A 52,081-nucleotide genomic window follows, 5' to 3' on the forward strand; every position below is an offset into this window, starting at 1 on the left:
CTTGGGTGATGGTGATGCACACATCACCATCACCCAAATACATACAAATACAATTAAAGGGGAAGTCAACCCTATTTATTTTTTTTTGACAATATGTTCTATGCAGGGTTATTATAGTTTGTTTTTATTTCCTTTTTTTTTTTTTTTTAAATTTAGTTATTTTTAATTAGTTTTCAGGGTGGTTCTGTTACTTTTTATTAGTTTTAGTTCTTTAATAAATATTTCACTTTAGTTTAGTTTTAATTAGTTTCAGTATTAGTTTTAGTTTTTTTTAATACGTGTATTACTTGTGCACAATATTTACAAAACACAGGCTGGGGTTACGTTATGCATCCATTAGATCAGGGGTGGCAAACTGCGGTCCTCGAGGGCCGGAGTCCTGCAGGTTTTATAGATTTCCCTACTCGTAGTGCAGCTGATTCCAACAGGCTCGTTATCAGGCTTCTGCAGAGCTTGCTGATGAGCTGATCATGAATCAGCTGTGTTGAAGAAGGGAAATATCCAAAACCTGCAGGACTGCGGCCCCCTGCATTAGATGGTGCTGCGCTAAAGGGAATGTCAACAATACAGTCAGATAGGTCAGTCAAACTTTATTAATAGATTACAAACTAGCTTTCTGACAACTCCATTCACTCGCAAAATGAATAAACAGCTGTTTTATTATTTTCTCTGAGGTAAAGTATTAGTATAAGCTAGCGATCCAAGATGGCGGGATCTTCTGCGCATGCGCGTCACCGATCGTGAAGGGTCACCGATAGCGTCTTGACAGCGAGACCTGTTGCGGCTCAATATTGATCCATATATAAGGCGCACTGGACTATAAGGCGCATGGTCAGCTTTTGAAAAAATTGAAGGCTTTTAGGTGCACCTTATAGTGCGGAAAATACGATAATTTGGTAATAATAGTAATACAAGTAATATTAGAGTAATTTGGTTCTTATTTGATTCTTATTATTTGGTATTGGTTCTTTCCTGCCGTCTTTCCTTCTCCTATAATAATATTCAATAGTGACAGCGCAAGAAAGGACATGTAGCTGTTTTGATGATATATTATGTATATACACTATGTGGCGTTTGCGTGCTTGGTGCAATTAACTTGTTATGACTCTAAAAGACTCTACCCACTTTGCTCATTGCGACTTGGTCCGGCCGTGGTTTGAGAGAGCTTGTCTAATTACTGCCCTTGTTTTTCCACTGCAGCCCATCTAGTGCCCCATGGCTTAAAGGATCATTTGTCACGCCCTGCTAGAAGTCTATTTCTTCTCTATTAAGTGCACTGTCTTTCTCTTCCTGTCTTTCCATTCATCACTCGCCGTCCATGGTTTCTTTAATAAAGCATTTTCAGATGCGTCGTTTATTTGTCATTTGTTCCAGTAATTTTGCTTCAGCTCACTTTTAATTTAAGTCCTAATATCAAATGGCAGAAACAAATTGGCGTGTAGTTAGTCTGGTTGTGGTCTTCATTTAAAAATATAGTTGACAGAGAATGCTGCTGCATTTGTGATGCTAGGGTATATCAATACTAAACCCACTATAGTCCGGTTCTTCAATTCTCAGTTATTTTTAGCCCCTAACCGCCGGTTAAATTCCTACCCCACCATGAACTACCCCACCACTGTTTTTAAATTGCAAAAAAGAGCCATAAGGATTATTAATAGATCAAAATATACAGAATCAACGCATCCACTATTTATTAAATTAAATACAATGAAATTTTATGACTTGGTTGAGTTTAAAATAGCACAAATAATGTATAAAGTATACAATAATCTACTCTGCCACAGTACTCAAAAGTTGTTTGAAATTAGAAACTGTCCTTATGAGATAAGGGGTACAAGTGTATACAAAAAACCCAAAACAAGAACAAATATTAAGCAAAGGTGTGTCTCCGTTAAAGGAGTTAATTTGTGGAATAACTTGGGAACCGAACTGAAAAGATGTAATTCACTTGTTGAATTTAAAAGAATGTTTAAAAGTAAAATTCAATATTATTATTTAAATCAGATATGAGTTAAGAAGATTGTAGAAATGATTTATTCATTTACTTATTTTTCTTTGATGTATTAATATGAGTGTAATGAAATTTGTATATATGTGTGTTACTAGTGTATTTTTATTTTTATTTTTAATTTATTTTTTTATACGAGTAGCATTATATTTTCTTTTATTAAAAATCTAATTTATTATAAATAAGTGATAGGATATGAAGAATAAGGGGTAGGACTGGATAAGTTTTCAACTTCTTCCTACTCCCTTGAACATATACATAGATATTTATTGGATGTTTCTTTTATTTTATTTTATTTTTTTACTTTTAACTTTGTGTTTATATAATTATACGTGTATATGTGCATATGTTCAATAAACTTCAAACTTCAAACTTCAACTAACCGACCGTTAAATATGTGTTGTTCAAAACATGGTTAGTCACGCTGTTAACTTGCAGCCATCAAAGTTAACCGTGCCATTCACGTCACTGGTTAGCACCGATATATCCCACATTTCCTCTTTTTGTTTACTTCCGGGTCAGCAGAAGAAATGGATACTATCCAAACGACCCCCGGCACTCGCTGTCGAAAAAAACGTGATTCAATCAGTGGTTGAGGCAATTTATGAGTTTTGGGGAAATAATGTATTTTTATTTATTTTTTATTCATTATAATTTTTTTCTACTGTGTGTATTTTCAGTGAATATTTTGTGTAATATTTTTTTTTGTATTTTTGCCAAATTTCTTGTAGCATATAATATTGCATGTTTTTGTATGATTTTGTTTGTCATAATTTTGTCAAATGTTTTTTTGACTAACATATTTGTATTTTTGTGTAATACTTTGATATAATAGTTTTTAATTATTTGTCTTGTTTTTGTATTTACATCCAATGTGTGTGTATTCTTCATTTAATATTTATAATTACTTATATTTGTTAAAATTAAAATTAATTAAATAATAATATAATAATTATTAGTATTTTAAATTAAATTAAATAATTAGCCAGTATTCAGTGTTGTTGTCTGATTATCGACTTTGTATTAGCGTGTGCGTAACTTCATCAAAATTATCACCAATGTCAAAGTCGAGCCGACGGTTAACAGCAAGTTAACAGCCGGTTAAAGTTAACAGAGTTTTGAACAATAAGATAACAGTGCCGTTAAAGTTGGCGGTCAGTTAAATCTACTTAAACAGTGGTTAACGGTATAACCGAGTTTTGAACAACCGGGCCCAAGATGTTTAAGAGGTAAGTAAGGGTATGGGTGATGAGGCGCGAGGTTGCCAGCTCTTTTCATTCAGGGAGAGAAAACAGAAGTAAAAGATGATAGAGAATAAAAATGATTACTTTATTCCACCCTTGACTCCTAATCCAGTTTACAATAGTCGTCTTCACCGAAGCAATTTTACTTCAAAGCTTCTGAATTGGGGCCAATTATGTTGCATCCAAGAGCTCCTTTCCAAACTTAAACAAAAAAAAAGTTGTTAAAGAGAATTCTAATTCATTTCAAGTAGGACCCACAAAATATGTTTAACTGGTTGGTGAACTTGTGGGGGCCATGGTGGGCTCTAATTGTGAAAAATTCCCAGCAACAGACATGTTACGAGCATTTTAACATTCTATGAGGGGACTTTCTTATATATCCTTATTTTAATGATCCCGTTCTTTTGTAATTGGCAGTAGAAAAATGTAAGCATGCCAAAATACAGCCATTTTTCCATGGACTCTGAAACTGTATTTATTTTGTATAAAATGGGGCAATGATGTCATCTACCGGTGGCTGGGCATCAGTAAAGTTGTTTACATGTTTGACATTTACAGTGGAGCATAATCAGATTCTCCTCCCCATCTCATCCCCACTCTAAAAAATACAATTGACGAGTATACTTTTCAATGGCAGTGAATTTCTAATTGCCTTGTGAAAAGACCCCGTTCATAAATCATCTAAAATTAATCCCGTCAGTCGACAGACCTGCGGGTGGACTGGATATTTCGGACACTTTAACAAAAGCAGGGGGCTCTATGTGTTAAGTATGGCTCTTCCCAGTGTTTGATTTCATATGAACATGAATATTGTTATATTTAGTAAAGGGAATGTAAGATGCTGGAAAATGAATGTATGTATTCTAGATATGTGCGGAACAATACCCAGAAAGACAAAATGAGTGCAAGCAGGGGTGGGAGGGGGGGAGAAAAGCCGAGAAACTTTGGGAGGCAGGAAAAACAAGAAATGTTTGGGAACAACAAACCAGAAATCATAAATAGACTGAAGGGAAAGAAGTTTACCCAAGACTTCAACACAGACGGGGGAAATAAATAGACTCCGTTTCAAAGCTGGTAGAACACAAAAGCAGGGGCATGAAAGGACAACAGGTCCTGATGACATTAGATGTTCAGCAAATATAAATCAAAAGACATATTCTAATCCATTGGTGTCCAAACTACGGCCCGGGGGCCATTTGCGGCCTGCTGTCCATTTTTTTAGTGGCCCGCGACATATGCTAAAAATGGAATTTGACTCAGTTAAAAAAAAAAAAAAAATGTTGATGTATAATATAATGTTGAAATAAAACTAACTGAAACTACATTTTATGTTAACAAAACTAACTAAAATAGAACTATAATTATAACAAAAATGTCCTTCGTTTTAGTCTTTGGTAATAAATTTAATGCATGAGCCTTTGGGGATGATTTTAAATGTGACTTTTAGTAGATTTATTTTGATATAAACCGGAATAATGACATCTCGCCCATGGTGTTTTTTAAATCTTGCACACGAGTACTACATATCAAAAAACAAACAAACCTAAAACTAATACTGAAACTAACTAAACGAAACCTAAGCATTTATTACGGAACTAAAACTAATACAAAACTAACAGAACCACCCTGAAAAATAATTAAAACTAACTACATTAAAAAAAAACTCAAAACAAAATAAAAACTAAAAAAATTCCAAAACTATAATAACCCGACTGTCATATTACAAATACATTGGTTTATATACTGTAGCATTTTTCTAAATATGCAAAAGAACAAATAAATTATTTGTACACTTTTTCGGACTAAACACAATTTCTCTTAATAACATTATGTGGCCCTTGCGTCCTTCTGATTTTCTGGATGTGGCCCTCAAATGAAAAAGTTTGGACACCCCTGTTCTAATCTATACAGTCCAACACTCAAGCAGCAAAAGCACGATTAGAGCGGAACTCCAGTAAATTATTATTTGCAATGATGATACAAATTGTTACCAGTGTTGAGGTCTCAAATACACAAAATGTGTCAGTGGTCCAAATTAAAGTGTATTTCATTGTAAATCCGACGTACTCCAATGGGTTACAATTAATTACCAGACAACGATGAGCACAAAAAGCCACAGAAAAAGGTTGTGTAAAAAAAAAAGAAAAAACTGTGATACTCTGTCATGTTAATCAGATCAAAATTGGCCGCCCAGACCTGCACGCGTGCGCGGGAGCACATCTGTGCGCTCTGATGCAATCCGACCAATAGAGTGGCATCTGTTGAGATTTCAGCATGGTGAGAGCAAAAGGTATCATATTAAATTAATTGCAGACAGAGTCACGGCCCCGGTTGGGAGACGAGCTTAATGTGGCAACAGATGAGGGTTTGGGGTAAACAAGGATTTGGCTGCCCTCCAAGGGAACTGAGAGGACAGAGTTGGTGGATTAAAGCAAGCGGTTTTGGCTAGAAAATCATCCAGCCTGCGGTGGCAACGGCTGCAAAAAAAGTGGACGACCTACCGCGGACATGAGTATTGGACCCAATGTAACCGTTGAGCTGTGAGATCTGATGGGAGTCGACTTTACCTTTAATCACAGGATTGGGATAGGACAGGATAAAATGAAAAATTTTAAAAAAAACTCACTGTATCACACGGGAACAGGATTATCCAGTCGGAGGAAAATTTTGTGTCACATTAAACTCACTGAAAACTAACGAAATAACTCAAATTAAAATTGAAAAATATTTTTTTTGATAATGATTAAAAAAAAAACATAATAAACAAAACCTAGCAAATGACATTTTACGTTAATAAAACTAAAACTAATTCCAATTATCGCAAAAATGATGAAAAAGCTCTAAATCATCTTTGTCAATTAACTAATTTTCTCCCAAAAACGTATAAATACGTTCTATTTTAAATATTAGAAGCATTCCAAAGACTTATTTATACGTTTTTTGTTTGTTTGTTTGTTTGTTTTGTTTTTTTTAATGCTAGAGCATACAGTTCTTTGAAGGCTTTGATGCAGCCTCTTGACTGAAGAGAACGGTTGAAGCAATGGCAGTTATTACAAAAAACGGCCAGCAGGTGGTAGCAGAGTATAAGAGTTCTACCAGGGCTATGTTGCAACAAGCTATTTTCCCCACAGTTTTAACACAGATTTGTGAATAATGATGAAAATTAGCTATATGCTAATGCTAATTGCTGTAATTGCTGAGTTACTATCATACATGAGCTTCATTATAAATGTATTTATTTCGATATTGCTGAGCATCCAAACAGAAGAAGGAAGCTTTTTTAATTTTTTTTTATCTTGCACTCACAAATAAAAATACCCCCCTCCAAAAATAAATAAATAAATAAATAAATAAATAAATAAATAAATAAATAACAAAAACCTAAAGCCAAAAGAAATACAAACAAAACATCTGCAAACTTGCTCTAAAAACTGATTAAAACCGAATCTAAAAATAAAACAAAAATAAATTAAAAAAAACACCTCACTTTAATGGCAAATGTCAAACTATCATAACCCTGATCAATATTTAATGTATGATTAATGCAGGATGAATGGAGCGATGTAATGCCAGAACATCCTTCTCCTGTTTAACCTTATATATAAATTTAAAATGTAACTCGAGTCTTTGTAACCGCTCTTTTGTGTGGTGGCTGAGCTGGGATAATTTCCCTTAAAATCATAAAGGTCGCGACAAACTGGAAAATGTGCCAGACACATCATCAAATGATCTATGGAGAAAATGATTACTCACTTCTAGCCCTGCCTTGCTAGGAGAGGTTGTTATTTTCTAAAGTCTGACAACTTGTGCAGCATCTTAGTAAATCTTTGTAATATAGAGGTTAGTTTCTGTCCAGTTTTTATTTATTGCTTCCTCATCCACTTTAACTCTTTCACTCCCAGTCATTTTCACAAAAGCAATCCCGTTCACTCCCTATTTTACTGGATTTTGACTGATTTTGCAAGGCCCACAGAATATTGTGTTCAATTGCTATAAAAGCAAGTAACCTACCAAAAGAAAGATTAAAGTCTCTTCTTTCATCAGGAAAAAAAGTATGTTTCTATCTGTTTCCGTTTTGCAGCAATTAGGATTAGAAGAGAGCTAAGTTTCATCAGTTTTCACAAATCTATTTAAAATTGTAAGTAATTGAGCTTTTTTTCTACATGGCCCTGGTTGATCTCCTTTGCTCTGCTGCCACCTGCTGGCCGTTTGTGTAATAACTACCATTCCTGCAACCGTTCTTTGCAGTTGAGAGGCTGCATCAAAGCCTTCTGTATGCGCTAGCATAAAAACAAACAAACAAAAAAACGTATAAATACGTCTTTGGGACACTTAAAACATAAAAAAAAACGTATTTAGATGTTATTGGGAGCAAATGCGTTAAAATATATGGCACACCCACAAGGTAACCCATTCGGTACAAGGCAAGGAAAGGATATTACTGCATTGAAACGGCTTCATTCATACAATGAATTAGATTTTAGGGCAAAATGAAATCATCCAGTTTCATTACATTTCATGAACAGAATGAAAAACTAATCATATTGAATAAATGAATTCATTTTGTTTCATCTTTTTGACCTAACCTTGTGTCCTCTGCAGTCCCAGGACTGAATCATCCAAAATGCATTCCCTTGGCCAACTTAGGTTTCACAACAGAGATTGGCAGAGCTCCCCAGACAGATGCGCGCACACACACACACACACACACACAGACACACACCGGTTCAATTTGCACCCGGGCATACCTCAATACACCTAAAGCCGGATTTAAGCCTCGACACACATGAACTTCGCCGCTTTCCTCTGCCTCCGCATTGAACTTATTCCTGAATGTCTTCAGGCGGAATAGATACAAAAACAACTTTGAAAAAAATAACACCCATTCAAAAATGTCAATGGCATGCCTCGCCATAACAATCCAACGAGACCTCAAGCAAACTGTCTTAGTCTTCTGTAGCATCTTAGATCTGGATGGTCTTCTCGCAGTAGTACGAGCAAGCCCAGGGAGACCTGACTGCAATATCCATTACAGTAATCCATTGCAGTTTCCCAGCGGTTTCAAAGGCTGTCCTGCAGCAGAGCTGCGCAACATCAAACAGAACTGACTTGAAGGGGACAGTGGAATGTGGAAGCTTCAGCTCAGCTATGCATACTGCAATAGTAACTTTGATTTTTTACAATGAGGCACAGTTGAGAATTCAAGCGGCCTGACGCAGATGCAGGATCGTGCAGATCATAACTGGGATTCAACTTGTATGTTGTTGTTTAACTGGCATTATCATATTAGTATTATCGATTTGAAAACAAGAAAAAGTGAGAGTAAGACCTTCACCGAAGCAAACAGACCACAATTTTGTGGTATTAGCCATTTCCATCATCATAATCAGCAGTTGCTGCAGCAACATCATCATCGCATAACAACAAATTATTTATATTCTCACATCCACTACACATTTGAAGAAGAAAATGGTAAATTCAGACAAGAAATTGGGCCACAGAAAAAAAAAATGTCTTTTTTTAGCAAAACTCCAAAACCTCATTCTATAGATTTTCATTGAGAACAATGTATTGTTCTCATAATAACGATAAAAGCAAATTAATTTTCACTTTAAAAACTACACTGCTAAATTTTGACATCAGGAATGTCAAACTCATATTAATACAGGGGCCACTTAAACCCGAATTTGATCTAAAAGTGGGCCAGAACAGTACGTTCATGGTCTAATAATGTAAAAATAATGACAGGTAAAAATATAAATATATTTTTTTTGCTGTGAAGAATGACCTAATAAGTATTAATTATTTAATGAACAATTAATTTAAAACATAATTAAATATTACATTAAATAATAATTAATTATATTAATTATTGCAACAAAATCTGAAAATGAGTCCAAAATGTTTTGCATCAGATCCCGAGTAACAACAGAATTTCTGAATGTCATTTCAATGGTCGTCACTGCACCCTGCAGTGGACAAAATTAGCAACAACAGTCAATGTTAGTGAAAAACTGCAGTTTGTGTTTTGTCTCCATGGGCCAGATTGGACCCCCTGAGGGTCCGGTTCCGACCCACGGACCGTATGTTTGACGTAATTTGTTTACATCAAATAAACAAACAAACACACTGCAAAATCAAGGAAGCTAAACAAGACCAACACCATATTTTGTCTATTCTCAGGATTTCTAAACAGCCTACAAAATGAAGCAAAATAATACATTATCATAAAGATGGGGTGATAATGCCACTTCATTTTCCGATTGCACTGATTTCCTCACCCGTTACAGCTCTCCACATCTGTAAAAGTCATGTTGGTGTCATTGAAACTCTTTTTAATCTGTTCACGGCACTCGGCCGTTACCATAATCCTGCGCGTGCCGTCTCGGTGTAAACACATTATGTCTCCAGCTGTAATCTGACTAAAAATGTCCACTGGCTTAAACCTCGTAAATATGCTTTCATATAAAGCTCTCAATGAATTTTGACTGACAGAGGGGGGAAAAAGCACATAAACACATAAATAAATACATAAATCCTACCACCCTCTACTGTCCCACGTCTGCAGCTGTGACTGTGAGCAGGACTTTTTTTTTTTTGGCTCTCACTGCGCCCTGGTACGACCACCTGGTATGTCTGACAGCTGCAAATAGATGACAACTATAAACAGAAACGCATGCTAGCTCAATATTACATTTAGTTTGTGCACCTTACAAATCAACCCGTGTCGAAGACGACACGCTAAGTTTCTCTGAGTCAAGACATTATTGACAACAATATATACGATACGATAATTATCACGATATTGTGGGGACGTTGGCGATATTTATAAAAAAAGATCACAATATTGTAAAAAAGAGAGCTCATAATAAAAAAAAGAAAAGCACATTATTGTGGAGAAATAACATACATGAAACATGCTCTCCATGCTTTTTTTTTTTGCTTTCTGCAGTAGGGCACAGTCAGCTCGGGACAGAAAATTTCCCTCCCAAACTGTTTCTGTGATGTTGGAAGCATAGGATTATGTATAAAGCCTTGGTGTGATAATTACGATTCAATTGGATGTAGGATGTAAAGGCTCGAGTAAAACCCCTGAATGATTTTTGTTTGAGTTCAGTAACTCGACTAATCTTGCCCCCAAAATATTACGCTTGTATTCAACTAAATCGTCAGTATTACAATAACATCATGTTTAAAAATGCATCGACGTACGTAATAGCTGGCTCAGGATCAATAAACGGTTGTGATGTTACAGGAAATCGAGCAGTGGTTTAGGTGCCAAAAGTTAGCTTGAAGCCTTCTCGAGATGTTATGATGCTAAATCAGCACAACATCTGTGATAGGAGGTGCTCATCTGACCTCCCAAAAGACCCCTCAGCTTTCAGCTACATCCAAATCTATCACCCAAATAACAATCATGGAAATATTACATTTATTTTTTTGTTTATTGATTTTGGCTATATGAACCTTATTTTGCATTTTCCAACTCTCTGATCTAATTTCTAGCATGACATGAAAATAAGGTATTCATCTGTATTTATATCATGAAACACTGAGGTTGACATGAATATTATGCTAATTCAATATCTATAAATAAAACTTAGGCCTAATTTTGTTTGGAATCTTTTTCATCTTTTTCTACAGCACTGGAGTAAACTTGGCGAGAGATGCTTTCTGGATTTTTTTTTTTTACCTTTTTTATGCCTTATTGCGATTTTTGGAAATCATTTCAAAGATATACTTTCAAAAATGATCTCCAATTCATTTTACAAGGGTGAGGTTTCTATCGTGCTTGTGAAAATACAATTGTCCCATCTTCAGTCAGTGAGATATTTGAGTGTTGGCAGAATCTGATGAGGTGGCTTTCTAGAATTTGCATGCATCAAGCAAACTTTACTTTCTTAGTGAAAGGCAAAGTTAATCCTACAGATTTACCTGCTGAGACTTTAACCTGAGGCAAAAGTCAAGATGGAAGCAAGCGCGAAAATGAGAACTTAAAAAGAAGTAGAAAAATGTTCTTGGTCAATTAACTTCATTATAATGATGTCATTCTTCGTTAAACCCTGACAAGTATCACTTGGAATCAGGATGTACCTTTTGGTTCTAAAAATGCAAATTAGGTTAGATTCATTTTGATTGAGTGCTTATGTCCGATTTCTTCTGCTTTATACGTTAAAATGACTCATATCTGATTGCACTTTTTTGGATTGTAACTTGGGTTAGTGCAGTGCTTCTCAATTATTTTCTGCCATGCCCCCTCAGTGAGAAGAAAACAACCCCCCCACCACCACCACCACCACCCCCACCCCCACACGACTATAAATAGTATCATTTGTCATTTGGACCAACTTACAACAAAGAATAGCTCTATTGACTGTAACAAAAAATATTTAAAATGCATCTGAAATTAAAAAATAAAATTAAATCCTTAATTAAACTATAAACGTTTTTTGGCTGACCATGTCAAACCATATGATACGGAAATATAAAATGACATAAAATCAATAAATAATAATGCATTCAAACTGATCACCAACATTAACTCAGGAGCACAATATTAAAAAACAAAAACAAAAAAACAACTTTAACCGGCAAAACAAAAATATAAAATAATTTGTGCTGATTTTTTATTTTTATTTTATTTTTTTTGCTGTGCTCTGCAGAAAATGAGAGCGTCACTGCCCCCGACTGTAGTGGAGGTGGAATTGCACTTTATTCTAGGACAGTAAAAAAAATAAAAAAAAATAAAAAAATAAAAAAGCATGTTCCCTGAGGTCAAACGCGCCCCCCTTGATGGAGCCTCGCGCCCCCTGGGGTGGCCCGCCCCACCCCACTATTGGAGAAGCACTGTGTTAGTGAATGAGGCTCATTGTGTTAGTTGAAGGTACGAAAACAGGAAAAACTAATCACATGTGCCATGACATTCTCATGTTTAAAACCTAATTACCATATAACGATCCGAATCAAGCAAAATAAAGAGCGAAAGGGAGACTGATATGTAGAGCTCTGAGCTAATGAGCAACCCGCCCATGGGTCACGGACATTGGAAATATAATTTCTGCATGCAAGAAGCAAGCTTCAGATTCCACATGGATGCATAATGGAGGGGGGATTAGCGAAGAATGCCTCCTGTCATCTGCGGACGGCGTGATGAGCTGAGGGGGGGATTGAAGGGGAGAGAGAGCGATAACGGAAGGAGGGAGACAAAGACAGAACTAGGCCAATTGTTTTGATGCGCTTAACTCTTTCTGGCTTTGCGCATGTTTGTGCATGCATTTGTATTCTTATGTAAACATACTTATACGTCAGCGCCGCCATTGTGCATCGTAGAACAAAGCATCGGCATGCTCATTATCCACCTCTATGAGCTAGAGTGACATGCAGTTTAATTATATATGTAAATGAACCGGTGTTAATTGTTAAATCTGCCAATTATTTCAATTAGCTAGATTGTGATGATGTAATGCTTATCAGAAAATCCTGACAGACATCACTTAGTTTAAAGAGGCGTCTTTTGTTGTTGGTACTGAATGGAATTAAGGCAGGATTGACACTGCGCACCCTATTTTCATAGACGGGCGTATGTGCGCTGCTGAAGTCTAGTTGACTGTGTTTGGGAATTTGGCGGACCACATTGCGCCTCGCGCAATTTGGCCGTTTTCAATGACATACATTCGGTCCACCTGATATTTGTTGACAGAAAGGAGACTAGATATTAGACCCGGTAATAGCAGGTCTAAGTTGTGGCGCAGGTGGTGTAACATGATTTTGGTCAATTTGATTGAGGCATAAGGCAAACAGATTCTCAGCTCTGTAGAAGTGTGTGGTGGATGTCATGATGTTTTTTTCACCGATGACAAAAGAAAGGAAACGCGCTACACTTGACCTGGACATAAAAAGTGAACCCTAAAGTGCCAAATTCCAATTTATTGACCAATTTCAGTTTAACTGTACTTATGGCCGATATCTAGGGATGGGAATCAAAAATATGTTGTTGTTTTTTAGAACCTTTCCCTGTAATTCGATTAGTAGGAATCAATTTTTGCTGCCTTGAGATTCTGCTTCTCAATTCATAGCAAATGAATGACGACATCACTTGTAAGAAATGTATTTTTCGTTAAAACCCTTTTAATGTGCATGAACAATCAACTCACACTTAATGCAAATGTTACAATTGGATTAAGCGTACATTGATTAGTCATGCCGGTAGACTTGTGCATGGGGATGATGTGCAACATTATAAATATACTGATATATAATAATAATAATGATATCAATGGTATTTTATATATCATTGTAGTATTTTGCTCCCTCACCCAATGAGAATCAACAATCAGTAGCGATAACAGAAACGTAATCGCTAGATTCTTATCAATAATACCCGATTGCTCCCTATACACATAATAATATCAACACCCATAATAATCAACAACATAAAAATCCACTGTTTACTTTTCCTGAATGCCTTCATGTGCACACAACCAAATTGCAGGTAAACAATTTCACAAGGGTCAACCCAAGGCAGAAATAATCAATAAACAAATATTACCCTTACGTATTGTTTCGTTGGACTGGATTGACTTTTCATCCTTTGGTTTTAAATGCAGGTGACGTAGGCATTAATCCAGTTGTCTTATTTTATGGTCTGCATACCTCTATAATCTAAAATATTTACAGCATTTACACTTCATTTAATGAATATAATGTTTTGTTTTCGTAGATGTGTATACGTCGGTGAACGCCATATTTTGTTGGCATCAGGCACATATTAACCGAGCAGATCTGATCTGTCTATTTGCTTTGCAGTCACATTGTCAGCTACTCAATTCATATCAGATTTTTAGCTATATTTGGAAAGGCCACATTCCAATATGAGAATATCCAATTTCATGCTTTTTAAAAAAAAAATTTTTTTGCCCTCCTGTTTATGCTGTCATGACCCAGAATTGCATGAGTCTCTTTTGAATTAAAAAAAAAATATTCATCCTGTATGAAATGTAGCATCTGACACTCTTAAACCATACACTATTCAACACTTAACATCGAATCTGTACATGAGGATATGTTGTTCATACATTTTTGTTCTCGATTCAATGCAAGGATTGTGGCCTGCATCATTTTTAGCAAGACTTTTCCACAAGTGTGCATTATTCAGATGGCAAGACGACGGTATATGGGAACGCCATGTAATAAAAACAACAACAACATATTTTCTATTTATTGCATTCTCCCTGGGGGAACCTGGGAACTAGATTACATTTTATTCGGATCACGTAAAAATTTAGTATATTTGTTACAGCTCTGGAGGCCACAACATGGGCCCAAAATGGTAGCGCTTTCTTCATTGCTGATGTAATCAGCAGACGTGTGGTCGTAATGTTGGAGCCAGATGACGAATGTAAGAAAAAGGAAAATCAACCAACTTTTGAATGTTTTTATATCAGAATACCACTGCTTCACTATTGAATTGGCTTCTCCGTTCCAATTCTTTTGAAAAGGAGTACGTGCGTTTCCAAAAACGATGAACCCGGCCGGCAGTGAGAGTCGATCTAGGTTACTGAGTCTTTACCAGTGATAATAATAGATGAGCTGCACCTTCTGGCCTACTGGGAGGTGTTTGCTCTTTCTGAGTCACTACAATGACAGCGATAACAATTAGAAATGGGCCATTTAATGCTCCGGTGCTGTCCAAAATTGGTGCATTTGTAAGGGTGGAGGTTTGCTATCCATAATTGTTTGAATACGATTAGTTTGCTGAAATTCACAAAATGTATGGACGTTCAAGAATGTGCAGTCATTAAGTTTTGGAAAGAAGATACCAAGTAAAAAATTATGATTAACGAAGGCACTTATTTGGGGCAAACTAAGAAGAATTTAAATGGCTTGAGTGTTAAGTCAAACAACATCTAGTAATCTAGATAATAAAGAATTTTTTACTGTTGTTTTTTTTATAGCTCAAAAAATACTATAGAACATATTACAGAGTTATGGCATAAGAGGTTTATACGACGGCGTATTAGGGCCACGTAGAAATATTTTTTTTTTTTAGAGGGCAGGGGCAATATGACAAGAAAAAAACGTTATAAACTGGCAACTATGATATTGTTAATCTCTAATAAACCAATTAGCATCTCCTTCTTTGAAAACCCGACCGAAAAGTACATTTTAACTGTGACTTGTGTAGCGTGACACGTTCGTTTCCTTTCTGCCGGCACGGCACTTGACACAAACAGACGTGCGACGAGAAAAAAAGTGGCAAATTTGCCAGGTTATAAAGTGTCAAATTTGCCACTTTGTTTCTCATCATATTGCCCCCGCCTTCTAAAAAAATATATTTATTTCTACGTGGCCCTAATACGCCATCGTAGGTTTAGCATATACTGTAAATGAATGAAAATTTATTTAGCTAACACATATCAATATTTGCAGTTCAACAATACACAAAACAATTGAAGATCATTCATGGGGTTCCCCAAGGGTCTGTGCTCATCCCAAAACTATTCATATTGTTAAATATAAATGGTTTGATACTAAAATTATCACTAAGCCTAGACAAAACAAAGCTTATAATACATCCAATTGAAATAGAAAGAATGTATGAAAATAAATTTCTTGGAGTAGTTGCTGATGAAAAATTATGTTGGAAGACACCCAACAACCGTAGTGTACTTCTTCCAACTCCCTTTAAAAGGCAAACTGTGCCTAATGATGACCATTTAGAAGGTACTTTCTATTACAATTTGCTTATGTGTTCAATAAAACAAAGAAAAAAACAAACAAGTCCCCATTGTAAGGATGGTGAGTTAACATTTCGGACCCTGACATAAGACCACATCAATTCATCAATTACAGAGTCTAATAAAATTGTGTTGTTTTTATAACATAAAAAGGAAAACATCCCAAGAATACCCGTGAAGCCGTTTCTTGGTGTAAGTTCGCAATCAACGCGCACGAACCTTTGGCAACGGCTATCCTGTCCATTAGGCGATTGATTCTTAACCCAGAATACAAGAGTGCGCTTCAGAATGGGAGATTATTTAAGAAACGGGAAGAAAACGTGTACTTCTCTTGACTTGTCAATACAAATACACATTATCTCATCTGGGCTTCCGCCGTGCCGTGCCCTTGTCCCCCCCCCCCCAAACTGAGACCAAACACCCGCTGTCAACTGTCAATCAAGTCGTGACGTACTTTGGTGACCTTGCATGGCATTGTTCGAAACGATTTGAACTGACCTTCTGCTTCTTGTTTCCTGGGAAAATTGGCTTGCAAAAGAGGTGCCAAGAAAAAATAGCAAGATTGATTAGCACGCAGATCAGTTGCCTTCAGTGGATTTTAAACATCAGTTGCCAGGAAGATTTTCAAAGGATTTCTATGTTCAATCGCAACATAGCATCATGGTGTTGTTACTATTAAATTAGCCTTATGCATCATGCACATGTCGTTCTTTAACCAACTAAAACAAATATTTATTTCCAAAAATGATTTTCTTAGAACACAGCTGATTATGTAATATAAGGTCATTTCTGATTAAGAGACAACAAGCAAATATTTGGTTTTAACAGAGGTGATTAATTCTTTTACTGCCACACGTAAAAAAAGTACATTTCTACCTTACTCCATTCTTTAGTAATCACCATTTGAAAATAGGTAATTTGAGTGACATAAGCAAAAATAGAAAAAAAATAGAGTGAAAACAAGCTTTTTGTGAGAAGACATTTTCTGCACAACAGTGAGTTTGACACTAATATTTTTTGTTTCGTGAGGCAAATACAACAAAATCGCATTACAGTACACCACCTGCACCACCATTTAGACGTGTTTTTGTGAGTCTAAAACCTAGTCTATTAGTGGCTGTTAACACATCCAATGAGGCAAAATGTCCGCTTATGACGGAAGACAAAACGGTTCAAAATGTTAAATGATTAATTTCAGGAACATGAGTCTACTCTAGACTATAATCCCTGATTCAGATGTGAGTAATAAGACATGGCTGCCAGCGTCAGCAACATCACCAATATGAATCGATGCATTTATTACTTTCATTTTGGATTTGAGATGAATTAAGTAAATCACAAGTAGAGCAGCAATGATGACTAGATTAGGAGGTTGCTGCTGTGGGAGCAGAATACTGACAGAGACGCAGCGGCAGAGAAGACTCCACTACAAAATACACTCTTTGTGTCTGTGTGGTTTCACGCGGTGATGTTGTTCTTCCAGAAGAGATGGTGAATTGCCACAATCTGTTCCTTTCACCATCAGTTCTTCCTCAACAATGATTACCGCCCCATTAACAAACAGACAACCAGCAGCCTCTTCAAAGCTGCCAGTTTGTGAATTGGTCACTTACAGTTGATTTTTTTTTTTTTTTTTGCCAGTCAAGCTGATTCTCACACATCGCAGTTTCTCACAAGCCCCCCTCCGTCTCTCTCTCTCTCTCTCTCTCTCTCTCTCTGTCTCTCTCACACTCATGAATGTCACCTCTACTGATGGTGCCTGCTGGAATTCACACACACATCCTCTCAAAACCACTCGCTGACTTTGGATGAGGAGGAGGAGGAAGCGGGGAAAGGAGGGAGAGGGGGGAGCCGGCGGCGGGGGGCTGAGGGAATTCGGTGAGGACTGTGGGAACGGAGCAATGCCATCCAGAGGCAGAAGAGGAGTCTCGATCTATCTGAGTCCATGTCTCTTCACTGTTCCCACAAGCGTCGTCAGCGTGCCGCCTGCTGCTCTACCTCTGGATTTAAGTCCGCCGGATTACCGCTCGGACTCCCGCACCATTGTCGGAGGCTGCCGTGTTTAAATGGGAGGCAAAGTTCCTCCGTGGACTGCACAAATGGTGACAAACACCTGGATTTTTCTTGCTTCTTTAACAGCTTCCTAGCATTAAAAATGATTTCACTTTCCTTGAGTGAAAGTCTTTTTATATGTGTAATCATTTTTTTGTAATGCTTGAAAGTATAGGACTAGTTTTTGGCAATATTAGATTTTGAACTTGTCTATGGAGGGATTCTTTTTGGTGTTAAAGATGTGTGAAGAAAATCATCGTCACCCTTTTCCAAAGCCATCCAGCCAGCTTACTATGATCAAAATGTGACTGTAGCACTTTCCCTCTGTGATATATTAGTGTCAGTGTGGCGAGTGTACATTGGACTGCGGGTGAACTTGCATCTCTCCCGGTTCTTCCATCTCCAAGGGAACCCTCCCACTAAACGGTTCCCTGTTAACCCACTTCGGGTTCCCCTGCGGGGGCTTCTCTACAACCTTTCGTCCTACTCCAGATTCTGCGCAAAGCAAAAAGCCACAGCGGCGAAAGGGGCACTGGGAAGGAAGACACCCCCCTCCCAAAGTTGAGAGGGGGGTGGGAAGATGGCAGCTCTTGCTAGCTCACTCATCAGACAGAAACGGGCAGTCAAGGACGACCAAACCAATCGACCGGTAGCCAACAAGCGTAAGCCCTGTCCAAAGAGCAACAAGTCCTTGTGCCAGAAACAGATCTTGGTTCTCATCTCCAAAGTAAGGCTGTGTGGGGGTCGCAAAGGTCGCAACGAGAAGAGACCAGGTGAGTCATTGCAACCGTTAAACTAATCTACTGTGCATAGCATTAACGTTTTATGTGGCATTTTATTTGCTCTGAACTTGGTTTATATAGATCGTGAAAAAATATGAGAGCTTTGCCCCCCGGTAAATTCAATTCTATTTTGTTTCCAGCCCAAATTGCAGATCCTCATTGGATCAATGAACTGCGAAGAACAAGGATTTATAGACACGTAAATGTACATACTGTAATCTCACATTTACAATTAAGGTAGCATGAAAAAAGTCAACAAAAGTATGTTATCTAATAGTCCTTCTAATATTTTGGCATCATGCGAGAGGTAAACCATTATAAGCCGATCTCAAAACGATGCTGTGCAATTCCATACCATTGCAAACAACCACAATAATAAGTAGGGGTGTGCTCAAAGAATCGATACGGCAATATATCGTTGCGGGGCCTTATTACAATAAACGTATCGATACGCAGGCGTCAGAATCGATATTGATCGTTAACTTTAAATAGGCAGTTAATGTTTGTACCTAAAAAATAAAAACCAGCAGCGTCTTTGACGTTAATTGCCTTCAATTAATGCAAAAATAGCTCACCGGTGATTGGACACTGTGTCTTGCTCAGAAAAATGAAAGCAGAGGAAGAATATCAACATTTATTTACTTATAAACTTAACATGGCACGTGTCTTAATGTACCAATTTTCCTATATTGTGTTTAAAAACCGAAATAGAACGTGTTACATGAAAAAAAAAAGGAAGCTGTTTTTATTTCCCCAAATATTTCAAAGAAGCACATTTTAGAGCTGTAATTTTAATACTTTGATATTTTTGCTCATATCGGCTCATGCCTATTAGTACATTTTCCCGGTGTGTTTGTGAAAAGTGCACCTTGCTCTGCAGTGCGTACACATTTAGACCAGGCATGCCGCTCGATGGTAAACCAGAAGAGCTTCTAACAAAAAGATTTTTGTCATCCAGCATAATAAACATATCCTTTAGGTATACATATGACTGTTATTATAAAATGCAAGTATTGGGATACATTTGTATCGCGATACGTATCGTATCGTGACTCCTGTATCGTGATACGTATCGTAACGTGAGGTTGGCGGCAATACCCAGCCCTAATAATAAGTGCATTGTTTTTTTTAGGTTTATTGTCTTAGTAGAGGCCAAATGCACAATACAACTCTTATATTAGAAGTCATTGGCATGTGCAGGTGTGCTTAATTTTCTGGGTTTATATGACGAAAGCTAAAATTGCTGATGTAAAACAGTTGTAAAAGAGTGATTCATTTGGATTGAAATGATGCATGAGTAAATAGAGATGTGATTGAACGTTCTGTTTGAATGACTCATGAGCTTACACGCAGAGTTGTTCATTTGCATGATTAACAAAAACTTTTTTTTTTAAACTATTTGCTAAGATTTAGGGTACATTTGTATGAGTTTTTGTTCTTGGCATTTTCGAAAAGTTCCGCTGAATTCACTTTACGCAGTAAAACTGCCAGGGGACGATAAGATTTGCATACGGCGCGTGCGCACCAGCTGCTTGTCCTCCCTCTATTGTTCAATAGTGTGTTTGACTCGAGAATTTGAGTTATGGGAGTCCTGCGTCGCCTCTGGTAAAAGAAAATGTACACGTTGCTGGAGAAGATTTATCAAGCTCATTGTCTTGATGCTGCACACATGCCACAGTCCTGTCTCCTGACACATCTTAAAACAGAATGTGTGGCGTCTATCCACATCAAATCGTACCTGATGCTCTTTAAACAATGCTCGGAATCTTTTCATGTCACCCAGTAAGCAAATTTCCAATAAGTTGACGTAAAGCAAACACAAATGCACGTGTTGATCACTTTGTTGTTAGCTCAAACACTAACAAGACATTTTGAAATACTATGTGATCGTTTAGAAAAAGCAAGCAAGCAAAACAAGTACATTCTGGCAAGCATAGATATCAATACATAGATCCTTCACTGTGAGTGCCTACAGTGTTATGTTGGTATGTTAAAATCCCGATTATAAAACGACACGTGGCTTGTATCGTAGCTGCATGTCTGATATTTGTAACAAACCACATTTCGCGTCTAAATCGTACTCATTGAGTTCTAACAAACTTAATGGAGCCAAACACGCGCCGCTAGCTAGCGTACCAAGCATCACGCATGCTAACTCATGCGGTATTGCCACGAGGACCATTTACTACGGTTTTACAACACCAAAGTGTGCATAACCAACCCAGATTCTACCGTTGGCCACAATGCAGCGTGAGATTGGACTTCAGGTAAGCCATTTTAAACTTAAAAGAATTATTCCGTAATTAGAACAATGTGGGAGTTATGTGTCTGCTGATTATAATAATACATTTTCCAGTCATTGAAAATTAGGTAAATGCTTTGGACACCCTATAGTGTATATAAGCACTATATAAGTCTTTCCATTTAATTTTTAGGTAAAACTGAATAAGTGGTTATGAAAATGGATAGATGGATGGATTTATTTTCCAGGAAATACGTCTTTTTTACCCCTGGAAACATGCCATATTAAATTATGAATGCAATCGGAATTTGTCACTACGTGGCACAATTAGTGATTGATTTTCTTAGCAGCAAGTCCAGAATCCTGATGAAATGTTTTTTTTCAAGTTGGCTATTTTGCAGTCCAACATAAACGAATGGGTAAAACATTATACAGTAGTTTAATTTTATTATATTGAATGTATTGTGGAAAAAACTCCTCAATTACTCAATGTAGCAACGGGAGATTTCAATTGATCTTCAGATCCTTCCTTGGTATTCAAAAGCGCAAAACAAGAACAACAGGAAAAAAATGTGATCTGTGTTACACTCATATTCTTTGATCGCTTTACTCTTTGAAAACACGAGTCCCTGAATGATAGATTAAGCTCTGCAACTTCTCCATGGAAAGAATAAAAAGGCTCCAAAACACGAATAACGGCGGTTATATTCTACATTTTTACAACTCTTCATATTATCGTATTTTTTATTTGCTTTCGCCACAAGACCCCTGTATACTATACACTAAATAATTGCTTCTTGCAGGACACTATTCCATCAAGTTGGGAGAGAGAACAATATGCAGTTCTATCATTCTAATTCTCCTATGCTGAAATTCCCATTCATGAGGGCAATTGTTTTGCTTTACCGAGATACAAAAACCATGCTTACGACTAACAATGCAAGTTCTAGACATGTTGCTGAACAAATATTCTCCAATGTAGAGGCCACATACCGTCTCGGTTGATTGGGGAAGACAGTGAAAGTTGGGAGTGTTTTTTTCGCCTGCAGAGCCAAAGGCTGTTTCTAAGCAGATTTAATGTGGAGCATGATGAGCGATGATAATGATGATGAGGAGGACTTTCTATCATTCTGCACCACTAACATATGTCTGCTCAACTTCAAACAGGATTTTACTTCAAAATATGTGAAGTTCATTCAATGGGCAAAAGACGGTAGATAATTTATGACATTGTGAAGTAATCATATCATTTCACCCAGTCCAGTGATCGTCCACGAAGCCATTACATAATAATACGGGAACACGCTGCAAGATTGATTCGTGGTCATTGTGTCCTTTATTTCTTATATTTAGCCTGGACAATAAACCATCTTGCTCACATAAGGATAAAGCCGCCAAATTTTCACCACGTCTGATGTTGCGGTTAGCAAAAAAGGTGAAATGGGGACGTCGAAGTTCCCTTTTTATTTTTTTTATTTTTATTTTTTTTACCCAGAGTTATTATCATTTTGATTGCATGAGACACTGTTCAGCTTCCCCGCATGCTGTTTCAGAAATGCTACGTGGTGTGACATGCAAAAGCAGATTGTGGTTTGCAATTGTAAAGATTTATTTCATACAATATTAAATTGGGTGTACCCCGGCTCTCGCCAAAAAGTCAGCTGGGATAGGCTCCAGTTTCCCATATGACTCGAATGAGGACAAGTGCTATAGAAACTGGATGGATTAGAATATTATATGGGAGACCTATGTGCACATGAAAGATGTTTTCAAGCAAGATTTTATGTATATTCACCACATAGATGTATAAAGCGTTTTCAAGGAATTCATAGCGCAGAAAGGAAGCATTCATTGCACAAATCAGAAAGTTGATAAAGAAAGCAGCATCTCATTCATTGCATAATCTATGTCAATATTTCTTAGCCCAACCAGTTATTGAGGTCAAAATATTGGAGGTTTTTCCTACAAGAAGATCAAAGGTGATATCGCGGCCAGACAAGAAATTATGTGGAAATGATGCCTTGGCATCGCTTCAATCCACTTACAAGCCTTCAATGGGATTTGGCGCATAGCCCCAGCAAACATAATATTTCATGGTATCTGGGGATTGCTATATGATGTGATGTATAAAAATCAGTACTGAGTTTATTCCTTTATTTGTCTTATTTTTTTCTAAACATTTTGCCACAGCATTCACACAAAAGTTTTAATTTCAATGTTGTGTTGACCGTTAATTTTGTCACAAAATTGAAATTCATGACAAGATGGGCTAGCAAGATAAATATGTGCCTGATGTTGACCTGGTATTATTATTATTATTAATATCATTTGACATGGACAGCCAGGGATGCTTTACCTGGAATTGCTGCTTGCCTTAAAAGTAGGTTGGCGCTTCAATCCATATGTCGAACTTGATGTCTTGGGGTAGCTTGGACCTGAAGAACCGACACAAATATTGAAGAAATCAATCATCAAAAACAGAATAACTCCAGGTGTTTAAACAAATATATTTTTACAATGTGTGGACTGCAACACAGAGCTGATCTCATTTAATATCATGATTAATTATTATTAGTGTTTGGTCTACTGTCCTGTACTTCACATAGTTTGGTCCAACAATTCTGGAGTCAAAGTCCATAACAATAAATTGCATGTTTACAGGAATATGTGTGGCTTTACAATACCCTGTAGGTGGGAAAACCGATTAAAGATGAACCTTCTACATTTATACAACTCAACTGCACGTCATTTGCACACAAAATAGTTTCCCACTTTGCGTGGCTGTAACTAGAGCTGCATTTGCACAAAACAACCAAGGGCGCCATCCGTGGATTATTTAATCTCTTCTTTAATCTCAAACTCTTATCTTTTTGTAAAATGGGGAGAGTTGCCTCTACAATAGATCAAACTATAGCATCATATTTCTCGCACAGCATGAAAAACGAAGAAAAAGAACACTGATAAAAAAAAAATATATATATATATATATATATATATTGCAGATTAATTACACTATTAATTTTAACCACAGATGATCTTTAATTTGACAGTGGCTGGTTACATTAAAGGTAGCACAGGTTGTGTTTGAACAATAAACATAATTAAATGCATTAAAGTAAAGCATTTAATAAATGTTTGCGTATGACATTCAGAATATTTGTTCATTTTAAATTGTGCAAATAATTAACTGGTTCGAAGAAGATGAGGACGAGTGTGTGCAGTGAATCAAATCAGGTTGAAGACATTCTCATAACATTAAACATTAAATGTCGAAAGAATTCACAGGTGTTTTTTTTTTTTAATTTGGCGGGCAAATAAATGTGATTAATCGTGACAGCTCTAATACATACATACATATATATATATATATATATATATATATATATATATATATATATATATATATATATATATATATATATATATATATATATATATTTTTTTTTTTTTTTTTTTTTTTTTTTTTCTTCTCGTCCCCCAGTAGCTCTTTTGTGTTTACACCAAATTTGCTGGCTCATGATCACATTAGATCTGAGGAAGAGCGGTGGCTTGTCTTGAAATAAATTGTCACTACCTGACAAATAATATACAGTATATCCGACAAGTGCTGAGTCATCAAAATAAAAAATTGCACAAACATATTTGAAACTTTTTTTTTTTGCATTGCTGCATCCGTTTGCGTGGAGGGATAATGCATTTGATGAAGTATCTGAGGACGGTTTGAGCACAAATGTTAGGCCACGGCCGGGGAGCATCAGACCGAGTTACAAGGAGAGATCCAGCCGAGGATGGCATTAAGCTGACCCCAAGAGATCAGGGCCGAGCAAAGTCGCTTACTCGACAACACCTGATCAGACGATGCAGTGTTGGGTAGCTTCTCATCAGAACTTTACTGACTGTGACAGGGGTCAGAGCAAGGCGGAGGGAAAGCGGACGAGACGGGGAGGGAGGGAGGTAGGAGGAGGAGTCTGGCCAAGGTAAACAGATACTAATGGGAGAAAAGTCCAGATCTTAGCGATGTGGGAGAAAAATTGTGGTTGGAAGTGGGGCCGGATGGGAACGCTGAGGAAAAAGACAGATAAAGCGGGTAATCAAACATGCAGGAAGAGGAGAAAAGAGAGATAGCAGAGGAGATTAAAAAGAAGGTGGGTGGAAGTGAAAAGAGCTGTGAATCAGCCTGCCGTACAGAAAATGCGAGATGGGAAACCACTAGGCTGGATATTAACTGTCACTGCAGAAAGCTCCCTTCAACATGAACTTTTCACTTGTCCCTTTTTGTTTTTTTTGTTGCTATCTCTGTCTAGGGAGCTGTTTCTGTTGTTATATTTTATTTTATTCGCCAAAAGTTGGGAGGATATGATTGCCTGTTGTTCTACTTGCAGTATTACCAATCCTCCTGGAAACTGTGACTACACGCTAGAAATCTGCAAATGTACTTTGAAAGAAACCGATTAGTGTGCATATTAAAGGCCACGTTAGACGTGAATTACTTACCATGGCATGACTGTGACTTGTGTGACAAGTAGGGATGTTCGATACCACTTTTTTTCAGACTGATACCGATATCAGACCCTCAAGTACTCACCGACACCGATACCAACTGCCGATACCAGTAGTACATTTTGACAAATAAAAAAAAATCACTAAAAGATATTTTTAAACAAATATATTTCCTTTAATTGTCATGGTTCGGTTCTCAGCCTGTTGTGCTTTTGTGTGTGTGTTCCAGTGCCAACAACGAGGGGGGCGTTCCCCAGCCCCGCACCTGCATCGCGTTGGCAATTAGGCCTTTAAAAGGACTCCGAGCTGCACAGCAAGCTGTCGGATTATTATTTGCTCATCTTCGTGTCCAAGTGTTCTCCGCGTTTCCTTGTTGGTAAAGTTTTTGAATCTGCCGTCGTCTTTAGTTTACTTGTATTCACGTGTGTGTTTCCGCGTCGCCTTTTGTTGTTATTCTCGTGTGTTTGATTCCGTGTACATTTCGTGTCGTCCTTGCCGGGTGCAAGTGATTTAAGTTTTTCTAGTCCTTGCTGTTAGCAAGTGTTTTTTGTTACGTTAGTTCTCCTTGCCGTTTGCAAGCGATTTTGGTTATGTTAGTTTTCCTTGCAGTTGCAAGCGCCTTTTGTTACATTCGTGTTCCCTGCCTTTTGCAGGAGATTTGTGTTTTCCAATTCCACCTTGCCTTTTGCAAGTGCCTTTTGTTACTTCCGTGTCCCTCGCCTGTGTGCAGGGACACCTCTGTAAATTTCGCCTACTTGCCTGCGAGCAAGCTTTGTTCATTCGGTTCAGCCAAAGTGATTAAACGAGATTGTTTTCCTCCTCTGAGCCTGCCTTTTTGGGATCTCTTCTTTATCGACTCAGCCGAGTCCTAACAGAATAATCCGACCATGGATCCCGCAGACTCGGAGAAGGTGAGACGGGCTTTGACCAGTCAGGGACAACGGGTCGGGCAAACCGAGACCACCTTGGCCGGTCTTCAAGAGGTGGTGGGTAGACTTGCTCTTCGTTGTGAGGAGATGTTCGGGAGACTCGAGCAGCTCAGTTCCCGCGGGGTGCAGACACCGGAACTTCCGCGTTCGGATACTGCCATGTCGGCGCTCCCGGTTACGCAGAGAGAACCCGTTTTGCCCCACCCGTCACGCTACGATGGACATCCTGGAGGTTGCGGTCAGTTTATTCATCAGTGTTCACTCATTTTCGACCAGCAACCATTTACTTACGCTCTAGATCAGTCCAAAGTCGCGTTCGTTATGAGCCTCCTGACTGGTCAAGCCGCTACCTGGGCCATGGTGGTGAGCAACGCGCGACCAGACCTTCGGTCCTCTTTTCCCAATTTTGTTAATGAATTTGAACGCGTGTTCGATCATCCGGTTAGGGGGAGAGAGGCCGGGGGTCGGTTGCTAGATTTAGTACAGGGGGAAAGATCGGTCGCTGAGTATTCCATCGAGTTTCGTATTCTGGCCGCCGAGAGCGGATTTGGAGACAGTGCGTTGCGGAGTGTTTTTCGTCGGGGACTGAATACACAACTCAAGGATGATCTGGCAGTCCGCGACGACACGAGCTCGTTAGAGGGTCTCATTGAACTCACGATCCGTTTGGATAATCGGATACGGGAACGGGACCGAGAACGTGCTGTTGAGCGGCGTGGAGTAGCCGCGAACGAGGACTTGTCCAGACTCTCCCTCCACGACGTCGCTGAAGCACGCACCCTTTCGGGACCTCCGGACAATGGAGGGGAGCCCATGCAAATGGGTGGTGGACGCCTGCACCCAGAGGAGCGTCGTCGCCGGTGGCTCGCCGGAGCCTGCCTGTACTGCGGTCAACCGGGGCATCGAGTGGCGTCATGCCCAGCACGACCGTCTCGCAAGACGCGACCGTCCGCTCGACTGGGGGGCCGGGCCGATCAGCTCCTGAAGGCCGAGCAGGAAGCAGACCAGGGTAAGCATGAACCGGGGGGAACCGAACCAAGCCCACCGTCAGGGTCGTCACTCAGTGATAAACGGCTAGAATTGTCGGGGGAGCTGTCGGGATACGGGTTGAGTGTGAGGGTGTGTGCGTTGATCGATTCCGGGGCAGATGACTGCTTCATAGACCCGTGTGTGGTGGAAGCGTTAGGAAGCCCGGTAGAGACCTTAGAAAAGGTTAAAAAGGTTTTCGACCTCAACGGGCACCTATTGGCGGAGGTACGACAGTCTACCGGTCCTCTGAACTTGAAACTCTCGGGAAATCATGAGGAGAGAAGGAGGTTTTTTATTATGCCTTCCCGTTCCGCGCCCCTAGTGTTGGGCCTCCCATGGCTTAGAACGCATAATCCAGATATCGATTGGGAAAAGCCGGCGTTGGAGAACTGGAGTCCCTTCTGCCATGCCCACTGTTTGAGGTCGGCAGGAGGGACATCGGTGCCAACGAGTTTACCTACAGAATCGGTATGTCTAGATAACGTTCCCGAGGAGTATCATGACTTAAGTAAGGTCTTTAGTAAAGATCGTGCACGAGCATTGCCGCCCCATCGTCCGTATGATTGTGCGATTGACCTGATCCCCGGTGCACCATTGCCGGGTTCACGGTTATATCAGGTGTCCCAGCCGGAGCAAGACGCCTTACGGGAGTATATTACTGAGTCGCTAGCATCTGGTCAGATACGCCCGTCCAAGTCTCCCGTAGGAGCTGGTTTTTTCTTCATCGAGAAAAAAGATAAGACACTCCGTCCTTGTGTCGACTATCGTGGTCTAAACGATATCACTATTAAGAACAAATATCCCCTTCCCTTGCTGGACTCAGCATTTGCTCCGTTGCAATCGGCCCGAATGTTTACTAAGCTAGACCTGCGGAGCGCTTATCATTTGGTGAGAATACGGGAAGGGGACGAGTGGAAGACTGCTTTTAAGACATCACTCGGACACTTTGAATATTGTGTTATGCCCTTTGGTCTGACAAACGCCCCAGCAGTATTCCAATGTTTAATTAATGACGTCCTAAGGGACATGTTGGACACTTTTTGCTTTGTTTACCTCGATGATATCCTGATTTTCTCACGCGATATTCAGGAGCATAGGCAACATGTCCGCCTGGTTCTCCAGCGCCTATTAGAAAACCGGCTCTACGTGAAGGCAGAGAAGTGCGAGTTCCACGCCAAGTCTGTGCAGTTCCTGGGTTTCATTATCGAGGGAGGGCAACTGCGTGCGGATCCGGTAAAGACTCAAGCCGTGGTCGAGTGGCCGACCCCCAAAACCCGTAAACAGCTACAACGATTTTTGGGATTCGCTAATTTTTATCGCCGCTTTATCAAAAATTATAGCTTACGGGCTGCCCCCCTTACTAAACTGACGTCGAGTAAAGTACCCTTTAGGTGGTCACCTGTTGCTGAGGATGCATTTTTGAAATTGAAACAGCAGTTTGTAAACCCGCCAGTGCTCATCCACGCTAATACAGATCTGCCTTTTGTGGTCGAGGTTGACGCGTCGGATTCAGGAGTGGGGGCGGTCCTATCCCAGCGGTCGCCAGAAGACGGGAAGCTCCACCCCTGCGCCTTCTTCTCCCGGCGACTGAGTCCAGCAGAGGCGAACTACGACGTCGGGAATAGGGAACTTCTGGCAATCGTCTTGGCTCTACAGGAATGGCGACACTGGCTGGAGGGCGCCAAGGAACCCTTTAGGGTGCTGACGGACCACAAGAACCTGGCATATCTTCGGTCGGCCAAAAGACTTAACTCGCGGCAAGCACGTTGGGCCTTAATGTTCACAAGGTTCAATTTTGTCGTGGACTACCGCCAGGGATCCCGGAACCAGAAGCCAGACGCTTTGTCCCGGATCCACGATGCGGCCACGCCGGAGGCAGGAACTGAACCAGTCCTACCCACACATTGTTTCGCGGGGGCAGTTCGATGGGAGGTCGAGAAGCGAGTCACTGAAGCCCAGGAAGGGCTCGCTGTGCCGGAGGAGTGCCCGGCAGAGAAACTGTTTGTTCCTGACCCGGTGCGGGCTGAGGTCTTACGGTGGGGGCACACCTCACGAGTGGCATGTCACCCAGGGATCAACCGGACTCTTGCCTTGATCAGCCAGCGGTTTTGGTGGGCCGACATGAAAAAAGACGTCACGGAATTCGTCAAGGCGTGTACCGCTTGTGCGTGCGGGAAATCATCCCACCAGCCGCCGATGGGACTGTTAAGGCCGCTACCCATACCGGCGCGGCCTTGGTCACACATCTCATTAGACTTCATCACCAGCCTCCCCCGGTCAAGGGGGAACACGGTCATTATGACAGTGGTTGACCGGTTTTCGAAGATGACTCACTTTGTTGCCCTCTCCAAATTGCCATCGTCCTGGGAGACTGCTCAACTCCTCGTCCGTCATGTCTTCCGTCTTCACGGCATTCCAGTGGACTTGGTTTCCGACCGGGGTCCCCAGTTCGTCTCCCAGGTATGGAGGAAATTCTGTAAGCTGTTGGGCGCCACAGCCAGTTTGTCATCTGGATATCATCCCCAAACCAACGGCCAGACGGAGAGGGCCAACCAGGACCTTGAAGCTGCTATACGATGTGTTTGCCTGCACAACCCGGAATCCTGGTCTTCGCACCTCCCCTGGATCGAGTACGCCACGAACACTCTGCCGTCCTCTGCGACAGGTCTCTCACCCTTCAAGGCGGCGTATGGCTACCAGCCACCTCTGTTCCCTTCACAAGAAGGTCCCGTCGAACTGCCCACCATCCAACATCACCTCCGGCGGGCCCACAAGGTATGGCGAGAGACACGAGCGGCGCTATCCCGCTCAGCGGCTCGCAATAAGGAGATTGCGGACCGTCGGCGGCGTCCAGAGCCCACTTACCAGCCAGGAGACAAGGTCTGGCTCTCATCCCGGGACATGCGTCTGGCTGGTTGCTCTAAGAAATTGGGTCCGCGCTACATTGGACCTTTTGAAATACTCACCGTCATCAACCCAGTGACTGTTAAACTCCGTCTTCCACCGTCTCTCAAGGTGCATCCAGTGTTCCACGTTTCCCTCCTCAAGCCAGAGACTCCCAGCCCGCTGAACCCGCCTGCACCCGCGCCGCCTCCTCCCCGAGTGATCGAGGGGGATCCTGTCTACACGGTCAAGGAAATCTTGGACTCAAGGTGCAGGGGCCGGGGCTTCCAGTATCTGGTCGACTGGGAAGGTTACGGACCAGAGGAGCGGCAATGGATTCCCCGCTCCTGGATCCTTGACCCGTCTTTGCTCGACACCTTCTATGCTGCGCATCCTGATAAGCCAGGTGGTCCGCCAAGGGGCGTCCGTTAAGGGGGGGGTACTGTCATGGTTCGGTTCTCAGCCTGTTGTGCTTTTGTGTGTGTGTTCCAGTGCCAACAACGAGGGGGGCGTTCCCCAGCCCCGCACCTGCATCGCGTTGGCAATTAGGCCTTTAAAAGGACTCCGAGCTGCACAGCAAGCTGTCGGATTATTATTTGCTCATCTTCGTGTCCAAGTGTTCTCCGCGTTTCCTTGTTGGTAAAGTTTTTGAATCTGCCGTCGTCTTTAGTTTACTTGTATTCACGTGTGTGTTTCCGCGTCGCCTTTTGTTGTTATTCTCGTGTGTTTGATTCCGTGTACATTTCGTGTCGTCCTTGCCGGGTGCAAGTGATTTAAGTTTTTCTAGTCCTTGCTGTTAGCAAGTGTTTTTTGTTACGTTAGTTCTCCTTGCCGTTTGCAAGCGATTTTGGTTATGTTAGTTTTCCTTGCAGTTGCAAGCGCCTTTTGTTACATTCGTGTTCCCTGCCTTTTGCAGGAGATTTGTGTTTTCCAATTCCACCTTGCCTTTTGCAAGTGCCTTTTGTTACTTCCGTGTCCCTCGCCTGTGTGCAGGGACACCTCTGTAAATTTCGCCTACTTGCCTGCGAGCAAGCTTTGTTCATTCGGTTCAGCCAAAGTGATTAAACGAGATTGTTTTCCTCCTCTGAGCCTGCCTTTTTGGGATCTCTTCTTTATCGACTCAGCCGAGTCCTAACATTAATTATGACCAAAAAAAACAAAACAAACAAGCACAGTCACTCTTCAATAGCCTTAACGCTCAAAATAAAACACAAAAATGCTCTTTTAGTTTAAGATTCACAATTTTGAAATATTTCCAAACCGCTGAAGTTTTGGTGAAAAACTGCTGCAAGCTAGCTAGCGCCACTTACAGGCAAGGAGGACTCACTTAAAACGTCTTCCCCCTCTGCCATCGGTCACTTGTCTGCGTCACGAGTACTCGACTACTTGAAAAAAGGATGGTATCGGCCCGATACCGATACCTAGTGACAAGTGTCAAAAACAACAATCACCAGTGTGCTTGAACTATGAACTTTAACTCTGAACATCAGAAGGATGAAAAATATCTGGAACCAAATGGTGTGAAATGACATGAGTGATGATGTTAAAACGTCATAATCTATGCCATCCTTTAAACCTGATCAGATTAGATCTAAGCAAAGCAATAAAGTCTCCTACCCTAATCTTTTAGGGTTTTCTTAATAAAAGTGGAAATCGGCACAAGATTAAGAGTTTTATTTATGCATTTGCTTTCATTTCATGGCTTATCTAATTCCTCGTCTCTTGATTGCAGAAGCTTCTCATCACTTTGGAAAAAAAAAAAAAAAAAAAAAAAAAGGCAATGGACATGATAGGATTGTGTGCGCGGCTTTCTGAATTTAGAGTGGGCTTGATATTTAGCTGTGGAGAAGCTGTTGACAAAGCTCTTAAGTCGTATTTAAAAGTGAGGCAGCTGAGGGATGCGTATGCAGAGAGCATCCGTTTGTTTCCTGTCGTCCTGAAGGTAGCACCTTAACCTCCCACACATTCTTGCTAAGTGGAATCAGTGGGCGCTTTGATTAAACCTGACAGGGACAGCCTGAACTTACCTCCAACAAACGCAAGACAGTGAAGATGTAGGACACGTATTGGGGGTGCTGATGAGAAGACAAGGAAGAAGGAAAGGGGCAAGAAGAGGCATGAAGCATCTATAAAGGCTCTCACATGACCAGAATTATGTAATGTGTCTGGGGTGCACTTGTATGAATATTTTATGAATGCAAATAAATATACATCCCTCGGTAGTTTTCAAATGGGACGTTTTTGCTTACTACTATGCATAACGTGCAGTATGAAATTCTAGGGAAATTAGCAAATTAACGCGTCTGTACATTTATATTCAAGGGAAGATGTGTGCATAGTGAAACATTGTCTCTCGTTTTTCATTAAAGTGTATTAGAAAAAAAAGGCATTTTCCCCTGATTACTCTTCATTAACCAGTGATTGGTGTTTATTTTATATTTCGTATCCGTATAGTGATTTTTAAAAAAAAGGGGGGGGGGGGGCTTGATGTACTATGTTACCGGTTCGGTCATTGTTTTCCAAAACAGATGTTTGTAAATGTCTCATTTTGATTATACACAGAAGATAATCAGTCTTCTTTCTTGAAGGACAACAGAAATCAGTGAATAATTACTGTTTATACGCTGAAATCAGAGGATTTGGGCAATTTTAAATTAGAAAATGGCTCCAAAATAGTTATCGATGAATTTGATAATTGATTACTTGTCGATTAAGCGATTAATTTTAGCTCAAACATATGATAGACCCTCTCTGCTCTGAAGACCCTCGCCCGGAATCAAGTTTTCTTTTCTTGGTAGAAGCAGAGCTAGTGACTATTTCAACAGGTGTGAAACCAGATCAATATATTGTAAATGTAAAATGTGCTGTTTGGCAACGATTGTAAAAATGATAGGACAGTGACAAATGTTCTTTAGGAGAGATGAGGGACTTGCAAGTTTGGCTGGGGCGGGGAAAAAGATCTTTCTCAAGTCAAGCCGGTTTGTGTGCGGCATGCTTTTTCGCAATATCATTCACAGAGAGCAGTGACTTTGTCTCCCTCAGAAACCATTGTCAGAGGACATGATTTATGGAGTCTTAAATTTAAATCAAGAGGCGATTGTTGGAGTTACAGGTGATCGTTCAGATGAATTTCCTTTTAACCTTAGTCCCTTGGTGCTAACCTACTCTGCTTATCTAAACATCCTTCTCAATCCGTCGTACCCTTTTCCCTCTTTCCCTTCAATATCCTTATGTTTTTCTGTATATCTCCGTATCATGCCAACATTTTGCAGCATTGTTATTTGGCATTCGCATACAAAGTCCATCATTACTGTGCTCTAAAGCTCAAGTCTCACGACAGGGATTCGCTTTTTCTCACATTCTAGTGTGTGCGTGCGGAAGTGGGAAATCAGTCAAATCAGACATTTTAAGGGATCTTAAGATGTTCTTATAATTAACTCGGGAAAGGCCAAATATTTGATAGATGTATTAAAGCTCTGTAGATACATTTATGGAGGGTAAGAATAAGAGCAGAAAAGCGGGTGACAAGCAGGAAGGTGAGAAACTGTAAGTCCAGAAAATATAAGTCAAGGAAAACCCCCATTGTTTGATTCGGTCAGAGTAGACGATCAAATGTCCTTGGCTGCTCAGTCATGCGGCTCCTCGTAATTACCTCCAGCCCTCTCAATAGAAGCTCAGCTATCGGGGTATTAGCAAGCAACATACTGAGCAAGCCAGATAAATACATTAGTGCAATGATAACTAACACATAGCCAACACTGATTAGTGATAAACCACAACCACTGCTTATTTTTCACAGCAATTAAATTGCACATACGGGTTTAAACGTCCTTGATGGCTGCAGTGATGCGTGAAGTGATTGCCTTGGCTTCTAATGCGCATTGAACTCATTTATACAGACACACATCTAATTGCTTGGTGAATGGTGGTACTATTAGGACGAGGCCTCATTCCTCCCATGGGGGTTTCAATACGATTATTGGTGTTGAATGTAAATTGATGAGGGGCATCCCTGCATGTGGACACCGCGAAATGGCTACTGCTGGGGTTTAAGACATGCTCACTTTAATAAACAAAACAATTACCGTATTTTTCGGATTATACGTCGCTCCGGATTATGAATCGAACCAGCCCAAAAAATGCATAATTAAGAAGGAAAAAACACATATAAGTCACACTGGAGTATAAGTTGCATTTTTGGGGGAAATTTATTTGTTAAAATCCAACACCAAAAACATACACGTCATCTTGAAAGGCAATTTAAAATAAAAAATAAAAGAGAGAACAACAGGCTGAATAAGTGTACGGTATACTAACGTTACATGACTGACATGCCTGGTAATGTCAGTAACGACTTAACATATTAAGAATTTGTAGCGAGCAGTGACGGGAGGCGGAGTGTTGAAGCACACATCAGCTTCTGAGGTCTTAACAGCAACTCCCCACTCAGCCAGAAGCTAACAGGCTAACTCCCCTTTTCCACATAACAAAACCTTCCCACCCCGAACTCTCCCTCCGTCCCAACGTTCCGTGGGTGAATTATGTTCCCATCACTACAAGTTATTCATATAACTCTAGCATAAAGAACATGCTAACACGTTTACCAAACTATCAGTTTCACTCCAAATCACTAAATCCAATGAAATCTTCATCCTCGGTGTCACTTTTAAACAACTCCCCCAACTCGGGAGGTAGACGATGCTCTTCTACCGGCAATGTTGAACTTATCAACACAGGCCTAGAGCGCCCTCTTGCGGGTTTAGTGTGAAAATAACATGTAAAATGATATAATAATGTGTTAATTTCACACATAAGTGGCACCAGCTGTGGCACCAAACTATGAAAAAAAAATGCAATTTATAATCCGAAAAATACGGTACGTGCCTATGCATTATTTGTTTCTGAAATATTTTTGACACTGTGAAACTTACAAAGCATTTCCTTTGAATCACAAGCAGCTACTCACATGCTATTCTACCTGTCAACTGCTATTGTTGTACGCGTTCATATGTGATGAAGGTCGCTCGGGAAACGGGCCTGCTGATGACTCGACAATGTTGTGGGTACTACTTACGCCGGTGATGTACACAAACAGACAGGGAGGTCTCTTTTGTGACCCACACTCCACTGACCTGGATCAGCTAATGTTTTCTGTCACTCAAGCCCACATGGGTCCTGTGAGCGATGAACAACATCATACACAGCCCTTGCTTGCATGGGAAATGTGCACGGTCACAGGGTAGCAGAAGGCGCCCCGGGCATATTTTTGCAAAGTTTTACAAGTCATATGCATGTGTTGAAGGTAGAGCTGTCAAAATTCAAGCGTTAACTCTGGGGCTTACCGTATTTTCCGCACTATAAGGCGCACCACATTATAAGGCGCACCTTCAATGAATGACATATTTTCAAACTTTTTCCATATATAAGGCACTACAGTAGACGCTGGGGTTACGTTATGCATCCATTAGATGGTGCTGTGCTAAAGGGAATGTCAACAAAAGTCAGATAGGTCAGTAAAACTTTATTAATAGATTACAAACCAGCTTTCTGACAACTCCATTCCCTCCAAAAATGAGGGGGGTTAGGGTTACGGCCCTAGACTGGTTGCTAGCCAATGACAGATATTGCAATCCGTTCATTTGAAGTCTTCCTTGCAAAGGGAACAAGTGTGGATGCCTTTGTGTTGTTTCAATATATCTGTAATACCCAAAACACAGAACAGTCACTTTCTTTTCTAGATAGTTATCGTCTCTTCCACAGTGTTGTGCAACACATGCTACATTTGCATCACTGTGACAGAAACACAGCGTTTCTGCTCAAGTAAACAACTGTGTGCTTTGCTAATCCGACCGGAGGTAGACTGCTGTCACAACATGTTACTTTCCGTCAGTGTGCGCACTTCTCCGGGAGTTTTGGGAGCAGTAGTGGGGGGTACGACAGTAAGCAGGACACAAGCTATTAAAGCTGGAGTTGCGTAAGGATGTCGCATACTTGCAAGATACATGTAATAGTGACTGGAAACATCTGGTTAGCCTTGCTTAGCCTTTTTTTTTTTTTTTTTTTTTTAAGAATACAACATTGTATTTATTTTAGGTAGCAGGCTACTTCTGGGAAAGACATGTACTAACATACACAGTAATTGCAATTTAGTTCCAAATGTTTTGTCAGCCCAAAAAATACTCTTACAATAGAACATTGAGATACGAACGTCCCTACGAACAATTCAGGTGGCGCACAAAATTTACGTTTACATTACATATAATAAAAAATCCAAATCATTAATTGGTGCTTTGGCTTTTGACTCTGAAAAAAAGTGGGATTGGTGCAACCCTCGTTAAATAAGACAGTGGTAGCTTTGTGATTGGGAAGTAGAGGCGCAATGAATGTTGGTCGAGAATTTGTCGTTAACAGATAAAGTAACAATGCTAGCTTGTGAACCGTGGCACTTTATTACTCCATAAAGAATTGTGTGGGTCTGAGGGTGTTTACTGTACTGCATATGGCGATGTGTCTGTGCACCACACAGACAGAGTCAACTGTTCCATCTGCGATTTAAAAAGCTTTTATTGTTTTTGTTTTTTTCTCCCCACAAAGGCAGTTGCTTGTTTTCCACACGCTGGGCTCTGCTTCCATTAGTAGAAACAAGCAGCTGGCCGCTGCACTCACCACCGAAGAATTCAGGTGTAATCAATACGAACTATTATTAACAAAAAGGCACTAAGCTCCTGTTTTGCTTTGTTTTTTCAGCTCTCTTCTGTTTACCCTGAACTTTCTTCCTCACCGCTTGCCTGGCTTGCTTCCTACACACTGTTCCACTCATAAAGGTGCTCTGTACAAACAATTTGATGCACGTGATTAGTCTGTGCATTTCCTATCTACCTGCAACAGTGATGACCTAAAAGGACTCGAGTGAATCTGGCCCCATATAGAACACTACCTACTTCACATTTATTTATGTCCAGTATCTATCCCACTTATCCTCATTAGGGTCACAGGTGAGCTGGAGCCGATCCCACCCCACTTTGGGTGAGAGGCGGGGTACGCTCTGGATTGGTTGACAGCCAATTGCCAGATTAACTCAGAATTCAGTTTCAGTGTGGTATGGTTTTAGGTGAAAGACTGTTTTAAGATATGTTCCAGCCAGTCTTGTCATAGTGGATCTTCAGCAAGATACATAACTCCAAATTACACTGAATGTGACTTGCAAACCACCAAGCCATAATTCTTCATCTTCAATAACTACTAAAGTCAAATTCAAATCACAACATTAGGGTTATATGCATGTTTGACTAAACAACTTAATTGTGCCATTTATACGAGTAGTCAACGAACTTCTTATCAGTGGACTTATTTTCGGAATTACTGCATTAGTCACTGCTAGGGATGTAACGATATCCAAACATCACGATATGATATTATCACGATATGAAGGTCACGATACCATAATTATCACGATATTGTGGGGGTGTTGGCAATATTTAAAAAAGATCACAATATTGTAAAAAAGAGAGTTCATACAAAAAAAGATCAATATTGTGCTTTTGTACATAACAGCAATGCATATAAACCACCTACAATCACTAATAACAATAGTGAGGCACTTACTTGGTAATACAAGCACACATTGATCGCTTCACAAGCAAATTAGGTTCCCCTTTATCTGACAATTAGCATAGATTTTAAAACATAGAAGGCCAAAATATCCCTAATAAAAATTAAATAGCACTAATAAACTAGCCACTAGAGGGTGCTAGAACTGCACAAATGGAAATCAACCTGACTTTTTTAACTAATGTGCTCCTTTTAAATATTGTGAACATGACGACGACGATATTGTGGCAGTTTTAATATCACGATATTGCACTTATCGTGACATCCCTAGTCACTGCAAAGTATACGTTGCACCAGTCAAAAAATACCTCATGAAGTAAGAAAAAAAAAAAACGGAAGTCACCTCATAGTACTACCATTTGGGGGGGTTATTTAACAAAAACAAAAAAAAAATCCCTGCTCCCTAATCGTGGGTGTGTAGGGAAATACGCTCTGAGTATGCACTGCTTCACTCCGACCATTCGGAAAATCAAGAGTGTTGCTGAAGTGCGTTATTCAGAGTGCCACGAAAAAAGAAGTGTAAAAGAAAAAGGGGGATCGGTAGAGATCGACACTGTTCAATGCAAACTTCTGATTGGTATATAACATAGCGGGCTCTGCTAACAGTCATTCTTCTTCTTCTTTTCCTTCTACTTCAAGGAACAGGGATTTTGGGTGCCAGTCCAAGCTCTAATTTTAATCTGTACCAGTCGAACGAACCTGAGTAAGCACCAGCACCATAAATTGGGAAGAAAAAAAATAATGCAATTTAAAGTGTGAAAAATAAGGTACTTAAAAATATACAATAAACCAATTTTTTAAAATAACTGAACTTGACAAGAATACATTGCAGAATGTGTATGGTAATAGCGTGTCAGCAGTTGGCGGGCAGCCGCGCACTGATTTTACCTATCATGAATCTTTATTCCGGAGGCTGTAAAACATGTTTATGATTTTGCAATGCACAGTATGTTACTGGACTGCAATTCGTTGTCCATTGAAGGGCAAATAGTTTGAGACTGGCTCTGTAGAGTCACGCTAATTGAACCATTAGTTCAAGTGTGTCTCGGAGTAAAACAGACGTTTTGATTGTAGCAAGACTGCATGAGCCATCTCGTGAATTTCTGCTTAAGTGTGCTTTGTTTTGTGGAGCACGGAGCTGCCACTCTTAATGAATTGACAGCTTCATTGCATGTCGCGGTGATCTCTCTATTTATCTTGTGCCTACTTAATTCCCCTATTTCTTTTTCTCCCCTCCTCTCATCCCTCTCTTTCACGTAACCGTACACTGGCTGGATTATATATGATGTAGTTGGAGGTTCAAATACAGTACAGTGTATTATTAACTCATTCACTGCCAATGACAACTATAGACGTCAAAAATCCAAGCAAACAGCCAGTGTTAATTTTGAAAAAAAATAAAAAATAAAGTTAAATTAAATTAAAATTTTAATTAAAAAAAAAAATGAAATTTCAATTTAGTTTTAGTTATAGTCTTCTGACTAAATATAATTAAAGCCTTAGTCATAACTTAGTCACCTGATTGTATTTGAGTTTTAATCCAACTTTAGTCGACAAAAATAAGGAGCAATTTTAGTCGACTAAATTGACTTCTGGAGGTCGAGACCTAGTTTGTGGTCTCAGTAAGACCAAGACCGATCACTCTGCACGATGGTAGCACTTAGCAATGAAATTGTTGTCATTGTTGTTATTAATAACAATGGGGATTAATAACTATGAATGAAAACAATGAATAACTAAAACTAAATTCAAATTTCTTGTCAAAATTTGCACTGGCTGTTTACTTGGATTTTTGACGTCTATAGTCGTCATTGGCTGTGAATGACTTAAAAGGAATTTTGACTACACAAATGGGGGTGGGCTTAGTGGAGACGAATGCATATTTTTACAAGCAAATTTCAAAGTCATTAGATGGGAAGTGCTGCAGCAGCGTGCATGTAACGATGGCAATAGGTCACGATTTCACTCATGTCTCGACCCCGGAACACTTCCTGAGGGAGACGGTATTCCTGAACTCATCACTGCATCATCATCATCATGCCACTTTCAAGCTCCCTGCGCTAGTCACCAGAAGACTGACATATTGCGCAGTGTACCAGGACACTCCCTGGGGGCCGCGTTCGAGGGCAAGGGCGGAATTTCGGCGTTAGAGGAACACCCGCAAGACTCCTGCTTTTTCCATCCATGTTCAACTCCCTCATTAGACATACATTGAAAAGCAATAGTGAGATTAGCGAGCGTGAGCAGTGGGAAAAAAAAACCCCGAGATGAGTCATAGTGGACCTGCAGGGTTCTCCTCACTGTTTGAATTACCAAGAAACAGGAGGTGAGGTTATGTCTGTTTCTTAAATTAAAATGAGCTGTGGGGCTTTCGCTCATTAAACATTCACTCTTTTCACCCTCCCTTCCTGTTCTCCACCAGCCAGGTTCCTGATTGCATCTTTTATGTTGCTAACTCTCCGACTCGCTCTCTAAATTTAGCCTCTGATGACCCCAGCATTCGCTAAAAGTGCATGTGATAGCAAACTATTGCATTAATAGGATGGCGAAAACAAAATGTATTATTAATCACCCGGTTTAATTACGACGCACATTTAAACGGTGTTATATTGTGTATAAAAAGGGTTTCTGTGAAGCGCTTTTTGACAGCGCTATCTAAATAAAGATCACTTGACTTTTCAGTATGAGGGCTAAATGCATCTTCTAACTAAAAATGGAGTCACTAAAACTTGTGTTTATGCTGAATAATTGTTTGCAATGAGACTTTTCATTCACCAAAATATGTCATTTCTGTAGGATAGATAACCTGAGAATTTAGAAAAAAGGTGTGATTTATTTCTGCTGCAGCATATTGTTTGAATGTGTTTTCTTAGTAGGATTGTGTGTGACCCCATTAATATGTTGTTGGAAGCGGTGAGTATAGCTCTGTGAGTGTTTCTATCAGGCAAAAATAAGCAAAATGGAGGTGTCACATATCATCTTATTCACATGCTCGCAATAACGCTGACATACTGATGTTGATTTGACACCGCTATTATCATAGCTAATTTATTAGTGTGCTAAACGTGTGAAAGGAAACGAACAGTTGAGAAATGTGATAATGTCAATATTGTGTTTTGAAATTATCACATCATTCAGTAAATGCAATGGAAGAATCGTCATAACAGAATGAGACAAAACTCTGTTAATTGGTAGTCTGAAATTATTGCTAAATGATGTAATAGATGTGCCCTTGTGTTTATTTGCAGAGCCACAATTGAAAGGCATTGTATCCCGCCTGTATAGCCAACATGGATACTACCTACAGATGCAGCCTGACGGCACCATGGACAGTACAAGAGATGAGAGCAGCTTATTTTGTAAGTGTGCGCGTACGCGGATCTGTCAAAGCTGTGATGGCATTTCAGTCGATCAACACCTGAAGTTTCATAGCTGTGAATAATTGCAAATCCCGCTGCTGACATTATATGAACGTTATCCTAACCTCCAGAAGTATAATTTTATCTTTTCAGCCCCAAATGGTGCCATTTTTCCTCAAGGTATAATTGAATTTGGAGGTTTGACCCTCCACACAAAAGCGTATATTCACACTGCGGTAGCAGTTGATTCAGTCAATTTGTAAAATTTCCCACTATATAGTACTTTTCTACTGTCTTAGCTTTGAAGCAGAGAGCTGCTCGGGCGCTGTGTCTAACTATCCACTTTTAGCTCTGCTCCAAGCTCCATTTGCTGAGGTAGAGCAGCCCGCTATTATCCCGTTTTAGAGGGTGTGTTAAGCTTAGTGAAGGTGACACAGTGTAGAGTTTGCTGCAACATAAACTCCGAGAGGTCACAGCATTTGGGCAAAAAGGGAGATGTAGCGTGCAGTCGAAGGGGACTGCAGCCTCCAAGACTGCGACAATGTCGAAAGAGAAAACAAGACGTTTTTAGCTGTGCGATTTTGTAGCTTGAACTCACAGAGTTGTCTGACTTTCTATTTTCCTCTCTTTTTTTCTATCTCCCCCTAAACCGGTTTATCCAATTTAGCGCAGTTTAACCTCATTCCTGTGGGACTGCGGATTGTGGCAATCCAGGGCGCGAAGACGGGGCTGTATCTTGCCATGAATAGTGACGGATACCTCTATACTTCTGTAAGTATGCTGCGCAGATCAGTCTATGAAAGGCCAAAAATATTGCCGCACCAGTTTGTGATTTGGGGAGGTAAGCTTCGCGCGCTGCTATGCATGATCCCGATCGCTCCAAAGCTTTTTAGTGGCTCCTGATAAGCAATTCTCTGTGTAATCATATTAAGAGGGAATACACGGAAGGCCTTTATCACTACTGTCATTTTGGATTTAGAGGTTAATTCTGCCGCTTGTCGGTTACATATTTAGAATCGCTCTTTTGTCACAGTGAATTAAGACTTGATTTTTGGATAGAAACTATCAATAATTGATCATATTATCCCTTATTCTTTTAATGTGCATGCTTTTGTCTGACCAATGCCAGTACGAGTACTCAACTCTTGACTAGTCACCACTATCAATACCGCTCGTAATTTTGATACAAAGACCGATACATCCCAAAACTGTACAGCATTTTTTTATTAAAATTGCATCAATTGGTGTCAGTTTTTCTATTCATGTAATTTATGGTTCCTGATCGTAAAACGGTCCCACAAGAGGGTGGTTGATACTGGTTAATTTTTGTTAAATAATTAGTTAATTATAATTTTATTAATTTGATATAGTGCAATGAAATGAGGATTTAATTATTATTAATAAATTTACTAGAATAATTTCCTTTTTTTTTTTTTTTTTTTTTTAATGAATGTGCATGATCAACAATTGACCTGCCCTAACTGATGGTTTAAAAATCAAATATGGCTCAAGAACAAAAATGTTGGCCTATCTCTGCTATAGATGGTCCATTAGTCCTGCAAAGTGTACATCTTTCCATATAGAATTGCAGACAGTAAGACTCTTTTACTTTAGTTACTTCTTCACATCGGGCTATATCCTTTATTATTTCTTAGACATTTTATTTCTAAAGTCTATTTCTTTCTATCTTTGTTTTTTTTTTATAATGGAAAAACATGGAAATGTGATAATATTCACGGCACTATAGATGCATACTATTGTGTTACCAGGCAAGGTAGAGTTTTATGTGTTGGTTTTAGTGGAGGATATGAGAACAATTATGTGAAAAATCATGTGGAATTTGGTAAATGCACAAGCTGTGATTATCCTCTGAGCCACTGCTTACTATCCTTTTCTTGTGTGAACGGAGTGGGGATTTCCTCTGCTGCAGTCAATAGCTGTGATGCAGGCAGCCCCAAAGAAATCACACATTTACATACATGCATGCACGCACACACTTGTATGTAGGCGCTTTACAACGGAACACCTGTCTTTTGGTGTAATATCATGCATATTTGATTTTATGACCCCATATTTTCCTCTCAAGTGTGTCTAACGCGGCGATTTAATGGTGCGGGAAGAGATTGAAGGTAGACTGGCACAGTTCTCTGCATATTTCTGCTCGAAGGCCATGCTCTGCTGTACTTTGCTTTTACATTCTAAAGAGTCCCAAGGCCGTAAAAAAAAACAAAATAATTCATATGTAGGACTTGATGGTTGACACATATAGCATTTAAATGTAGTTCACCATTTAAGTTTTTTTTTTTCCCACAAATGAGTGGAAGTGGTCCTGTGTGTTTATTTTCTGACTATAGTCCGCAATAACTATTCAATTTTGGAAGAGAGCTTTCTAACGTGATTTGAGGCGATTGTGTAAGCGATCGTCATTTTCATAGCACATTTATACATTGCTATCTACTGTAGTGATTTGTGATTGACAGTTAACACTTTTAGCGAACACCCCTACAACATTTCAGAGCAGACACAAGTGGTTTGATATTTTATGATTTTGAAGCCTCATGGTTTGTTCAAGAAAATAATAATAAACAAAAACATGATAAATCAAACATAAATGTGTTGAATACAACACACTCTGTTACTGGTAACACAAACATATATGACAAGGATTAACATCCTTATGACTTCATGAACTGCACCACACAATGCATTCTGGGAATAAAATCTATGCAAAACAGGGACAATTAAATTATAGTGGATGACTGGTGAGCACGTACGCCTCCCAGTTCTGAGGACTCGGGTTCGAGTCCAGGCTCCGGCCTTCCTGGGTTTGAGTTTGCATGTTCTCCCCGTGCCCACATGGGTCTTCTCCGGGTACTCCGGTCTCCTCCCACATTCCAAAGACATGCATGGCAGGTTAATTGGGCGCTCCGAATTGTCCCTAGGTGTGAGTGTGGATGGTTGTTCGTCTCTGTGTACCCTGCGATTGGCTGGCAACCAGTCCAGGGTGTACCCCACCTACTGCCCAAAAGCCAGCTGAGATAGGCTCCGGCACCCCCCGCGAATAAGCGGTCAAGAAAATGGATGGATGAAATATAATTACAGTTGCAGAACACAATTTAGGGCTGGCCCAAAAATAGCGAAAATCTGTTTTGAATTTTTATTTTTATTTATTTATTATTATTTTTTAAAATACCATGATTTTACCGATTTGTATTTTTTTTTTATTACCATGATTTCACCGATTTTTTTTTTAATACCACGATTTTACCGATTCAGTAATATATTTTCCACCATGTGTCCCCTGAGCTAATATGATTTTGACACCCCTGATTTAGACCATTATAATAGCAGTTCGTCAAATTTTTCTATTCACATTGAAATGTATGTGGTTATTTGTAGTAGCGATGTGTAGTATTTTGCTTAGATATCAAAATGCCTCTGGCGATAATGACACAACCAAGCGTTACTTGTTTCCTGGGTAGCGTGGATAATTAAAAGCTGAGTGATTACTAAAGGCAGCAGGTGTCACAGAAGGTTGGAGAGAAAATGGAAACTGCCCCCCCCTCTCAGCTACGTACCATCTGCCAATCAGAACATCACGGGATACAAATCATCACATCGCCATATTATCATCCGCAAGCTTTACATAGGTTACCATAAAGCGTTATTAAAAGCCGGCCATATATGGCACGAGACAGTATTAATTGTCTCATGTGCTGCTAAACCTCCTTTTTAATATGCGCATCCATGTCCAATTGACTTACGTAAGATGGTGCGCCAAAGAGCTGCTACATCTGGCCCCAAAACAACATCAGCAACTTGCACTGCTGCTGGCGTTTGCATCCTTTTCTGCTGCTTGTGGGTTAAATAATTTGTCTTGTGAATGCGAAGTTTCCATTGCATGGTTTTATGTGAGGTGGGATTGCTGTAGTGGTATTATGGGAATATGGTGATGTTTTCTGAGGCTGGGCAAACTCATGCATTCCACGGTGTACCCTGGGAGCTGATGGGATCGTCAATAGGCAAGGGGAGCCTGTGTGACACTGTGACCCCTGCTGTCTAAAAAGGAGAATGCAAATAATGCTTTTTTAATACACTTTAATGTAAAATTCAAATGAATTCAATTAGCCAAATTAACTCATTGACTCCCAGCCATTTTCACTGAAGCAATCCCCTTCGCTGTTTTACTGGATTTTGACTGATTTTGCAAGGCCCACAGAATATTGTGTTCTATTGCTATAAAAAAAAACATTAAAAAGATTAGAGTTCTCTTTCATCAGGAAAAACAGTATACTTCTATCTGTTTCAGTTTTACAGCACTTAGCATTAGCATGTAGCTAAGTTTCATCATTATTCACAAATCTGTTTAAAACTGTAGGGAAAATAGCTTGTTGCAACATGGCCCTGGTTGAACTCTTAAAATCTTCTACCACCTGCTGGCCGTTTTTGTAATAACTACCATTGCTTCAACCGTTCTCATCAAAGCCTTCAAAGAACTGTATGCTCTAGCATAAAAAAAAACAACAACAACGTATAAATAAGTCTTTGGAACACTGCTAATATTTAAAATATAACATAATTATATGTTTTTGGGAGAAAATGAGTTAATCAATTGAATGATCGATAGATTAATCGATTGTCAAAATATTTTATCGTGACAGCACTAATTATAAGCATTTTACTTGTCCTGTTTTGGAGGTTTAATAGCACGCCAAGTCTATGATGGCAAGGAGAGTTAAGCTTTCTGAAGGAGGTATAGGAGAGATGTAATCAGAAAGGAGGGATGTGTATTGGTGGGGGAGGAGCGGAGGCGGGTGCATTCCTGCATCATAAAATGGTTTCGCCCCATCTTGCGCATTCTATGCACGGACGCCACATATTGTACCTCTCTCATCTGATTTCATTTAAATTCATTTTGGCATGAGACGCATGAGGGAGGAAAAGTCTGCCATTGACTTATGGAAGGTTAAACATTTTTATTTAACTGACAAATAAATATACAACATACAATGCAATCGTTCGGATATACTGCCGGGATAAGTCCTCATGTGCTTTATACAAAATAAATGTGTACTGTTTTTATCACAACAACAACAATACAAGGGTTACATGGGTTAATTTGGTGAGGAAGTAAGTACCCGCTGTTTGGTTTCTGTTTTCTGCTTGGATCTAGAGGTTACTTCAAGGGGTGTTCCAAAATAGATGTAATAACATGACAATTTGCACCTTTGCACTAAATGGCCATGAACAATCACTTTACTGAATCGCATTGCTGTGCCTGAATTTTGGGGGATTTTAGATGAATGAAAGGCAGCTGATGTGTTTTCTATAGTTTGTTAGTTATTTTCAGGGACGTGATTATGAAGGGTAATTAAAGGGATTACTCGGAAGAGGGGTTATCCCCGGTGTTATTTCAGAGGTTGAACTGAAGGACATTTTGTTTAAATGACGGTTTCTTGATCACATGGCTTTGTTTGTTAGAAGTGGCACGGGCTGTCATGAAAAAAAAATTTTTTTGGTCTTAGGAGAGATGTAAATAAGTATCTATTTGTCTGTGATATCTTTTTTTCAGTTACCACACCTTTTTTTTTTTTTTTGTCTCGGACACCTCCTGCCCTCTGCTCTCTGATCTGATTAATAATGAATGAAGTGCATCACCTATCGATCCTATCCTCTTTGCATTAGCCAAAGCAGAGGGTATCAAACCTGTCCTAAAATAGCTCCATGATGTGATGGTCATGGTAGTGGGTAAGTTTGTTGAAGTAGCAGCAAGCCAGGGCTTGTTTTTGCTCCGGTCAGGCAGCAGGCGTTAAATGGGCATAAACTCTTAAGAGCAGCCGAGTGGACAGAGAAAGGTCACAAAGTCCTGAATTGCCTTGTCAGCTAAAGGATGATGCCTCCCAGAGAAGGAGAAAGGTGATGATCTATGATAAGTGTGAAACTGGAGGTCTTGTGTACCGTCTCTATCTACCTTTGGCGTCTGTTTCTGCCAAGCGGTGGTCCTCGAGCTCTTGTTCTTCTACCTCAAAGTCTCGGAGCAACGCGCAACTCAGCCATTTGTGCAATGCTGATGGTGATTAATCAATTCACTATATTGGCTTTGCCGACTGACGGGAGAAGGACCCCGACAAGACTGATAGAGACTAAGGAAGATGTATATCCGTCTCGATTGCTTAATATCACCAGTCAACATTATGCATGGTGTAGTTGTCCTTATGTAGGAGAACGCACCCGTGGGGAAGTCGAGTTTGGGGCTGAGAGGGGAAACGGTCATTTGTAATGACTGGCAGAATGGAGGGATTTGATTCAAGTTTTGCTCCTTTGATTTTGTTATGGTTATAAAGAAGCTATGATTCAATGACAGAACACCCAACATGCCATAAGTACACTTTGTTTTATGTTGTTCAGAGTACACCAAGACTTTTAGGAGTCGATGCTTCAACATGGCCACATAACGGCTGGGGATTGAACCACACAACCGCTGGGTTGGCAAACAAGCACTCTACCACTGAGCCATGCCACCCAAGAACTATTTAAATGATCCCTGAACATATTGTAAGACTGATCTTGAGCGTCACAACGAATCAGTGACAGAATATTGCAATAGTAGTTTCAGAATCTAAGATAACTAAATAAGAAATTATTGTTTACAAAGTCACCATTCCTCTGCACAGTGCACACGTGTATTTGCTTCCATCATTGATGGGGGTTGTTTTGATTGAATAAAGTTTTTGTGTTTGATTTTTCTTTGTGTGTGCAATTACTCTGAACAATACATCGACTTTCAAGTTAATTTTCTCGGAAGTTTTGTCCAGATCTGATGCAGATGTCTTTATTTGGCAGAATATTTAAATTGAACTTAACACGTTCAGGCTTCTGTATTTTTGTCAATTTTTGTCAAACCAGGTTGTTACTTTGGCAGAATTTCATTTAATGTAATTAATTAATTATTTGATGAAACAATGTGTGTCCATTGTTGTCAGTAGTCTGTTATGATTGTTGTGCTTTTCATCTTCTTTTCCCTACGGAATGCGTAATGATTAGCAGAGATGTTAATATAAGGATGTCCATGCTCTCAAACATGCTTTCTTTTCATATGTTCAAAGACTCAAACGATGCTTCTATGCTCTCATGACAATTGCTTATTGCACATAATCTCGCTTCCCTTGCAACAGTTGCTAACGTGAACGCACCTCTGTCCCATTCTCCCTTTTATTTCTAGGATCACTTCACTCCAGAGTGTAAGTTCAAGGAGAGTGTGTTTGAGAACTACTACGTCACATACTCCTCCATGCTCTATCGGCAGACACAGTCTGGTCGCGCTTGGTATATCGGTATCAACCGTGATGGCCAGGTCATGAAAGGCAACCGGGTCAAGAAGAACAAAGGAGCTGCACACTTCCTGCCTAAAGTTATCGAGGGTCAGTTTCCTTTCTTATGAGCTTGGTCAGTAATTAGGGATGGGCATTTGAATACATTCAGTAATCAACTGCAGGTAGAATTACTGATCAGAAAATCAATGACTCTTTATTTCTCCTTTACTATAGTGACTTTAGATATGTAAAATCAAAATGATGTTTCCCATGAGATGCTGACACGCTGACCTGGTACTGGACGATAAATCAATATCAATATAAATTGTGACAGACACGAGATCAATATAAATAGAAAAATGCTAAATTTGCATTTTACTGTAGTTTACCTTCACCCGTTTAATATATACTTTTTCTTATTTTGATTAGGTTTCAAAATTATTTGTAGTAGGAGTGTCCAAATTAACGCATTCACTGCCATTGACGGAAAAAGACGTCAAATTATGCTTTTTTTTTTTTTTTTGCTGGTCTAGGAATGAATGTGTTAATGTGTCAATTTAGAGTTAATTTAAACCGCATTTAACGCCACAATTTTTTTTTTAGAGTGAGATTAATGACCGTCCCTTACTTGGAAAGTCTGTACTGGGAAGTCCCAGTTGTAATGCAGCAGACACGTCCATGTCAAAATTTAGCAGTAACAAATATCATAATAATGCTTATATTTGTGGAGACTGGGGTCAAGTTGAACTGACTGAGCTGTCACCAACGTCTTACAAATGCATTATGTCATCTAGTGGCAGAAAAATGACGTCAACTCAAATCAATATCACACTCATTTTTTTTTTTTTTACAGTACATCTTTTTAATTTTAACTATGTGAATTATTATGAAATTTATTTTTTTGTTTAACATTTGTTTCACTTTATACTGAGAATGAAAAATTAAAAAATATATTTTATTGTAAATTTATTGTACATTGCGAACAGACATAAAATTTGCGATTAATTGTGAATTCATGCGATTAATTATGATTGAAAATTTTAATAACACGGCACCCCCAATTTATAGATATCGACTGATCTAAAGTACTTATACCGTAATACATTTTTCAGAGTATCACCTAGACCTACGCTGACCTCATTACAGTGAAATGTCTTTCCACCAGTTTTGAGTTGAAATAATAGGGTGAGCAACTCTGCCTCAAAAAAAGTTTTCAAAAAGACTTCTGTTTCAATTGCATTGTTTCGTTGAGCAGGTTCATCATCTCCAATTACTCGTGAGTGTGCGCATGTCCGCGTGACTGCAACCCTTCATGTTAACTTACAATCCCGTCTTGAGCCAGCAAACTTCTTGACAATGAACCGATGAACTGCACTTTCTTTTGGTTTTTGACAAAGCTCTCAACAACTGATTGTTGGATTTTTCATGCCCATCCCTATTTTAGATGTAAATGTCTAACAATATGTTTGTCAGTAATTACGGTGATTTTTTTTGTCTTTTGCTGTACAGTTGCAATGTATAAGGAGCCATCGCTACATGAGCTCACGGGTGAGCCTGTGAGTCCTCCGCGGAAGACAACCAAAACATCAGATTCCCCGTCCTTAAAAAATGGACGGAAAGAAGCGCCCAAGGCTGATGCCTCATAGCACAGGAGACAGAGGGTGGGTCAGAGGGCAAGAGTGACACTTGGAACAAAGTCACCCATCATGCACGGAAGGACGGCTGGGTGAATGGCCCTCATGGTCCACTATTCCACAAGTGCACGATAAGATGCTGAGGGATGAAGGGTGAGCAGTCCATCAGCAGACAACAGGATGAGAGAGGATCCCGCCCCACACCCTTCACCACACACCCTTGTCACCACAATGACAGACCTGGACCCTGGCCGTAACAACTTTCACCCTCTGTGCCAATGTTTGTCTCCAACTTCGCCCCTTCAAATTTTCTGACACACACGCTCCTTCATTTCTCTGTCATGCGTCATTGTCACTGTGACGGCTTTGTCTTTTCTCCCATGCCTATGCAGTATTTTCTCTATTGCCATCCGCACATTTACAATGCAGTCTCGACTTGATAATCCTCACCCGTGAGCCCACTGTTGATCCCTAAAAGTTGGTGACCGCGTCGCCCTGCCGGCTTTCCCCACGCCATCTGCCATCCAGCTCGGCTAATCATCAAGGTCAACTAAAGCTCAACAAGAGATGAAAAAAGCTCAAAGAGGTCAAAATGTCAACTGGAATCCCGGGTCAAATCAGGTCAGAGGAAGATGAGGATCTGGGAAAAATAAATGATACAATGTCAGAAAGTCCATTGGTTAAACCCCTTGATAACTACCAATACTTTGGAGCCATTGTTTTGAAGAAACCAAAATTAGTTTCACAAGTCAACATAAGATAAATAAAAATCCATGACTTCCTAGTATTCGTATACAGATACTACAATCCAATAAAAACCATTCACTAATCTTCCAAATACTACCCATGTGATCTGAAATTCGAGTCACATCGGCGCTATAAATCAATGACAACAGGGGATACATCCCCCCCAAAAAAGAAATAAAAAATGACTGAGACACTAAAAGAGAATAAGTGACATTCTGGTTCGAGCCTTTCTACCCATCAGGTGATCACTTATCATTAGAGAGCTAGCTCAAAGGCTACACATGAACAACTGGGTCATATTTTCAATCCAGCGTGGATCAGAACCTAGTCATCTGAAAACGAGCGGAGGTGTATACTTCACTCAGCATCTGCTGTCAGCATAAAGCCGCGGTTTGAAGGCAAACATCAAAGCCAGAGGAGCCTCTGAGCAGGAGCACTTATTATTCTGACGATGTCTGGCAGCTTATCCACCCGCTCGCTTTATCAAATCACCTTGGAAGAATCACCCTCAAAAATGTAGCTGTCTGAGTGGATGTCTTGGTGGGACTGTGCCGTAACCCTTGTGTGTAGATGTTTTTGATGCTAAGGATACACTTTATGCTTGTGGATGAGGTGAGTGCATAAGGGAAAGCGATACTGCAGGTAACCTTAACCATGTCATTCAGGAAGAAGGCAATGCTGTCTGTTGTCAGAGAATAAGCATTTTATGAACTGATCACTTGTGAGTCGCACACAGAAGCTGTTGATATATATATATATATATATATATATATATATATATATATATATATATATATATATATATATATATATATATATATATATATATATATATATATATATATATATGTATATATATACGGGTAAACCACGATTCGATACTGTGACGATATTTGGCTCACAATATCGATAATATCACGATACCCGATATCTACGATTTTTTTATATAGTGTCAATTTTTTTATATTGTGTCAATTAGCAATATATCACGATATGTGACTGAAAACGCCA

General features: G+C 39.7%; 1 protein-coding gene across 1 annotated transcript; it reads left to right on the forward strand.

The window, feature by feature from the left end:
• The first annotated feature begins 17,868 nt into the window (after positions 1–17,868).
• fgf11b (fibroblast growth factor 11b) lies at positions 17,869–51,832 on the forward strand. Its single transcript, XM_077505316.1, has 5 exons — positions 17,869–18,814; positions 41,266–41,376; positions 42,044–42,147; positions 48,599–48,797; positions 50,199–51,832. The coding sequence occupies exons 1-5, from the start codon at positions 18,622–18,624 to the stop codon at positions 50,333–50,335; spliced, it is 744 nt and encodes a 247-aa protein (XP_077361442.1). The 5' UTR covers positions 17,869–18,621; the 3' UTR covers positions 50,336–51,832.
• Positions 51,833–52,081: the final 249 nt, after the last annotated feature.

This window comes from Festucalex cinctus, chromosome 18 (genome assembly GCF_051991245.1).
Source record: "Festucalex cinctus isolate MCC-2025b chromosome 18, RoL_Fcin_1.0, whole genome shotgun sequence".
NCBI lineage: Eukaryota > Metazoa > Chordata > Actinopteri > Syngnathiformes > Syngnathidae > Festucalex > Festucalex cinctus.

Excerpts from the sequence above, each read along its gene's own strand:
- fgf11b (XM_077505316.1), top strand. The coding sequence starts at position 18,622 with ATGGCAGCTCTTGCTAGCTCACTCATCAGACAGAAACGGGCAGTCAAG. Across the intron at positions 18,815-41,265 it reads TCGCAACGAGAAGAGACCAG|AGCCACAATTGAAAGGCATT; the intron begins GTGAGTCATTGC and ends GTTTATTTGCAG. Across the intron at positions 48,798-50,198 it reads CCTGCCTAAAGTTATCGAGG|TTGCAATGTATAAGGAGCCA; the intron begins GTCAGTTTCCTT and ends TTTGCTGTACAG.